At 34.8% G+C, this 72,089-nt stretch overlaps 2 protein-coding genes across 2 annotated transcripts; both read right to left on the bottom strand.

Moving 5' to 3' along the window:
• Positions 1–31,803: 31,803 nt before the first annotated feature.
• LOC142226076 (uncharacterized) lies at positions 31,804–40,600 on the bottom strand. Its single transcript, XM_075295945.1, has 2 exons — positions 40,279–40,600; positions 31,804–33,505 (listed from the first exon to the last, which is right to left on the bottom strand). The coding sequence occupies exon 2, from the start codon at positions 33,499–33,501 to the stop codon at positions 32,377–32,379; it is 1,125 nt and encodes a 374-aa protein (XP_075152060.1). The 5' UTR covers positions 33,502–33,505; positions 40,279–40,600; the 3' UTR covers positions 31,804–32,376.
• LOC142225018 (uncharacterized) lies at positions 33,549–38,888 on the bottom strand. The gene is made up of 2 exons (XM_075294794.1): positions 36,385–38,888; positions 33,549–36,309 (listed from the first exon to the last, which is right to left on the bottom strand). Exons 1-2 carry the CDS (start codon positions 38,886–38,888, stop codon positions 33,549–33,551), a joined length of 5,265 nt encoding a protein of 1,754 aa, XP_075150909.1.
• Positions 40,601–72,089: the final 31,489 nt, after the last annotated feature.

Here is a 72,089-nt window from a genome sequence, read left to right as displayed (position 1 = left end):
TAAGCAAAACCCAAATTTAAAAGAGAATTGTGTTTTAAACGTATCCTTACTTTTATTCTCCGCTTCTTTGGCTCGGAATCAATACCAAAATTGTTAAAGTAAAGACAAAATCTTTGGAACGGGGCATGCTTTGTTTTTCAGTGTAGGTTAGGTTAGGTATAGTGACAGCCCCATATTCCTGGCTCACTTATGATATTCAATGAAGTTTCTTTGAATCTGCCTGTGTGTGCCCCAAATCCTTTGCAGTTTACACCATCCTTGGAAATCCTATTCAAGGGAGAATTTACAACACTGGTATCATAGTTGCGTACTCACTATTGCACATTCTTACGTAGTCAAAAAGCGAACTAATTAGAATTTTATGAATATCAATTAGTTAACCCTCTGACAACCGATATCCATTTAGGAGGACAGAAGCCGTTCAAGAACTGCCCATGCATCCCGAAAAATGCACTGTTTGGTGTGGTTTGTACGCTGGTGGAATCATTGGACCGTATTTTTTCAAAGATGCTGTTGGACGCAACGTTACGGTGAATGGCGATCGCTATCGTTCGATGCTAACAAACTTTTTGTTGCCAAAAATGGAAGAACTGAACTTGGTTGACATGTGGTTTCAACAAGATGGCGCTACATGCCACACAGCTCGCGATTCTATGGCCATTTTGAGGGAAAACTTCGGAGAACAATTCATCTCAAGAAATGGACCGGTAAGTTGGCCACCAAGATCATGCGATTTGACGCCTTTAGACTATTTTTTGTGGGGCTACGTCAAGTCTAAAGTCTACAGAAATAAGCCAGCAACTATTCCAGCTTTGGAAGACAACATTTCCGAAGAAATTCGGGCTATTCCGGCCGAAATGCTCGAAAAAGTTGCCCAAAATTGGACTTTCCGAATGGACCACCTAAGACGCAGCCGCGGTCAACATTTAAATGAAATTATCTTCAAAAAGTAAATGTCATGGACCAATCTAACGTTTCAAATAAAGAACCGATGAGATTTTGCAAATTTTATGCGTTTTTTTTAAAAAAAAAGTTATCAAGCTCTTAACAAATCACCCTTTACTATATGCTATATCGAAAAGACTAACTATCCAATGATATTAATCACGATAGAAGTCAAAAATATTTATATTGTGGGAAATAAAGTTTTAAAACCTTATCGATATTAGAACCAGTCTAGCTTTTCTTTCTAACCAAATAAATGTGAAGATCTACACTGAAAAAAAATATTTACGTGATATTAAAGATTACGCAACTTAAATTTTAGGAGGCGAAATTTACAAAATATTAATGACAACATCCATTAAAATAATGACATTTTAATTAAATTAAAGTTTATAATCTTTGCTTTAAAATTTTTTTCATTAAATTTAGGACACAAGTTTTGTAAATTTGCGTCCCTCCGTTAAAGTCACATTTTTTTGAACTAAGGCTAATTTTCCTTAAAGTAAAGAAACACATTTTCGATTTAAAGAAATCGTCCTTAAATTAACTGAAATATTGAAACTTTAGATTTAAGATAAAAACGCTTCAAATATAGGCTAAGACTTATTTTAAGGATTTTGCGTCTTTGGTTTAATTTTTTTTTTTTTTGGGATTAAGAAAACATTTTTTACTTTGAAGTATCCGTTATAATTTGGATTTTTAAATGGCACGTGAGTACTTTTATTCATAAATCGCGAAAAGAGAATGAAAATTTGATAAATGAGATCTGTATCTTAATTTTAATTTTATTGGTCCTAGATTTAAAGCGCTAAAAAATTTGTTTATTTTAAAGAAGCCACATCTTTGGCTCGGAAACAATACCAAAATCCTTAAGGGAAGGTCAAAATCTTTGGATCCAAGTAAACTTTTTTTTTGAGTGTATATTCATAACATTTCAAGATATAAGCCTAGCTTTTTGAGAAGATTTCCAGAAGACAATTTTTTTCGGTATTCATCAAAGCTAAAACTTCCTCTCAATAGCCATTCAGTACCAAAAATTATGTCAACAATTTTATTATTTGATGCTGGTTGCATTTGTCCATCCATCAAGAGTGTACATATCAATCAAATCGATTACTAAAAAACAGCCTATTCGAAAAGCGGCTATTTTCAATGGCAATCAAATATACTGAGATTCTTTTCTTGTCCTACAGGCCCAACTATGTGCGTTTTTGTTTTACTCTACAGAAGGATTAGGCTTCTCGTAGTCAAATAGAAATTCAAGTACTTGAGTTTCCACCGCAAACAAAAGAACATGACCATAATCAAATCGAATCAACATTCAAATCCCCAACAAGATCTACTGGAAATGAAAATGTAAAAATGCATTGGAATTCCAAGTTTGGCCTATGTCCGAGGAGGTTAAATGATTGTTGGACGACACTAAATTGACATAATGTGGCGTTAAACAAAGTTTATGAACAACTGAGTGAACAAACTGAAAAAGACAGACACCGTTGCAACACCTTAAGCCATTGCGGTGGTAAGAAAGTAAAGGGAATGAAGGCTTGGATGAAAAGATCCATCAAGTGGATACATGTCTCTCTAACAGTTCGGTACAATTTTATAGCACAATGTTTCTTATGAATTTTCAAAAGTAAAAAAATTAAAAATTATCTTTGATTGTTATTTTGTATCATTTCTCCAAATGAAGTTCGATAAAAATATCTATCACATAAGTGTTGGACAGCACCCAGGGTGTCTGCGAAAAATTGTGCCTATCAGAAATATTGATTTTAAACTTCATAAAATATATACCGATCGACACAGAACCACCTCCTGAGTCGGTTTAGCCCTTGGTGTCCGTCCGCCTGACCTTGTATTTGTTGTTTGGTACACTGTTGATGGAAGAATAGGCAAATAAAGGTGCAACAAAAACAAAACAAGTATATATGGCAGTAAGTTCGGTCAGGCCGAATCTTATCCACAATCGAATTACTTCGGTTGTGGTAATAATTAAAAATTCTTAACATCGTCTTCTAAATTGTAAGTTAGTCCATATGTGGTATATATTAGACAAAACAGGTATGTATAGGTAAGTCTACAAATAATTACGAATCGATATGGACTTTTGCACGGTACTTAGAGAGACAGAATTGAAATATGGGGTTCGCTTTTATTGGGGCTATATACAATTATGAACTTGATATGGACCAATTTTTGTATGATTGGGGATCGATTTATCTGTGGGCTACATATACTAGCACAATGTACCAAATTTCAACTGACTCGGATGAAATTTGTTCTTGGAGGAACCAAAACCAAACTCCAAAACCAAATCTCGGGATCGGTTTATATGGGGGATATATATAATTATGGACTGATATGGACCAATACCTGCATGGTTGTTAGAGACCATATACTAACACCTAAATTTCAATCCGATCGGATGAATTTTGCGTCTCCAAAAGGCACCGGAGGTCAAATCTGGGGATCGGTTTATATGGCGGCTATATATAATTATAGACCGATATGGACCAATTCCTGCATGGTTGTTAGAGACCATATACTAACACCACGTATCAAATTTCAACGCAATCGGATGAATTTTGCTCTTCCAAGAGGCTCCAGAGCTTAAATCTGGGGATCGGTTTATATGGGGGCTATATATAATTATGGACCGATTTCGACCAATTCCTTCATGGTAGTTAGAGACAATAAACTAACACCACGTTCAGAATTTCAACCAAATGGGATGAATTTTGTTCTTCCACGAGGCTCCGGCTATATATAATTATGGACCGATGTGGACCATATACTTACACCATGTACCAAATTTCAGGCAGATCGGATGAAATTTGCTTCTCTTAGAGGCTCCGCAAACCAAATCTGGGGATCGGTTTATATGGGGCTATATATAATTATGAACCGATGTGGACCAATTTTTGCACAGTTGTTAGAGACCATATACTTACACCATGTACCAAATTTCAGCCAGATCGGACGAATTTTGCTCCTCCAAGAGTCTCCGCAAGCCAAATCTGGGGATCGGTTTATATGGTGGCTATACGTAAAAGTGAACAGATATGGCCCATTTGCAATACCATTCGACCCACATCAATAACAACTACTTGTGCCAAGTTTCAAGTCGATAGCTTGTTTCGTTCGGAAGTTAGCGTGATTTCAACAGGCGGACGGACGGACATGCTTAGATCGACTCAGAATTTCACCACGACCCAGAATATATATACGTTATGGGGTCTTAGAGCCATATTTCGATGTGTTACAAACGGAATGACAAAGTTAATATACCCCCCATCCTATGGTGGAGGGTATAAAAATAGTCCATTCATTGTCTAGTCTGCTTGATGGTGTTATCAAACAAAAAGAAATGTCCAAAAAGTAGTAAATGTACCAAAAAACTAGTTTAGAACTACCTATGCCAATAAATTTGATTCTCAAAAAAATGTGTTTTTTTTTAATTTTTTTGTAATTTAAATATTGAAGGAGCACAAATTTTTCTATCTAGATTGTTAATGCAGTTACAGTCCAAATTAAAATACTTTTTAAATTAAAATAGTTTCATATCACTTTTAACATGAGGTTTTTAAACAAAATCTATATATGATTTCCTGTGATGGTCCAACCCTAGCTGTCATGTTCGCAATATCACAGCAAAAACTCCTATTACCAGGTATGAGTACAAGTATGCCTGCGCCAAATTGGTAACAACTTCCTCGTACATATATCAGTAGTAATACTTTTACACGGGCATGACATTGGAGGAAAGTACTTCCGTGCAAGCATACCAGCAGTCGAAAAATAAGTACTTCTTCGACAGCATACCAGCTCTACAAAAATAATATCTTTACCCTAAAGATACCCAAAAAGTGCGAACTCACCCCTGTTGGTTTGTAATCCAACTCACACACATTTTAAAGATCATAGTAAAAATTTTATATAGTAGAATGTAATGTTGAACAGTTTTTCGGAATTTTCCGACCATATCTGGAATATATGTAAAAAAAACAAACTTTGGTCGAAGCAGTGATCGAACCCACGACCCTTGGCATGCTCCACGGTGCCCAACTAAATGTATTTTTCTGTTAAATAAACTTTGTTTAATCGGCTCGTGGGCGCCGCAAGCTATGCTATATAAATATAACTTATATGGGTAATTGTCTATTGATGACAATAGACAATTGTGAATTCCAAACACGGAATTCATAAATTGTATGAAAAAAGTTCATAAATTAAAAAATACAGGTTTTCATTGACTACGAACGTATATATAATAATTATGAAATTTGTGATCTTATAAATGAAGTATACATAATATATATTAAAAATGTCATGCATTAAATATAGCTCTTCTTTTCTTTTGTTCTTTTCGATTTTCCCCTAATTCTTAATTGGTCAAAATGTATGAACCCATTTATTAAAAACCGCGATAAAGTCCTGCGAGTATAAAACATTTTATAATATTTTTTATTACTTATAAATATGAGCACCAATGCTTCCAGTTAATTAATAAAATTCTTTTATTTCGTCAACCTTTTTCAGCAATAAATAATCTTCGAATCGCGACGGCGACTCAAACTGAACTGAAAAAGCCAAACACAGCAAAGCCACGTGTTGCCTTCAAAAACTTTATGTTTGGTTTTTGTCTTGTATTGTATGCTTATGAGAGTAACTCTATGTTGTGGCTCTCTCATGCTAAGAGAAACCCAGTATTTTTGGATATATTATGTAAAGTTTCATTAATTTTATGGAAGAATCCATGCGCATTATTAATTTAATAACAAGTATTTACGAATAAAAGAATACCTCTATTTCATGAAAGAGCCCATAAATTTTCAAAAATGTACACATTTATGTACAAATTCATAGTTTATTTTTTTTTTGTGTGTACTGTATAAGCTGTCATGATGCGGAGGAGAAGGAATCAATTAAACACCTCTTGTGTGAGTGTCCTGCATTTTGTGTAAGGCGTAAGCGAATTTTAGGGGCATATAGATTTAGATTAGTGGCGGACCTGGAAAACGTTAACTTAAGCAGTCTGTTCATGTTTTTGTAACAATCTGGTTGGTTCAACAAAAGAAACTAATAGAGAAGGTTCATTGGTTAAAACTAGACGTGCCCATATGTAATAGGTACTTTTAGTTAAATGTGGTATCACAATGGACTGAATTGTCTAAGTGAGCCTGAAACTTAATCGGGCTGCCGCTTTAACCTAACCTAACCTAAGGTTTCATAATCTTTCATATAAGGTAAACATTTTTTCAGTGTACCTATAAATAAAAAAATATATTTTTTTTTACATTTTCATTATTTATTTAATTAAATCCGAAATACTGAAATTGAATCACTTAAGACTTCTACCCTATACAATCCCACATAAAATTTATTTCTTCTGAGCCAAATTTGTACTACAGTGAAATCTCTCTTCAGCGGACACCGAAGGGACCATCGAAATGTGTCCGCCCTAGGGGGGTGTCCTTTCAAGAGACAACTGCAAAAATGAAATCAGTGCCCAGTTTCATCGGCATTGTAAATATCTCTCGATGAGTAACCCCTCACTAAAGAAGGCAGTTTCACTAAAAATGATGCGACACCCTCAGGATTAACAGAGGCAGATTCTCCAGATATCGACTTGAACGTAATATTGTGGCGAATTCTGAATTAGCCAACCGTATGAAGCGTTGAATGTAATGTTACCCAATGATTCAGCTATTTCTTTAGCTTTGCTTCGTATTAATGGCCCTAAAATAGATAATTTATACATATGCCTCTTAAAATACATAATTATTGTTGGGGGAAACATGAAAGATAATTTTCATTCATATTCATATGTAGTAATCCCTTAAGAAATCCCAAAAATCTTACTTACCGGTTAATGGAATTCCTTTATTGCGCGCTGCAACAAACCATTCATAGCACAATTGATCTATTGTGAGACCATCTTCTTTCAAAAATCTTCTCTTTTCATTTAAATTTGCGTTGGAATGCCATGTTTTCATTAACTCTTCCCTTTTTTTTATAATGTCAGAAGCTTGAGTTTTACCAATATTAAATCGCGTCGATAAATTTCTCACACTTAATTTTTCTATATTGTACACTTCAAGCACATCAACTTTTTGTTTTAGTGTCAAAATAGACCTCTTTTATCCATTTTCAATGTCTGGTTCGCACGAATGTATACTAACGAATGACAAATGTAATTTAAAATGTTGTTAATGCGTTTGTGGCTGTATTATTTGGGGAATCCCATAAATCGCTTAAGCGAAAAACGAACTAGATGTCCACACAATAGATTTTTTTTTTGTCAAATACCTGTCAGCGTCCGTTCAAGGGAGAAGATGTCCGCACAATAGAATTTTTTTTTTGTCAAATAGCTGTCCGCGTCCGTTCAAGAGAGCGTCCGCTCAAGGGAGCGTAGCTGCAATGTATTTCTTATGGAACGCTGCCGGGACCCAGCTACTGTGTCCGTCCAAAGGGGGTGTCCGTTATGGGAGATTTCACTGTACTACTTTTGAACTGATAAAAACTATTGTCCTAAAATTAAAGATTATGCAACTTAAATTTAATGATACGCAATAGACACAATATCTTAAAATGAAGAAATTTCGTCATCTTTGATTTAAAAAACAAAAACATTATATTTACGAAATGAAGTTTGCGTCACTCCTTTAAAGTTGTATGTCGTTGAAATAAAAGACATTTTCCTTGAAGTGAAGAAAAATATTTTTAATTTAAAGAAATGATATTTAATTTAACTTTATAGAGCACAGACTTAAAGCTAGAGAGTTTCCAAAAAATACATTTATTTTAAAGAAGCCTCATCGTTGGCTCGTAATCAATACCAAAATCCTTAGTTGAAAGTCAAAATCTTCGACTTTTTGTGGAATGTGGGTTAAGCGAAAAATCGTTTGAGTAAAATTTATTTCCCGAGAGAAAAATCTTCATTAGATACGATCAATATGCGTTCATCAACAATTCCGTTCATCACAAAAGAAGACTCTGCTTTCAGTGTATTGATTTTCTTTATCGTAACAATCAAAGTATTCTCTATACTTTCAAGAGGGTACGTGTAAATTCTCTCAGATCCATTTTAACTAAATTATTTTATGCTAAACTTTAGATCAAGACTGTAAAGTGTATAATACCTTTATTCAATATTATATGGTACCAGATGCAACCAAGCAAAACTCCAAAAGTAGACAAATAACCCAAAAACAAAAAGAAAATCCCGTAAAGAAACCCCTCAAACAATGACACCGAATAAAAATAAAAAACAAGCCGAACAAAGGTGTTTCTTCTGACAGAGACTCATTGAAGGTATTAACTAGGCTTAAAGAAACACTCGAATGCAAACGTAACGACCAACAAAAGATAAACAATTTTACCGACAAATTTTTGAAGCCTCCTTTTCTTCAGCCAAACCAAAACCAATCCAACCCAGATGAAAGATGCAATGCTAAAGATAAAATCCAAAAGAGAGAAAAGACAGAAACTATGCAAACTCTGCTTCTTTTCTAAAACGAAATGGCCCAACGAAATGTGTCACCGTAAAAAGAAAACAAAATCGGCCTGAAGGTGACTTGGCGCATAAGAACGACCAAATACCAAGCGTGTAGACAAGGTCTTCTAATCATTTGGGCTGATAAAGGTGCAACACCAGATAGTCATTCAGCCTAATGCTCCTAAATACAAGATCAGATCACGGCACATACAATCGAACACGGTTTCACATCTAACAAAGAGATCAACGAGTGTTAAAGTAGGACTATTAGTAACCTTGGCAAAGAGGGCAACACCATGTCATCGTATGTATTAGTATGGGATGCTTGGATGATTCTTTTTTTATCACCGTTGGCAATGGTGGTGATGAGGATGATGGTTTACGCCCACCACAAATAAATATATGTGTCCGTCCGTCTGTTGGTTTGTCTATGTTCCAGAATTCCTTAAGCAGCGTTAAATGGCACATAATCCCCTTTTTGGTTTACCGAGTCCTTAGACAAATCACACGCACACACACACACACACACTCATATACGTAATTCGCACATAGGACAGATCTAAAAAAAAGCAGAATAGAAAATCCAAAATATAATGGGCCAAATAGAGACTACAAAGAGAAATGTGAGGCCATTTCTTTGACTAAGCTGCTAAAGCATATTAATGTAATAACCTCTTAAGGGCTTAAGGAATATTTTTACCCATCTCTAGCTCCTTGAAATAATAAATAAAGCCTTATGTTTTTCGAAAGGTTCACGCATGATGTGTTGGCTTATTTCTTGGCATGCATGAGCCACTGTATATGGTAAATCCTTAATACTTGTCCATTAAAGACTATTTCACTATGTCAAAATTGAGGGTTTCTACCCATATGATACGCCTGTCGTCACCTATCAAGTAGTAAATTTCGATATGCCACTTTAATACTAGGCTTATACGAGGTACAAGTTTTTACTGAAAGTGAATATTAAATCAAATTAAACTAAATAAAATTAACAAAAGTACAAGACATAATAAATGTCTGCATTTAACCACTTTCTCTGAAAAAAAACACACTGAAAAAAATACGTGATATTAAAGATTACGCAACCTAAATTTTATGATGCGAAATTTACAAAATATTAACGACAAATTTCTTTAAAATAATGAATTTTTAATTAAAATAAAGTTTATAATCTTTGCTTCAAAAATTTCTTTCATTAATAAAATTAGGACACAAATTTTGTAAATTTGCGTCAATCCGTTAAAGTCGCATGTCTTTGAACTAAAACTAATTTTTCTTAAAGTAAAGAAACACAGTTTTGATTTAAAGAAATTGTCCTTAAATTAACTGAAATATTGAAACTTTAGATTTAAAATAAAAACGCTTAAAATATCGGCTAAGACTTATTTTGAGGATTTAGAGTCTTTGGTTTAAAGTTTACTTTTTTTGAATTAAAGAACTTTTTTTACCTTGAAGTATCCGTTATAATTTGGATTTTAAAACTGGCATTTGTTTGTACGTAAGTACCGTTATTAATAAACCTCGAAAAGAGAATGAACATTTGATAAATGAGATTGGTATCCTACTTTTAATTTCATTGGTCCTAGATTTAAAGCCAGATAGGTCGCTAAAAAAATTCTTTATTTTCAATACCAAAATCCTTAAGGGAAGGTCAAAATCTTTGGATGCAAGTGAACTTTTTTTTTTGAGTGCATGTTCGGCTCCAAAGATTTTGTCTTTAAACTAATGATCGTGGTATTGATTACCAGCGGAAAATTGAAGCAAGAATACATTTAAGATAAAATTCTATTCTAAATATGAGTTTTGCGTACACCCAGAAAAAAGTGACCACTTCTTTAAGTTAAAATGAATTCATTGTGAAGAAAGTTGAACTTCGTATAGCGTCAAAAACATTTTTATTTGTTTGAACGATGTGATTTTCATTGAAATTAGGTAGAATGCATTCCATATATTAGTTGACATTTCCCTATATTTAAGTACCAATATACTACAGAATGAAAAAAATTATCTGAATTGAATTAATATATGGAATGATTTTATTGAACTTTTTTCATTCATTTGGACAAATCTTACAAATTTGTGGTAAATCTTTTAATTCAAAATTAGAACTGCTTACCTTCGTTTTTAAATACAGTTTTATTTATTTATATAGGCAGTTTTTTCTTAAATAAAAGACATGTTTTATTAATATATTAAATATATTTATTTAGAATCAACAGCATCGACTGGCCTTGAAATATTAGTTTATTATTTCTAATTTCCATGTAAAGTTACGAACTGTAAAACGTAATTCTTTTCTTCTTCTTGTTCCTTTCACTTTTAATAAGATGCTGCGTAACGATTTTGTCCTCCTTTTTCAATTTCAATACCTACAAATATAAAAAATCATAAACCAATTTGTTCACAAAAGGTTAGCGTCACTGTATGAATGTTACCCGATAGTTGAAGATTCCAAAATGAAGACGAATGAAAGGGTTGTTATTCTGTTGCTGTTTTCTTTCTTTATACACCATCACGAACATCGATAGACTTATTGTTTGTTATTTATGTTCAATAATTTTGAAAAAAGAACAAAATTTTCGCACTAATTTAAAATAACAAATATTTTATTTGTTATTTATTATATTATTTTGCTATATTATTATTTAACAATCTCTCCGTATACCATAACAACGCGATTCCAACTAAAAAACAACCCACGCGCAAACATATCGACTACATCGATGACAGGTATCGATTACAGGTAGATAAAAGAAATATAGGAAAATTTCCTATATTCTAACAATTGTGTTTCCTTAAGTTTTGAAAGGATACTTCTTAGTACGAATGATCTAAAATATTTTTCTATGCCATGTATTATTCGTTTGTATGATAAGCTTTCTATAATTAAGGACTTCAGTGTTATTGTTTTATAAGAAATTTTACTAAATTTGAGGAAACTTCGTTTTAGTTCGGTTTTTGTTTATTTTTACGAATGCTTTGTTATCAGTGAATAAAATGTTCTTGTTCGGTAGTAAATTCTTATACCCAGCGAAGAAAACAGTATTAGTAAAATTCCATGCCTTATTCTAGTTAATGAGCTATTCCTAACTGCTTTCAGTTTAGGATTTTTTTACTGAAAATGTAAATTTTATTATTTCACACAAAAATTTAACTTAATGGAAATAAAATGGCTAAACTAAAGGGTGATACGGTCAAAATTTGATCAAGGGAAAACGCGTGTAAAACGGTGAAATCGTTTATTTAAAAAATCAAATTAAATTTCTTTTTCAAGTTCAATTAGTATAAAATTCAGGAAAAATATTCAGTTAGGCTTTTGCTTTTCCAAATCTGAATTGTACAGACACCTTGTCCACCTTCTTCGCCGCAGAAAGCCAGTTTGCCTTGAACTGCTGCTCGTCCTTAGCAGTTTTTTGGTCTTCTTTAGTTTCAGCTTGACAATAGCCCAGTATTTCTCAATTGGGCGGAGCTCTGGCGTGTTGGGAGGGTTCTTGTCCTTGGGAACCACCTGCACGTTGTTGGCGGCGTACCACTCCATGGCTTTTTTACCGTAATGGCAAGACGCCAAATCCGGCCAAAACTGTACGGAACAACCGTGTTTCTTCAGTAAAGGCAGCAGACGTTTATTCAAACACTCTTTCACGTAAATTTCTTGGTTGACAGTCCCGGAAGCTATGAAAATGCTGCTTTTCAAGCCACAGGTACAGATGGCTTGCAAAACCAAATATTTCTTTGCGAACTTTGACGGAAACTGCTTGTAGTCGGCTTTGACGTAGGTTTCGTCGTCCATTACCACGCATTCAAACTTCGTCAGCATCGTCGTGTACAGCCTCCGGGATCGCGCTTTGGCCGTCGTATTTTGTTTATCATCGCGATTTGGAGTCACTACCTTCTTGTAAGTCGATAGTCCGGCTCGTTTTTTAGCTCGATGCACGGTTGTAGACGATACACCCAGCTTATTTGCGGCATCTCGGAGAGAGAGGTTAGGGTTTCGCTTAAAACTACCGGCAACTCTCTTTGTCGTCTCAGCGGCTTCCGGTTTTCGATTTCCCCCCGATCCAGACTTCCTGTCTGTCGACAAACGTTCCCCAAACACTTTAATTACATTTGTTATGGTTGATTTGGCAACTTTTAGCGATTTTGCCAGCTTTGCGTGCGAGTAGCTCGGATTTTCGCGATGCGCGAGCAAAATTTTGATACGCTGCTCTTCGTGCTTGGACGGCATTTTGACAACTGAAGAGTGAATTCCAAAATCAAAATAGGAGCAACATTCTATAAAAATGATAAAAATTTTTCCTTTAGTTTCGAAGGCACTTTTTTCTGGGTGTGGAAATGCTATCATGTGTTTCATTTACATCGTCAGCAAATCACACCAAAATAATACAATAAACTAAACAAATCTAAACCTTTTGAAATAAAAGAAAGTTTTACATTGTACAAGTTTGTTGGTCCCTAGAGGGTCCACGGGCTCACGAAATTTTGTTTCGGCTGCCAAATTCGCAATTATGAACTGATTTCGATGTTTTTTAATAGATAGAAATTGTAAAAGCTTACTAACAAAAACCCCACACCCGTGTAAAAATTGGTGGATCTGGCCAGATCCGAAAAATGGTAATATCTGATCAGATCTAATTCTAAAGGAGTTAGTTCTGACCAGATCTCAAATTTGGCCCACATCTAATATCTAATTATATATAATTTTATCTACAAATTTGCAATATTACTGAAATTACAGTAATTAATAAAAAAAGATTTATTTTAGGTTTTATAATGAAACAAGTATATACGGCCGTAAGTTCGGCCAGGCCGAATCTTATGTACCCTCCACCATGGATTGCGTAGAAACTTCTACGAAAAACTGTCATCCACAATCGAATTAATTGGGTTGTGGTATCTTAAAACTTCTTAACATCGTTTTCTAAATTGTGAGTTAGTCCATACGTGGTATATATTAGACAAGAAAGGTATGTATAGGTAAGTCTACAAATAATTACGAATCGATATGGACATTTGCACGGTACGTAGAGAGGCAGAATTGAAATATGGGGCCGCTTATATGTGGGCTATATACAATTATGAACTTGATATAGACCAGTTTTTGTGTGATTGAGGATCTATTTATCTGAGGGATATATATAACTATAGACCGATATGGCCCTAGTTAGGCATGGTTGTTAACTGCCATATACTAGCAGAATGTACCAAATTTCAACTGACTCGGATGAAATTTGCTCCTCCAAGTGGCTCCAAAACCAAATCTCGGGTTCGGTTTATATGGGGGCTATATAGGATTATGGACTGATACGGACCACTTTTGGCATGATTGTTAAATATCATGTACTAAATTCACGTACCAAATTTCAACCGAATCGGATGAATTTTGCTCTTCCAAGGGACCCTGGAGGTCAAATCTGAGGATCGGTTTATATGGGGGCTATATATAATTATGGACCGATTTCGACCAATTTTTGCATGGGTGTTTGAGGCCATATATTAACACCACATACCAAATTTCAACCGAATAGGTTGAATCTTGTTCTTCCACGAGGCTCCGGAGGTCAAATCTGGGGATCGGTTTATATGGGGGCTATATATAATTATGGACCGGTGTGGACCAATTTTCGCATGGTTGTTAGAGACCATATACCAACACCATGTACCAAATTTCAGCTGGATCGGATGAAATTTGTTTATCTTAGAAGCTCCAAAAGCCAAATGGTGGGATCGGTTTATATGGGGGCTATATATAATTATGGACCGATGTGGACCAATTTTTGCATGGTTGTTAGAGACCATATACCAACACCATGTACCAAATTTCAGCCGGATCGGATGAAATTTGTTTCTCTTAGAGGCTCCGCAAGCCAAATCTGGGGATCGGTTTATATGGGGGCTATATATAATTATGGACCGATGTGGACAAATTTTTGCATGGTTGTTAGAGACCATATACCAACACCATGTACCAAATTTCAGCCGGATCGGATGAAATTTGTTTATCTTAGAAGCTCCAAAAGCCAAATGGTGGGATCGGTTTATATGGGGGCTATATATAATTATGGACCGATGTGGACCAATTTTTGCATGGTTGTTAGAGACCATATACCAACACCATGTACCAAATTTCAGCCGGATCGGATGAAATTTGTTTCTCTTAGAGGCTCCGCAAGCCAAATCTGGGGATCGGTTTATATGGGGGCTATATATAATTATGAACCGATGTGGACAAATTTTTGCATGGTTGTTAGAGACTATATACTAACACCATGTACAAAATTTCAGCCGGATCGGATGAAATTTGCTTCTCTTAGAGGGTCTGAAAGCCAAATTTGGGGGTCCGTTTATATGGGGGCTATACGTAAAAGTGGACCGATATGGCCCATTTGCAATACCATCCGACCTACATCAATAAAAACTACTTGTGCCATGTTTCAAGTCGATAGCTTGTTTCGTTCGGAAGTTAGCGTGATTTCAACAGACGGACGGACGGACATGCTCAGAACGACTCGGAATTTCACCACGACCTAGAATATATATACTTTATGGGGTCTTAGAGCAATATCTCAATGTGTTACAAACGGAATGACAAAGTTAATATACCCCCACCATCCCATGGTGGAGGGTATAAAAAGTGTGTTTAATGCAGCAAATTGGCTCAAACCTATTTACGTTATATCTACGTCTAGGAACAAAGTATACATACATAGCCACTACGGGTTCTGGCGTTTAAATTGTCCAAGGCATTGCTCTCTTTACACATTTTTTTTACATGAGTCTCCCAGTTCCTCTCTTTGGCTACTCGGAATGTAAACTCTGAAAAATATAACATATACAAATACGGAAGAATTGTCAGTTTATTTAAAGACATATTTACAAATAATATATATACTTACCACTAATTGCTTCTAGTGCCCAATAATTAAAACTAACGCTATATGGAATGGTTTGTGCGAAGTCTAGGCTGTCCATTACATCTCTTTTAAAGAGAACATGTTCTATTTTTGTGTTCGTATCTTTTTGTTCACCCTCTTTTTTTGGAGCCGTATTATTTCCAACAGTGCTCTTTATGTACTCTATTTCAAAAAAAAAATCCTAGATTGATAGAATTTTATTTATTTAGTAGGAATTCGCCACTAATTGTTTACTGGGTTAAATCTGTTGACAAATTAAAAGCCGGAACACAATTGCGACGTTTCGATGTACGGCGTTAAAATTAGAAATAGATGTAATTGAACATACGACCAGCGTTGCCAGAATTGTTTCACAAAAAACCGCTAGATTTGTCCAAAAAACTAGCCAAAAAAAGCAAAAAAATTTTATAAAATGGCTAGAAAAAAAGCTAAAATTTTTTGTATCAAAAGTCACATTTTTGATTGAAATTTAACAAACTTAAAGGCTTTATTTCACTTAAAATGCATATTATTTTAATTGTATTCATTTTAATTCAATTTCTGTGAGACTGTAAGAAAATTTAAGTCATATTAGCTCTGTTTGCCTACTCGATACATTTTGATTACTATCACAAATTTTTACTGGAAGTCCTTCGTTTATATTTCCTAGTAAAAACGTTTTTCCCAGTAAACTTGCAATTGTCAGCTGGTTAATCATCAACAAGTCCAATGTGCGATATATTGCATAATGTCACATAGAACTGCATTAGAAAATATTAATATATTTCGTTTTAACTGAATTAATGATAAATTCGTGAACGTGTACACTTCTCCTAATTTTACCCAAGAGAATAAAACCTATTCTAACTGTCTTGCAAGTTTATATTGAATAACTTTTATTCCCATACAAACCTATTGTTGTCCAATTTTCGTAAATGTAAATACATTCCATTAATATATAGCAGATTTGTTTTGATCCTATCACTACGAATTTTTTCATTGCATTTTTTTGATGTTAAAAAAAATAATACCACATTCAAAACTGTATTTCCTTAATTATTTCTATGTTCGGTTCCAAAGATTTTGTACACTAATGATTTTGGTATTGATTCCGAGTCAGATTTGAATTTATTCGTTTTTTCAGCTTTTTCTTCATGAGCTATCACAGTGCTTTAAAAACGTGCTAACGACAACTTAAATTTCCAAATTCAGACACGACTTTAAGTAGAAATTATGCTATGTATACGTTTTTAAAATAAAATGTTGAAAAACCTCTTCTATTTTTGAATGCTATTTTGGTTTGTGGTTAAGATACAAAAACTCCACAAATTTAAAGACTACACCCAGAGAAGGAATATGATCACCTCAAACATGTTTTAAGAGCAAAATGTTATTTTTGGGTGGTGACCATGTAACATGTTTTTCGCAAACATGTTATTTCCTCGGAAAACATGTATCTGATTTCGGCCAGCAGGTTATTATACGAGAAAATAACATTTTAGTGACAAACATGGTACATGGTCAGCATACAAAAATAACATTTTGCTCTTGAAACATGTTTGAGGTGATCATATTCATTCTCTGCGTGTATTTCATTAATATTAAGAATTTTTTAGAATTGACCCTAGCCTTCTTTCATTAAAAGATACCCATATTTAAGTTGAATCACTTAACTATAAGGACAAAAAGAATTTATCGGCTATTGAACAAGGAAAACAGTTTATATAAGAGAAATTCACAAATGCTATTATAACCAAAATTCGCGTTCGTATTTTAAGGAAATGAAATCTTTGGCCTCTCCACAATATTTTTTCAATGTATAAAGCAATTCACATATACTATATTAATTTAGTAATATCATAATTACTTTAGAATATTATAATAACATAAAGGATAAATATATACACACAGAGAATAGAATGGGTGGAAATCGGTTGTAATAATTTAAATTCCATATTTGGAACAATAAGTCGTTTGTGTCTACCTACTCTCTCTATTTTCAACTATATTTTCATCTACTCAACCATTAGACAACTGTTATAACAGATTTTCCTTCATGTTTTACGATAAATAGTTGTAGCAACCAAATGTATCCATTTTGAAATTGTTTGCATGAAATTGGTTGGTACAACCTTCCTTAATAGAATTTTATGGCTGTAATTTAGTAATTATAATTTACATACGGTTGCTACAGCCGAATGTAAATTGAATATTTTCAAATGTCAATATTAAAATTTCTTAAGTCGAGAAAAGACATATGTTTATAAATAGAAAAATATAACGACGAATTTTCTGCCAGGGCTTATTTTTTTGGCATTTACTATGGATCTCCTTAAAAAAGTATTACTGATAATCCCGGGAATTTGCTTATATTATGCCAAATGGATTAATTTAATGTAATACACATAATTTCATGCATCCGGCGAAGAACTCAAAAGTGAACTTCAGTATCTAATTTTATGAGGACCTAATAAAAATCCGCCCTAATGAACGTATAGAAGAACTTGCAAGGAGTTAACAGTGGAAGCAAATTGGGTAGGTTTAATTTGTTTTTATGTATTTGTCTATTTTAATGCAATACACCAGTTTTGGTCAGAGTATAAATACTTTTATTCTCAATAAAATCTGGCTACACGAAGTATCGTTTCTGACATGTTGAGATAGATTCTCTAGCGATCTAGTTCTTCGTACCATTTATTTCTTTGGGAAGATCCTGCTAATCATGAATGGAAACTTTGGTTCCCATTTATGTAACTTGATAACTTTTTTAAAAAAAAAACGCATAAAATTTGCAAAATCTCATCGGTTCTTTATTTGAAACGTTAGATTGGTCCATGACATTTACTTTTTGAAGATAATTTCATTTAAATGTTGACCGCGGCTGCGTCTTAGGTGGTCCATTCGGAAAGTCCAATTTTGGGCAACTTTTTCGAGCATTTCGGCCGGAATAGCCCGAATTTCTTCGGAAATGTTGTCTTCCAAAGCTGGAATAGTTGCTGGCTTATTTCTGTAGACTTTAGACTTGACGTAGCCCCACAAAAAATAGTCTAAAGGCGTCAAATCGCATGATCTTGGTGGCCAACTTACCGGTCCATTTCTTGAGATGAATTGTTCTCCGAAGTTTTCCCTCAAAATGGCCATAGAATCGCGAGCTGTGTGGCATGTAGCGCCATCTTGTTGAAACCACATGTCATCCAAGTTCAGTTCTTCCATTTTTGGCAACAAAAAGTTTGTTAGCATCGAACGATAGCGATCGCCATTCACCGTAACGTTGCGTCCAACAGCATCTTTGAAAAAATACGGTCCAATGATTCCACCAGCGTACAAACCACACCAAACAGTGCATTTTTCGGGATGCATGGGCAGTTCTTAAACGGCTTCTGGTTGCTCTTCACTCCAAATGCGGCAATTTTGCTTATTTACGGAGCCATTCAACCAGAAATGAGCCTCATCGCTGAACAAAATTTGTCGATAAAAAAGCGGATTTTCTGCCAACTTTTCTAGGGCCCATTCACTGAAAATTCGACGTTGTGGCAGATCGTAAGTCTATTCATAATGAAATGTCAAAGCATACTGAGCATCTTTCTCTTTGACACCATGTCTGAAATCCCACGTGATCTGTCAAATACTAATGCATGAAAATCCTAACCTCAAAAGAATCACCCTTTATATCACACAGATTTCAGATTACGATTAGTTTACTTATGTCCCAGCAAAAAATACTTCAGCAGTAAGAGTTTAGTTGCGCTTTTTGGCATAGAATAAAGTAGGCAGTGCATCCACACTGCATGAATCGGTGGCAATAACGTAAACGAGTAATCAAAGTAGTTTATGATCATTCGTTTACGTTATTACAACCAATTCATGCAGTATAGATGCATGAAAGGTAGTGCTATTTTCCTTCACGCCATCAATGCTATACTCAATGTTTTATATCACTTCTGACCAATATTTCTATTAAAATGAGCAATTATATCAGCGCTATGTAGAAGCTGCTCTAAATCGGGACATCGCCCACAAAAATCAGCGCTGATTCAGTTGTTTTGTAAGCAGTTGGTACTGCCTCTCTCCCTTACAATCCTGCTGAAATAGTGCTCCATTTTTTGCTGGGGTGGCATAATAATGGTCTAATATTTCACCATTTTAATCCAGTTTAAAGTTTTTCTTCAATGTATATATACTATGTTTTTTTTTTTTATTTTAGAAAAATTATCTGCGCAGATGTTGATGACTTCTATCTATGCTGGGTGGTATATATGGTACAATTTATCAATAACAATTTTAATTTAGATTTTAACAGATGTAAAATATTATATAATAGTATAATATGTGTTTATATTTATTTATATTCTAAAATAAATATTTTTAAACTAAGTGTAATATTTTAATAAAATAAAATATAATATTAACTGTGACAAAATTTGTTTTTAATTTGGTAACGAGCACTATTAAGGTCGGGCAGCACAATCGAATGATGAAGGTAGCAACAACCGATATCGACCCAACCAACACCATATGAAATATTGGTTGTGTCGACCGAATCAATCGGGTGGCACAACTGCCAACTGGTAGTTGCTACACTGTTAGAAAAATATGTTTTTCATATGTTCCGATATAAACAAAATGTGTTTCGGGCACAATTTTGAAACACAATATATTTAAGTGCAAACATGTAATGTTCCTAAACTAGCACTAAATGTTTGGGACATCTATGTTAATATGTTAGAATATATTATGTTTGGGGCATGAATGTTTCATAAAAATCATATGTGTGAATGCAAACATATATAAATTTACAAATTTCGACTAAACATACATATGTTGTGATATTTTTTTCAGAGAGCAACAGAGATAGAGTATAGTGAAAGAAATAGAGATGGAAACCGGGAGAGTTGACGAAAGATATCAACATAACACAGCAAAAGAATCAAAAGAGAACAATTTCTGTGAAACCGCTTGTATATTGTTTCGGAAAACTGTTTTATGATCAGGCCAAAAATTTGATATGCTTAAGTCTAAATATTATTTAATTTGAATAAAGAGAATGGACATTCGGAACCAAGAGAATATACATTTGAAAAAAAGCCTGTGTTTTCGCCTTGAGAGCAGCATTTTATGTATGTGTGGACATGTGTTTTGTTTATCATTTTGGCACTGTGGGCACAATTTTTCGTTAAAAGAAAAAAGGGGTCTTCATAAAAATAACAAAAGGGCACTATACTCTTTCTAGAGTTGGGACAGTAAAATAAAATAAGGAGGAAATAGTGAAAAATTACAAAGTAAAATGTATAACAACAAAGTTTAGTTCCTCCTTATTAATAAGTAGTCCACGAGGAGTTGACGGACACCTTCAAATATAAAAGCGGGCATTAAGTTCGGGTTTTGCAGCTAAAACAATTTAAAAAGTTTATTTTCTTTAAAATGAATTATTAAAGAAAAATAAAAGGCATTTTAGAGCGATGTTGTTAAATGCTAGTAAAAAAGTGTTCACGCCTAAATAAATTTATGTTTATATTATAAAATTTTTTATGTATGTTTATACTCGACTCCACGTTCTTCTTTTGTTAGAGTTTTGAATTTCTTCCAACAGTTTTTGTTACAAAATTATTATTTTTGCAATAAAAAAATAATATTGTATCCAAAAATCAGTCAATTTCGTTTATACCATGCACTGTTACTGACTATAAATCTTTAATAACCCACATTTCGAAGTTTCATTATAAAAATTTAATATAGTATAAATATAAATGTGTAAATTAAAAAAAAAAAAAAACAAAAAAAATTTTCGGTCGGAGTAGGGATTGAACCCACGACCCTTTGCATGCACGGCAGACATGCTAACCACTGCTCCGCGTAGCAAACAAATGTATGTTTCTGTTAAATAATGTTATGTTTGCATGGGCTCGTGGGCGCTGCAAACTATGCTATATAAATGTAACTTATAACGATAATTATCTACTGGTGACTATAACAGCTACGTATCCCAGTGGATAGTGTGTTGGCTTACAAACTGTATGGTTCTCGGTTCGATTCTCCGTGCAGGCGAAAGGTAAAATTTATAAAAGTGAATAATTTCTTCAACATTATTTGTATTACAGAAAAAGGTGCCAAGAACTAAAATATTTCGTGGAAGTGAAAATTACGAGTATGTTAGGGAATGAGCACAATCGTCTTTGCGAAAAATTCTTCCAAGCATATAATATTTTTGGGCTCAATATGCTTCCAAACATATAATATGTTCACATAAAACAAACATATTAATGTTTCGGCAGTATCCAATAATATATGTGCTTCCTGCAAAATATGTTTGGAACATATGTTAAAGAAGCGATTTTTTTTGAGGGTGTACAACTGCCAAAAGGAGGTTGGCAATAAATTCGATTGTCACAACCAATCTGTATTCTCTGTATATATATATATATATATATATATATATATATATATATATATATATATATATATATATATATATATATATATATATATATATATATATATATATATATATATATGTGTGTGTGTGTGTATATCCAAAATATAAGGGGTTTGGAACCACCGTGTGCCCATGGTAATGGTGCGTATAAGAAGCCAGACACTAAATGTTGCTTAGTGTTATTACAATATTTTATTAACTCTTTCACCTTCTACATTTGGTACTCAATTTATAGCCATTCTTCGCATTTCTTTACACCTTGACGCATTTCTTTACATATTGACGTTAACTTAATAAAATAAAATGTCATTTCTTCAGCGCCAAGGATACTAAAATCTCCGGATTTCTAGTCCGGGTTGGGACTAGGTTAACTTAGGTTAGAAACACTCAGTAATGTCACTAGCATAACTGAGAAGAGATAATCCTCCGCTGAAAAACTTTTGGGTGTTCGGTCGAAATAGAGATTGAACTAGGGTTGCCAGATTCAAATGGCCTATTGTCTGAAGTTTTGAAAAAAGTTGGCTGGATTAAAAAAAAAAAAAAATCTGGATTTCGTAAATCGCCAAATATGGGGAATAAAACTATTTATTAAAATATTTAAATAAATAATAAAAGCACAATAAAACATTTATAATTCAGTATTTTCATAAACATAAATAAAATAAAGTAAATTTAATTAAATTAAAGAAAATGAGACCATATTTTTAATTCAATCTTTTCTTGCAAACCAAATTTACAGGAAAATGCTAAATAGGTTTAATGCAGTTCTTATAGTTCTTATTCTTCAGTAGAGACAAAAAACTGTAATAAAAAAGTATCAACTCTGAAGACAAGAAAAGACACATAACGGCATTTTTTAATGAAAGAATAGTAAAAAAATGGGAGAATTTTACAGTGTGTATCTCTCTTTAATGAAAAGTAAAAATTCCACAATTTTGAGCTACTACGCTTTCTCTCTCTCTGGGTGTAATTGTGTGCTGGTTAAAAGTAATTAAGACTCAAAAATCATCTTATTGAGAATGAAAAAGATAAATAACTAAATGTGTAGTCTCTTCTATAGAAATATTATTTCAAAAGTATATTTAGCTGGAAATATTATTGAATAGCTAGCTAGGACATGACATAGAAAATCTGGAATTCCAGCCCATTCCAGTCCATCTGGCAACCCTACATTGAACCCATGGCCCTTTGTATGGTTGACACTAAAAAATACTAAAGCGCCGATCATCTCAAAGATGGTATTTATCCGCATAGCCATATTCGTACAGCGTGTGATAGCTTTGGCGGCCGTCTGAAGGCCATCATTCGTGTCAATTCGAAAAACTTGATGTTATTTCGCGCAGTATTTACTTTGGAACAATAAAATAAATAAAAAATGTATATAGCCCTTACCTTGTTGCATTACACATAAGCCACCTTGTAAGACGCGTCCCGATTAACAAGTTTAGTCGTCTATCGGTATATATTTAAGCCGAACCCTGTCAGGTGTAATATCAATTGCCATTGTGTTTTTCAACAATCTACACTAAATAAAAATAGTGAACCCACCAGGAAGGAAGATTTTTAGTTAATTTTAGAAAACTTAAGATAATGTAAAATTTTAGCTAAACTGTTTTATAAACGTAGATGTCACGCCGATATCATAAAAATAAGTACATATTTTTCAACACATTCAAGAAAATTTATTACGCATAATTATTTTTTAACTTGTTTGTAGGAAAAAATTGGAAAATATCTTTAGCGTCAAACGAAGTTCAAATCGGTCGCATTATTGGTAAAATCTCAAATTTTAAGAAATTATTAACTAGTTTGTGGGAGAACCGAGTTTAATAAGTACGTATGCTTAATTTGTCATTTAACTAACGTAAGCAAAAAATTATTATTGTCAAAGAAACTTTCTCAAAACATCCCAGCAAAAAAAGCGTCGCCAAAAAAGTAGTGAAAATGTCCTTATTGGATCCGGAAGTGGTGCAAAATTGGCGCAGAAGCGATGAATTTAACATGGGCTTGTCATAAGACGGATGTCCACAATTTCAACAGTCGTTGCACTCAATTTGAATCAATTAAGAACTTTCGTGATATTTTGAAAAATAAATATTTTTTAATTTTTTTGGATTTTTAAAGCATTCTAACGCTTGTCTGGAATGTTTAACATCAAATATTATCAAAAACTCGCAAGTTTTCTAGAACGGATTTAGCATTCCTTTTGGCAAAATTTAAATAATTTGTACCATTTTATTAATACTTAATCTGTTTTTTACCTATTTGAAACAAAAAAAATTAAATTTCCCATTAAAAATATGAAGAAGAACTTCCAAATTTTTTTGCTGAAATAATAATTCCATGAACTAAAATAGAATAAAATTGGCTTTAGTGCCACAAAGGGTTCATTTTTTTTTTGGTTCACTTTGTGGTGTTTCACTTTGTGGTGTTTGTGATCGCGACCAATATCCAGCCAAATGTTGGACTGGATCACATGTTTTTTTGTTTATGGGACAAATAAGAATTAGCACCAAAACCTAAATGAAGTAGGACCCCAAAAAAATACATGGAAAACAACAACACAAAATTTCATTTAAAAAATAAAATTTAGGGCCCACTTGCATTATGAAAATAAACCCCAGTATTTCAAATGAAAATAGATCCAAATTTCCTTTTTGGGATTGTGCTTCGTTTTAAAGTAGGGCATATTTTCGCATTCTGGGATTTAACAATAATGGCAACAATGCACGCTTTTGTTGATCTGAATAGTATTGTATTGCATCAGATTTGGTCTTGGGTGACCGGCCTTCGACCGGGGTTTAAATCTTTCTCCTACGTTACCTAGAGATTCGTGGGCTAACGGCATTACCAAGAGATTCGGGGGCTAACGGCATTACCAAGAGATTCGAATAACATGTTTTTCCTCAAAATTTCATATTGTTTTCCCAACAGCTAGGGTTCATTTTCATAAGGTCTTTTAAATCAAAAGTAAAAATGAGCACTAATTTCATTTTGGGGTCGATTTTCATACTTCAGTTGAATTTTGTTGGTCTCATTTTCATGGGACTCATATTCATTATGAAACGTCGCCTCATATTTGTGACCCTGTTTTATTTGGAGTTTGGAGCTAATTTTCATGGAGCCCATATTAATGGCCGTTTTTTTTATAAACTCAGGCGCAAATACTGTTTCACAAAGTTAAAGTTATTTACTTGTAATTAAATTCTTGATTAGTGAGTAGAAATCTTGAACTAATCTATGGAAATTATGAACATTGAAGATAGAAATTTTGTGAGTGTAGCTGTAACATGTCCGATAAAATAAAATTTTCCCACATCTTTCGGTCTACTTCCGCAATCGTAGTCATCTTGATAATAAAAATAATAATCGTCAGTACTACTCTGACTTTCGTTACGAACGGTCGCAATCCATCGCAGCAAATAAGAGTACATAAACAATCCTTGATCAAAACAACTATCGTGTTTACATTTTCTTTTGAAGATCCTTAGCGCGAGTTAACTTGTTTCTGAGAAACATAACAACCTAATTACGTATGGCCCGCGGGCCACGTAAAACTGGGGCTCGCCCCAAGAGCAGAACAAACGTGTTCAAACATCTCAAACCTTCACTTACATATGGAGGCAACACCGGACCTATTCGACCTACAACGTCACGAAATAACAGGTATGACATTTTATCCAGTCATGATGATATGGAAACCGGTCAAGAAAACAATGAGAACGCAGAGGAGAGGCCACCTAAACCCCCACCGATTGTTGCAGACTGCAATATTCCACTTAGAGAAATTCAGCATTTACTAGGAAACGAATGCACTTATAAACGCACGTCCGTGGGAACAAAGATATTTCCACTCAGTTTTGAAAAATACGAGTTTTGTCTAAAAACTCTAAAAGAAAATAAAATCGAGTTCCATTCCTATAATTCGAAAGAAAATCGACTTTACACCGTGTTTCTTCATGGGCTGCCCAAAATGAACACACAAGAAATATGTGACGAACTTATAAGTTACAACCTCCCGCCTACATCTGTTGTTGAGGTAAATACAAAGTATAGTACAGTTAACGATGCTGTATATAAAGTACAATTTCTTCGCAAAAACTTTACTCCGTCTTATTTACACAACGTTAAAACTATCAACAGCACCATTATAACTTGGAGAAAACGAAAACCCAACTCCAACAATAAGCCCACACAATGTTGGAATTGTCTTATGTATGGTCACGGAGGGGAACATTGTAATCGACGTGCGGCATGCATGTTGTGTGCTAATCAGCATCACACAAACGACTGTCCATTCAATAAAAATGATAAAAGACCCGCGGTGTTCACGTGCTTTAACTGCAAAAACGCTGGAAGAGACAGAACTGATCACTCGGCAAATGATCTAAACTGTCCACTTCGTGCCCATTATATCGAAGTACGAGAGAGAGTTACAACAAAGCAAAGAAGAAGAACTCCTACTGTACGTAGAAACACACGAGCTCCAACACCCGAGCCACAGCTGAGCGCTAATAATATCACCAACGACTATAAATACAATAACTTTGACTCTCACTCATACGCATCACAAGTAAAGAGAAACTGTGGAGATCTTTTTACTATCGACGAGCTCTTTAATATTTTTACCTCTGCTCTCGAAGACCTGCGTAAATGTACAACTAAGGTACAACAAATGTATGTAGTAATGTCCATGGTCAAGCAAGCCTATGACATCAAATAACAATATTAACTTCAAACTTCTTCATTGGAATTCGAATGGAATTTCAAATAATTCTGTCCTCAGACAATTTGAGAACTTACTAGAAAAAACCAATGTACATGTTGCTTCGTTGAACGAAACATTTTTTAATGCAAACCACAAACCCTATTTTAACAACTATTGTATATACAGAAATGACAGAGATCACTCGAGAGGTGGCGGTGTTGCTCTCTTAATTCATAGATCTCTAAGGCACTCTCTGCTTCCCCACATTAAGACTTCGGGTATAGAGAACTTATCGCTGGAAGTTACGATAAACCAGAGACGGATAATTGTAACCACTGCTTACTCGCCTAGATACTTACCGAGTTTTAAAAGCGATCTAATTGCTTTAACTCCAAATGACAAAGAATTTATTCTTCTAGGCGACTTGAATGCAAAACATTCAAATTGGAATTGTTACAATAATAATCAGGCAGGAACCGTATTAAATGATTTGCAATTAGCTAGAAACTTCTTTATTTACAATTCCAGAAGTCCAACATTATATCCCCACCAATCCAACTACAGGCCATCGATTGTAGATATTGTCCTGAGCAACGTATCATTCCCAATGCATGTTAAAACATTACCATATGAAATACCCTCGGACCATCTTCCAATTATATGTAGCATGCAATGCCAAAATGTAAAAACAGTGGACACAAGCAAATTTGTGTATAAAAATTGCAACTGGAGGGCATATAAAGATATTATTAATAGAAACATTACAATACATCCTTTATATACATCAAAATCGGCAATAGACAAAGAAATTGATAACTTTGAGAAATTGATGTTAACTGCTAGAAACACTGCAACTCCTAGGAGAAGATTTTCCGTTAATACTGATCTTCCAAGAGATATTCTTTTGCTTATACGACAACGCAATTCATATAAAAGAAAACAACAACGCGCTACTGATACCCAAACTGCGTTATTTTACAACCAATGCTCAAAATTTTTAAATAAATTTATAGACAATCGAATAAATGAGGAAAGAAATCGCAAATGGTCCAATCTTCTGGAAAACATGAAACCAGGAGACAAAAAATTTTGGAGAGTGAGTAAAAGCTTGAGAGGAAAAAGTAAAAAACAAATGCCCCATTTAGAAGTTGGCAACAACAAATTAATTTCTGATGTTGAAAAAGCGAACTCTCTAGCTGATACTTTTTCCCAGTCGCACTATCTAACATTAAATTATGTTCACCCATCAGAAAATAAGATTAATAACATTGGTGAAAATATAAAAACTATATCTCCTATTGTGGAAAACGTCGATTTCATAACAGAAAGCGAAATGCTTCTCATACTATCTAAGCTAAAGTTAACTAAATCTCCCGGTTTTGACGAAATACCCAACATGCTCCTGAAAAATCTGCCAGAAAGCGGTGTAAAAAAACTTGTTACCCTTTTTAATAGCTGCATCCGGCTTAATTATTTCCCCCAAGCTTTCAAAAGAGCCAAAGTTGTCGCAATTCCAAAACCAAATAAACCAACAAAAAATCCCTCCAGTTATAGACCTATCAGTCTACTAAGCAATCTAGGCAAAGTGTATGAAAAATGTATTTTCTTCAGACTCAACGATTATATCACAGAACACAACCTCTTGGCTAAAGAGCAATTCGGCTTTAAAAGACAACACAGTACCGTTCACCAGGTAAAAAGAATACACAATAAAATCATCACAAACAAACGCCAGAAGAGATCGACAGGAGTGGTACTTTTGGACATCGAGAAGGCCTTCGATACAGTGTGGCATAACGGACTAGTATTTAAAATGATTTCTAAGAATATCCCCAAATACCTCTGTAAAATTATTGCCGATTTTCTCTCCAATAGATCATTCGCAGTATCCGTTAATAACTGTACCTCTTCACTAAAGCCAATCCCTGCTGGTCTCCCTCAAGGGTCAATTTTATCGCCAATTTTATATAACCTTTATACCTCTGATTTCAAAGCTACGAAAAACTTCGATGTTGCCTACTATGCAGACGATACGGCACTAATAAGTAAAAGCAAACTTACCAGTGCACTTTTGAAAAAAATGGAAAAAAGTTTGACAATATGTAACAATTATTTTCAAAAATGGAAAATCAAAATTAATCATGGGAAAACCCAGTCCATTATTTTTCCATTCAACAAGTCACCCAAACGACTCCCGAAGCGGCCTCTTACCTTTAATCAAAACGAAATCAGAATTGGCAAAGAAATCAAGTACCTTGGGGTCATATTGGACGAGAAACTCCTATTTCGGAGACATATTGAATCTACCTGTGCAAAAGCCACTAAGACCTTCCGTTCTCTGTGGCCTTTACTCAACAAACGTTCAAAATTAAATAACAGAAATAAAAATTTATTATACAAATGTGTAATAAGGCCGATTATGTCCTACGCTGCTCCTGTATGGCATAACGCCGCCAAAAGCCACACGAAAAAGTTGCAAATCATTCAAAACAAATGCCTGAAAGTGATAAACAACAAACCATGGAGATATTCAACTTTTCATCTACATAATGAAACAGGATATGAACATTTTAAAGAATACATAGATAGACAAAGTACCAATTTCTTCAACAAAATAATAGACTCTCCTTACGAAGTAATGAGAGATTGTTTAGAATTATAGTAATTCCTACTCCAAACTATGACATCACCAAGCTTTGAGTAAATGATATATAATAAATTATATTTTCAAAATAATTTATCTATATTCACCTTTACTCTCACGCTAATTCTTGAACCCTTCTCTGTAAATTAAATTAAGGTTTTTTCCCCACTTTTGCCTACAAAATCTAACTTAACACAATAAATATATAATATATTAAATAAGTTAGCATAAATTTAAATATAGTATTTATTTGTTGCAATATCTTATAGATAAAATCTCAAATTTGTCTTCAACACTATATGTAAACCTATGAAATTTTGGATGAATAAAATGAATTGAATTGAATTGAAATAATAATCGTTCGAATGAAGCCATAATTTCAGAAAATTAACTTTTACATGGGATATTGAATTATTAACACCAGGTCATCCTTACAACCAACTGTGATCATTCGCCACTAATGGCTCTTACAAGTGCACCTCATGCTGACTTGGAGTTACCCATGAATATTGGCAACAAAAGGACATCCGTAGTAACCACCCTTTTGCAGGCAACAAAACTAAAAACACGTTTCGAAGCGAGAACATACGAAACTCATGTCTGACAACAGTGATAAATGTCAAAATTGGTGTACGAAGCTGACAGGAAATATTAGCCACAATACAGGCATGTGACCCAACACGCCCCCAGTCACCAGGCAACAGCCCAAAAATAAAGAAGTCACCAAAACCTTGAGAAAAAAACAACGGGGAATAAAAAAGCCACCGGATGAAAAGCGTAAAAAACGATTTCCCAGAACGAATCCTTGATGACATTTGGAAGTGTTGAAAGTTTTGGCGACATCGGTGGTTTTCCTCATTATGGTGGTGGCATATCCCATGATGAATGCAACTTGATTGAGCTAAAGTAACCCGCTCTCTTTCTCTTCTCTTCCACTCTCATAAAGTCAAAGGATAAGCTTAACACACACTTAAGCGATGAGGCATGGCGGTCACGTGTGGCACAGTCAGTCACCACCAAGTTCTCCACAGAGGCAATAATCAAAACATAACTAAAATATAATTTCGTGAAGAGCCATAAACAAACCACCCCCCATTTTAGGTAGTGGGTTGAATTATTCCATCTTCAAATATTCTCTCCCCCCAGTCACGTGGCTCAACGGTCATTGGAAGCCAGGGGACACGTGACTTTGGAGAAACAATTGCAAAAATTTGGTGGCATGCAAGCGCACAGTCACAGGCTACGATTACTCATTTACGGTCCTGGAAGATGAGGTGCCCATCCTTAGCTACCACTTGGCGGTCATATCCTGTCAGTGTGTGTGTGTGTATGTAACCAACTATTCCTTTGAAGGTGAAGGTGTGCATGCTTATAGCACATAAGGCAAACACTGCCATTAACTTCTTCCCATACTCGCTAACGAACGGAAACCATGCGTAAGTCCCATGGGATAGGGAAGCGTGCTTCGGCTGCGCACACACAACTTTAACTGCCGTTTTCCTCTTTTTTCCTAATAGGCACAGCGCGAGGACATGAGGAGTAAATGTTGGTGTTTCCTTAACTAATAAAAAGCTTAGTGGCAAACGCATCCATCGGGCTGCACAAATTGTTTGGATAAACAACAATTGTGCCAACACGTGACCAGGCCAATAGAGAAGAAGACGTCAAGGCATCGTTTATAAAGAGAAGTTCATTATTCGCTTTCAAAGGCACTCAAAGTAAAGCCACTGAAGTTGGCGATAATGATTAAGTTGAAGAGGCCAACAAGTGCATCTCAGCAAACATCTGCGCATCTCTGGCACTTGCGGTGGCCTTGTGTCAAGCCAATGAACCACGTTTGCAATGGGACTCGCCTGTATGGGTGTTCCACACTAGAAATTGCCTATGGTGGGCGGATGATAAGCTAAGTCGCATTGCAATAACTTTTCCATGTAATTCCATTCAGGAAATCGGATAATGAATGTTATTGAGCTACTGCTCTTCTCATCTCGTCGTTGTGGCATATTCCCAAATCCATTGGCCAAGTCACGTGCATTGGCTGGCTCAGTTAATTGTTTTAATCCTCCCAATCACTGGAAATTTGTAAGCAACAAATAAATTGGACTAATTTTTATCGTTATCGTATTTATTTTTAATTATCGACAACTCAATTCGACTTCCGTTTCTTTTGATTTAGATAACGATACACTGCGTCAGTGATTTATATACACATAAAGACGTGGTTGTCTGTTAGGCTTTAACTGTCGAGTAAAGTAAATTGCAGATATCTTCTCTCACGGATATCTCTAGGTTAGGTTAGGTTAGGTAGATATGATGGTAGCCCCATAATTCAGGTTCTAACTGAAAACTTTTCAGCAATTTCGTAAGTGACATATACGTATATTGGCAGCGTAACAGATGTATCACTGGAATGGTTTAAAATTTGGCCAGCTAACCTTGCACTAACGGATCTTCATGAAAGGTCGGGTTAATGTGTACATTTATTAACGTTTAGTCTCATTAAAGTGGCAGACTCATACACAAAATGCACGTGCAATCGCATTTATTCACAAGTAACCATATGTTTGGAACCAAAATTTTTAGTACATTATTTTTAAGTCCAAGCGTATAATGTTCACAAATTACCATAACATGTGAATGCGTAGCACCGAAAAATAAAATAAATAAAAACACAAGGGATTTAGTTTTTCTTTTCAATGATGTTTCAATAAAACGTAATTTTATTGAATTTTTGGGAGATTATTATTTACCTTTTTTAACAATTCGCTGTTACATGGACGTAATCCAGAAACGAATAAAAAACAAAAGTTAGACGCCGCAAGACGGTAATGGCGCGACTCGTTAGCAAAATATAACGAATTGTGCTGAAAGCACAGAGCTGCATCCAGAGCTTAGGGTACATTTTCTAACGAGGGGGAAATTGTCATTTTACAAGATTTTAAGTCCCCATCTAACGAATAAATTTTGACCTTACGAATTTGAACTTAAACATTCCGCCCGCCTTGCAACATCCAGCTATGTTGTAATTGAAATTCATTAATACATAGACATTACATACAATATTTTAATATCAAAATAAATATAAAATGCGATGTCAGTTTCATTTTCAAATTGAGCAATTTTTTTTTTTTTTTTTATTAGTTCATGTATTCATCTTTTCCAACTTCATTCTTTCTTAACTAAATGCTCGTAGAGCCGTTGACCCGGAGGGTCTGCAGTGTCTGGATTATTGGCCAGGATGACCTACGACACTTATGGTTGGCATTGACCTGATACTATCCAGCCAAACATCGTTAGCTGCGCCAATGGGAATCCAGGACTCGAAAATATTTGTGTCTTTAGAACCCGTGCGTAGACATCGGGCCCTAGAACCAACCCCACCCCGGAAGGACGGTAAAACCTTGGGTCGGCCAGCTGGAGACACTCGAAATGTTCCCGTATCGTATCTGGAGCCGACGACGATGGGGTGACAACACGGGTCAGGTCTGTTACCCGGGCAGAAAAAACCAATTTACTTTCTGCATTGTGTCGGGAGACAGCAACAAGCGGACAAAATGCGTCATGCGACGTCATCGCTGAGACAAGCCGTAGGCTGAGAGCTAAACTGCTACAAATCATACTGTACCCCGCACACGGGTCGAGGACAGCTCGGACAGGAATTCGACGATCGGACAAGACAAGCAAGAGGACTATAGTGGGACCAAGCGTGACGGTTGGTTGTAGAACCAACATCGGACCAGATATGGGAGCGGTATTCGTGATACAGTACGCGGACGAGTTAACGGACGAACTTGACTTGGACTTTCTCTTCGACAAGGTTTGAGCGGAAGGACGTTGTTGCTGGTCAAATGAATGTAGCAGCGTATGGTGGCTATCTCCACATTCGCGGCACCTCTCGCGACTATTGCAGGTCGATCGCATGTGAGACCTGCCCAGACAGTTTGAACATACCCGATGCAACACTACAGTGCGCAATCGTTGCTCCAAATGCATGTTCAAAAATTTGCGACACGACCGTAGATTGTGACTTCGCATACACAACACACAGACATTCGAGTGCCCTCTTTTATTCACACCTGAATTCTTTTGGGCAGTCCCCGTAGGGGATGACGATGGTTTGGCTACGTTGGTTGCGGATACGTCAGCAGGAGCCGTATCAGCCCCCGACGGAGGGACAACTTTTTGTGTCGGTACTACCTCTTGTGAAGAGGCGACGACTGGGGTCATCCCGACGTCAGGGACCTGCTCGATTGCTGGTAACGGCTCGCGAAGAACCGGTGCAACATCACTTTCTATAATCTCTCTTTCCTCATCGGACATCGGGACGTCATCCTCGTAGTCAGGGAGAGTCTTAACAATTTCCCTCATATTTTCCATTGTACTGCGAAAAGAAAGATGACGCTTACTATATGAACGATCGAAAACTATTCGGTCAGTATGACCAATTTTACCACCGGTCGTCTTACAACACCGTTTGCCGTTCTCACGTCAGCAACTCTAACGCGACCGTCAGATCCCGGGTGGACGTCATCCACACGACCTAATTTCCACGATGTAGGAGGCAATTGCTCATCACGAATTACTACCAAGTCCCCTACTTCGATATCACGCTGCGGAAATTTCCATTTATATCTTTTCTGTAAGCTTTTCAAATATTCCTCTTTCCACCGTAAGCAGAACTGTTGCGACAGCGCCTTCATTTTCCTAAATCGATGTACCAAATGAAGTGGTGATTCCTCCTCTAACTGTTCAGGAGGCGCCAAGATCGGAGATCCTACCAAAAAATGGCCAGGCGTAAGTGCTACCAATTCTTGAGAACTTTCACTCATTGGGCACAACGGCCTAGAATTTAAACAAGCCTCAATTCTCGAAAGAACAGTCGAAAACTCTTCAAATGTATATTTGAATCCAGATGCATGTTTCCTAAAATGCGTCTTGAAGCTTTTGACAGCAGCTTCCCAGAGACCACCCATATGTGGCGCCCCGGCAGGGATAAACTGCCAGGAAAGCTGCTGAAACTGGTATGCGGAACACACCTTATCACGTCTTTCTTTAAAAACACATCTCAAATCCTTTTCCATTTCGCGTGAAGCGCCTACAAAATTTGTACCATTATCCGAAAAAATGGTCTTGGGACAACCGCGTCGAGATATAAATCTGTGAAAAGCGGCCAGAAACGTTGTCGTAGACAAGTCTGATGTGGCTTCCAAGTGTATGGCCTTCGTCGAAAAGCATACAAAAACGCAAACATAACCCTTTGTTATCTTACATGCGCGCCCTAAAAATGACTTAATTTCGAAAGGCCCCGCAAAATCAACGCCAGTCGTAGTAAACGGTCTGGTAAGTACAGTTCTCTCCGGTGGGAGAGCCGCCATGATCTTCGTACAAGACTTCTTCCTATCCAACAGACACCGTTTACACCGGTTAATAGTCGATCTAATCAAAGATGTTAAACGAGGAATCCAATACTCAATCCGAATAAGACGTAGAACCAACTGGTTCCCTCCGTGAATAGATATGTCGTGAACATATTTCACTAGTAACCTAGCGAATCTACTATTATACGGCACTATAATTGGATGTCGCTCACTATACGACAGGGTAGGACACCTACTCAAACGACCATTCAACCTCATAACCCCCTCCTCATCCAGAAATGGATTCAATGACAACAACGAGCTCCTGGAACCTAACGGTTTCTTTTCCATCAAACAATAGTACTCATCTGGATAATGAGCCCTTTGAGAAAGAACAGCTAGACGTAATCTCACTGCCTTTAGTTCAGTTGCCGTCAACGTCGTGTCGTGATACACATTTCGACTAGCATGTGAATAATGGGTCCTGTGATAAAACCTAAATATATATGCGATGACTCGTAGAGCCCTATCTAACGAAGAAAACCTCTCTAAAATGTCCTCGTAGTTCGTAAAAAACGATGCGTGAGTCCTGACCGCCCGTACCTCAACGTCAGTCTCAAGAGGGGTGAAATCATTTATATCCCACTGAGAACTATCTGAGCAGAGCCACTCTGGTCCATGCCACCAAAGCGACGAAACCGCCAACTCTGCAGGCGACACTCCGCGACTCCCCAAGTCGGCCGGATTGTCCTCAGAGCGAACATGGTACCAATGTCCCCCAGTATTCTCTTGAATCCTACATACGCGATTCGCAACGAAAGTAGACCACGTAGATGGCGTCTTTCGAAGCCAAGAGCGGACGATCGTAGAATCCGTCCAACAATAAACACGTCGAAATTCAATATCTAACTCCCTGGCTATAGACTTGTAAAGTTCTGAGGCCAAAACTGCCCCACAAAGCTCCAAACGTGGCAAAGATATAGATTTGATGGGGGCTACCTTAGTCTTACAAGATAGCAAATGGGTGAAGATATGTCCCTGCGGCGTAACCACACGAACATATACTACCCCCGCGTATGCTTTTTCCGAGGCGTCGGAAAAAACATGTAATTCTACCTCACAGTCTGTGGAGTAATTGACCCATCGAGGAATACGAACGTGATTCACATCCTGATAGGTCTCGACAAACTTTCGCCATTGTCGCTCAGTTTGTAACGGAAGAGACTCGTCCCATCCTATCTTATCCAACCAAACCTGTTGCATAATTATCTTCGCCACTATAATAACTGGCCCCAGCCAGCCAACAGGGTCAAATAGCCTAGCTATAGCCGATAAAACCTCTCTCTTCGTAAACCGAGATTTTCGCTCAATCGGTTTCATCTCAAAATAAAATAAGTCCAACTGAGCATTCCACCTAATGCCCAACGGTTTCGAACTACTGGCCTCAACAAATGCCAGTAATTTGGCGTCAACCAAATGGTCAGCCGGAAGCGATTCCAAAATGGCTAGCTCATTAGAAGTCCACTTCCTCAGTTCGAACTTTGCCGATGATAATACCCTAATCAATTGATCCCTAGATTCAACAGCAGTATCCACGTTATGGTACCCTGTCAAAACATCATCCACGTACATGCACCTTCGTAGAATATGTGCCGCGTGGGGATATTCATCTTCGGAGTCATCGGCCAATTGCAATAACGTCCGTATGGCTAAATAGGGAGCACAATTCACTCCAAATGTCACGGTCTGCAGCTCATAGTCTTGTACATCTTTTTGAGGGGAGTCTCTAAAGACAATTCGCTGCAGAGGCGTGTGGGCCGAATTTACCCTAATTTGGCGGTACATCTGTGTGATGTCGCAATTAAAAACATATTTGAAAAATCTCCACCTCAAAATCAAATACACCAATTCCAATTGTAATGTGGGTCCCACATAAAGAATGTCGTTCAGACTTTTACCATTTGAGGTCTTATGCGAAGCATTAAAGACAACTCGAAGTTTGGACGTCAATTTGTCCGGATTGATTACCGGGTGGTGAGGCAAGTAACACAAAGTTTGGTCTGAAGGAGAAGTCGACGACACTGGTCTCATATGTTGCAAGTCCAAATACTCTTTAATCACCCCGTCATAAATTAATTTTGTTTCAGGCTTTCGTAACAGCGAAGCCTCACCACGAATAAACTGCTTCAAACAACTTGTCCGCGAATGTCCAAGCAAGACTTGTCCCTGTAATTCGGGTTTTATCGGAAGAGTCACTACATATCTTCCATCGGAATCCCTATATGTGGTATTCTTAAAATTTTCTTCACAAAATTTATCTGCGGGAGAACAAATTGCCCGTCTTGGTAAGTCCTCTAATTCCCAAAACCGAAGAAGAGTCTTGTCAAGACCATCTTCTTCCATAAATTCAACAGTCGTTGAAAAAACCGTCACATTAGAAGTGGGAATTGAACCAGTAATGAGCCAGCCGAAGACTGTCTGTTGAGCAATCAACGAACCTAAAATAACTGACCGAACCCCCTGTAATATAATTCTGGGATACACGTCTGCCCCCAACAATAGATCAACCGGACGACTATCGAACAGATTAGGATCAGCTAAACGCAAATTTGGCAAACGTGACATATAATTCCGACTCACTTGGAAAGACGGTAAATTCCCAGAAATCTTAGGCAGGACCAACGCAGTCGCCTCTACCAAGACCGATTCATCTATTGGTGACCCTATACTCAGAGGGCAAATACCGCGAGAAGTTATCGAAACCGATTGATTCACGCCTGATATTGAAGACACCGCACTCGTTGTCGAAATTCTAAGCAACTTTTGCATATTTTCGGTAATAAAGGAGGCTTCTGATGCTGGGTCAATAAGAGCCCGAGCTGGGTACGTCATACCCTGATGAACGATGTTCACCATAGCCGTCCCTAATAGTACCGACCTGTTCTGGGAAACATGAAACACTTGCCTGGCCGAAGTATCAGACACGATTCCAGACGAAGTGGAAGGCTGCGGGTCAATCAAACCGCTAGAATCCGTAGGACGAGCGGCCGAAACGGTCGAGGACGTAGTCGCCACATTCGTAGAATGGGAAGAATCGCGATGAAGCAAAGTATGATGCCTTCCTTGACACTTCTCACAACTGCGAGATGTAGTACAGTTGTTAACGTCATGTCTACGAGATAGACAATTGAAACAACAGCGGTACCGTTTCACAGCAGTCAACCGATCATTCACAGAAAGATTCCTAAATCTCGGACAAACTCGAAGATGATGGCTTTGTCGTGGATAAAGAACACACATCTTATCGACGGAATCTCTAGAAGAATGAGAAGTGTATTGCGAATTACGCGACCTAGATGGCGAAGATTTCGGAGCTGCATTCGTAAAATGCGTTCGCAGTTTCCTGCCATCAGTTTTCTTCGAAGCATCGATACCCTTCAAATCGCGGAGACACGTGAGTGTCTGAATCCTTTCCGTAAGAAAACGATCCATGTCCACCCAAGACGACAACGCAGACTTATCACTTATACCCTGTTCCCACAAAGTAACACTAATCTTCGGTAGACGTTGCACACACAAAAATATCAAAATCGGATCCCAATCGTTCGTAGGAACGTTATTCACAGCCATCGCCGAAATACATGCATTTATACCACGCTGCAAGTTCTTCAACCCAGAACTTGTCTCGGTGTCTAAGACCGGAAGGTCAAAAAGAAGCTTCAACTGATTGCTGACCAAAATTCTCAAGTTGTCATAAGTTTCCTTTAACGTCCTCCAAGCTAACTCGAAACTCCTATCAGTGAGAGGAAATCTTCTTACAACTTCACGGGCGTCGCCACTAGTCTTTTTGAGCAAATGACACAAGCGCTCAATATCACTCAGACGGGAATTTTTTACATAAACAGCAGTAAACAAATCCCTAAATGTTGGCCAAGACTGAAAGTCACCATCGAAAACCTCAATATCGCATGGTGGTAACGCCAAACTATGGACCGCACCATGGTCAACACCTAACAAAAGAGAATTTCCCGATACATCCACATTACCAGAACGAGCAGAAATATCCGCCACATCGGCCTGCTGTATAGGAGTTGACGCCCTAGGAACGGCTTTTAGACCGTCTATTTTCCTTTCGATAGAGGAAACAATACGAATATAGGCATCATAAGTTGCCTCATACTTGCCGTCAGCAGATTCTACCTTTCCCTTATCTGAATCCTCCTGAAGATCGTCTAAACACTCCTCATACCTCTCTTTCACTTTCTCCCAGAGTGATTTCGCCTCTTCGACCTGAGCCCTTAGAGAATAAACATCTAAATTCTCCTCCTTCAAAGAGCTAACCCGTGTCCCAAACTTCACAACCGCATCAGCGGCTCTAATGAATCGCGCGAATGTATTAACTGGCATATTGAAAATAATTTGGCGTCACAAAAAATTCACAAAAACTCGTAAAGTATGTGAACACGCACTTATCGACAGCGAAAACTGGCCGAAAAATCAATAAATTTGCACAAAATGCCCAAAAATGCAAAAACAAAAATTTACAAAATTTCTCTTTCAGTGTATCAAATTCTCACACTGCACCAAAATTACCACAAAATTTCTTGAAGTGTAAACAATTGTTCGTAAAACAACCACTTCAAAACTTAAAATCAAAAATTTCAAACAATTTGTAAACTATTGGACTATTTTTCTTTCAGTGTAGAAACAATTAATTTTCGTTCAGTGTACCGAATCACAAAATATTTTTCCCCGTGTACAAAAAAATGGGCAAATTATTCAAGTCAAATTCTAAAAATCTCAAAATTCTACTAAAATCTTCGAACTATTTCTCTCAGTGTATGAATGAATTTACGAAAATTACGCTCAGTGTATCGAAGAATACTGACTGCCGCCAATTTGTATCAAAACTTCACACACGAAAACCAAATAATCAAAAAAATTCAACAACTTATAAGAAATTATAAAAAATGTCTGTAGGGTGCACGGACTGTAAAATACACCTCTACACTTCCACGCCAAATAATCTCCCCAAAAAAAATTTAAATATCGCAAATAATAAAAGATATAGAAATAAAAATATATACGTAATATATATGATAAAATAAAAATTATACGATCGTACCGGACCGCCTGTAGGGTGCACAGTGACCAAACCGATAATTTTTACTAATGCGCGTAACGCTAATGGGTCATACAACACGAAAACCCAAAAAACTCAATTTCAAAAATTTTTATAATTTTCCTCAAAATATTTACGACTCGCGGCCCCGTGAGGGTTAACAAATAAACCAAAGAAACACAGCTCAAAAAAAATATGTATGTATATACGTGTGTGTATCACTGATCATACGTAGGTATGTAATTCAAACGTTGACTGCAGTGACGATTGATGTTTGTTTACAATAGTAATACGACCAACAGAGCCTTTGGAGTCTGCGTGTATTTTGTTATTGTTTTATTTACTTCTAGTTAAAGGCAACGTAATTGCAAATAATGTTTTGAAGTAAATAAGCAATTGTCAACGTTTAAATTCACCACACAACACCAATATATACAATAGATTTTTTCACTTTTTATTTTGACTATTCTTTCACTTGAATATCTTTTAGCAAAACGAAATTAAACAAACGAAAGAAACGTACGTATGTATGTAGCAACGAATGTGTGTTTTTTGAAATGCAATTTGCCGTCGGCAAAATGAAATAATTGAATCGATGTTGTAAAACGACCGCGGTTTAAATTTAAAATACTCGCGATTTGCTCAATTATTTTAATAAAACGCTGACATACGCACCTGTGTGTTGATAAATAATTATTTAAATAAATTTTCAATATAAATCCTTCACAAATATGGCTGCAAAGTGGCTGCTTTTTGTTGTTGCTTCACAATGATGAGCACTTTCCTTTGGAAAAGAAAAAGAAAACCCTTTATTAATTGCTGTAAGCAAGTATCCGGCTCGATTGGACCAATGAATGCGTAGCACCGAAAAATAAAATAAATAAAAACACAAGGGATTTAGTTTTTCTTTTCAATGATGTTTCAATAAAACGTAATTTTATTGAATTTTTGGGAGATTATTATTTACCTTTTTTAACAATTCGCTGTTACATGGACGTAATCCAGAAACGAATAAAAAACAAAAGTTAGACGCCGCAAGAGGGTAATGGCGCGACTCGTTAGCAAAATGTAACGAATTGTGCTGAAAGCACAGAGCTGCATCCAGAGCTTAGGGTACATTTTCTAACGAGGGGGAAATTGTCATTTTACAAGATTTTAAGTCCCCATCTAACGAATAAATTTTGACCTTACGAATTTGAACTTAAACAACATGTTTGCAATATATATATTTATATGTTAGAACATATTAGTTTGGGATATAATTTTTTTTTTACATATAATATGAGTGGATGCAAACATGCGAGTATATTCATTTCGAAATTGCCTATAGACATACATGTGTTTAGATAGTGAAACCAAGAGAGTAAGCTGCAAGTAAAAAAATGGAAGTAACCAGACGCCAATTGGCTACTTCCATTTTTTACTTGCAGCATATATACAAAGAAAATTGTATTAATAGTTGTTTTTCTACCAGTATATGTCTAAGGTGAAACGTGCTATGTTGGAACAATACAAACATACGTATAGTGATTTGCAACCGTGTTGAATCTGTACAAAAGCAATTTCTACTGTTTTGTTTACGTCGGAACAACTGGACTCCTCAAACCATGCCATCTTACAAGGAAAGACTTTCACTTGTCAAATTGCCTACACTGAAAAGTAGACGTACTATGCTGAATATCTGTTTTATGGTTGATGTTATTAATGGTAGATTTAAATCTGAGTTCCTTCTTAACAGTATCTCATAGCGTCAAGACCTACTCGTAATTTTGTACTGCTTCGCATTCAGTACTTTCGCACAAACTTAGAAAATAACGATCCTGTTCGCCGAATATGTGATGAATTTAATAAATACTACTATTTTGATCTTTCAGAAGAAATATTAGGCATAAGATACCATTTGTAAATATTGTAGTATAGCATTGTTAGTCTGTACGGACTACACTTCTGGCAGTCTTTTGAAATCACTCCAAACGAAAGAGGTGCGCACTTGGTACAAAATTTCTTATTAGAATAGGTCGAGGGATATTCTGGATATAACATTGGAAAATGGATATTCACGAATACAAATAAAAAAGTGATGTTTTTGCAAATGTTTCATTATACAGCAATTATTGGAATTTATAATATCTATAACTTAAGGAAAGGTAAAGAAAATTAATCTTAATAGTAAATGTATCTTAAAAATTGTACTTGAGAGTCATGCTTAGGAACTGTGTGCACTATACATAAATAGTTTATCTATTTGTTTATTTGTAGTAAAATATCATATATAAACCTAAATAAACAAACGATTACACAAAAAACGGATATTCACGGTATAACATTGTTTCGCTTTCCAGGGCCAAATTTACATTTTACTCTGATTGGCCAAGATATTTTTTCTACTATATATTCTGAACAGAGAATGAAGCCGACCCATTTTTATCGGCGGCGGCTGATACTAAAAGTTTGCTTCCGGCGGAAGCGGTTTGACGGCTAAGCCAATGAGAATTTGTGTAGTCGGCAGCGGACATTTATCTAATATAAAATCAAATTGAGGTTATCTGAAGTGTTATGAGATTAGTGGTACAACCAATTCTACAATCAAATTTATATATCATTCAAATGTTTTGAGCAAGATATTTGCAAAATTATTATAGAAACCTAATATTGAATAATTGTGGATCAAGTTCAAGTTCAAATTTTGGCAGAAAATATAACAATTACACTAGTTTACATTGAAAATGTACACTTGATGAGAGTCGACTTTTCTTATGTATTTTGTATCTGCTGAATTCGAAAAAAAATTTAAAATTTTTTATTGAACAGTTTTTGACATATCCCGTTATTTTTAGTTTTTCACTCTTTTTTCACTAAAGAAATTATATCTCGAGTTAGAAATGTCCGATTATATAGTTGTTGGTACTTAAATGAAAGGTATTAAGATGACGATTGGATTTGTGATAAGTTACGCGGCTAAATTTGAGTCCAGATGAGTCAACATATTCGGCGGCGGCGTCGACTGCCAAAAAAAAAGGTCGGCGGCGACTAAAAACAGCGGCGCGACTCGACGGCTACAGTCTCTGGTTCTGAAATGTGACTAGCATTACTGAGAGGGGATAATCCACCCCTGACAATTTTTTTTTTGTTTTTTGGTGAAACTGGGATTTAACCCATGGGTCTTTAAATGCAAGACGGGCATGCTAACCATTGCACCACGGTAGCATCCGATACGATGGTGGACGATACAATTAACCCTCTAATGCCCAATCCCGCCTTTAGCCGGTCTTCGTTAAATCAGGAAGCTTTTAGTAAAACACATCTTAAGACAACAAAGATTGGTAAAATAAAAAGAAAACTTAGTTAAAACTGTTCACGAGGCTTTGCAGCATATGTTATATTGAATTTTACAGTATACATTTTTCTGGGTTTGTTTTCTTGATTTTGTATCGTTAACATTGAATATTTAATCATTGGAGGGTTAATTAATAAACATTCTAACCCGATTTCTTATAATATCAATAGTGTTCTATTCTGACCCAAAATACATACAATTTTCCTAGGGGGGCTATAGCCCCCTAAGATGAAAATTTATAGACTGAACTTATAGGTTAAATTCCTGTTTTATTTAATAAAAATGAATAACAATATAGACATCAAAATAACTCGACAATTAATTTATAATAAAGCAACTAAAAGTAGTTCCACAATTTTCCCAGCAAAAAAATTGGGAGTTGTTCTAAAGGCACAACTTTAAAAGCACTTCCAAAAATGTCCTCACAAAGAAGTTAATTATTTTAACTACACAGGAAGTTTTTTTTATTTCATTTGTTTCATATTTTAATGCGTAATTTTTTGTTTTCTTTTAAGAAAAAAGTAAGAATAAAGCAAATGGTACAAATTATTCAAATTTTGCCACAAAAATGCTAAATTCATTATAGAAATTTTTATAGAATTTTTGAAAATATTCGAGGGAAAACGTTTCAAACAAGCGTTAGAATGAATTAAAAATCATAAAAAATATAAAAATTAATTATTTGGGAAAATATAACAAATTTTTTTAATTGTTATTATTGTTTTTGATCTCAGCTTAAAGCCATGCATTGACTAAACTACAAGTGTAGCTTAACCAACAGAGGAAAAGTATGCTTGTCAAATTTATTTGGGCAAAGCCCTATAGACTGCAAGATGGTTGGATGTACAGCTGTTTCGGAATTACCACATTCCTCATCAGCATCCTCTACTTGCAGCAAAACTATCACCCAATTATCAGAATAAATTCGGGTAATTCACTCAACCCAATGTGAACTACACTTGAACCTCCCGAAAAAGGGTTTGATAGTCGGCTACTGCCTAAACAAATTTTGCAAGCATATCTCTTTTCCTTTGCCAAACTCAAATCATCGATTTGAATGTATTTGGCTGGGTTTGTTTTTGAGCGTGCTTCCTCTATCTTCATTCGTTTTGTTTGTTATTGTTGGCCTCTCTTCAAGTGTATTTTATTAATTTATTAATATCAGATTTCAAACATTGCCATCGGCAACTGCTACCACAACCAAAGTAATTCGATTGTGCATGAAAGTCATTAGCGGAACTTTGTGCGGTTGTATATACTTCTTTAATTTTTAGAAAAATGTAAAATCGTAAATAGGTTTTCAAATTCTGGGGGGGGGGGGCTAAAATTTTTCTGGGGGGTCTAAGCCCCCTCCCCAGAGGCCTTCCTACACTTATGCAGATAGCAATATCGTTTATGCATCGATTCAGTCCATCTTCTAGTCTTACCTTCTAGACAACATAGAAAAATCTCCATTATTGGAAGTCGCAGCGCAATTGCACTTATTGATCGATTGAAGAACTCAATGAAATCAACTTAATTCAAAGGAAGGTTTCTTAATTTCATAAGGTTGTCCGAAAAAATAATTAGTTGTTTTAACAAACTAATGAAATTTTATTGGTTGGGGTTACCAATTAGAGTGTTAGTGTGCTCAAATTTTAGTTATCCAAACAATTTATGTATTGTTGTGCCAGACAAGAATTAGTTGCTCTAACAAATATTGTCGGTTATATTCTGATGGTAGATGGGACCAAATAAATCGGTTGGCAAAAAAATTGGTTGGCACAACAAATTTGTTTTCTGTGTGCAAATATCAAAGATTAGTATCCTAAATTTAATTTGAAATATTATAAACCTTCGTTTAGTCAAAATTTCATTATTTTAAAGGAAAATAATCTTTCATATAGAGAAGATTTGTTAGCCTAACCCAGCCTAGCCCAACTGACGGGGCACCGCAGTGCGCAAATTACCTATCACCATAACTTAACCGAGGAACGTTTTTGTAAATTCATGAAAATCGTGTGAAACAGATATCCAATATGTTGTATATATCAAAGTTATAGAAAAAAAATAAATATTTAAAGTGACCGCAAATGACCCCGTGTTCTCACATTTTTTGTCATTGTTTAAATTGACATCACTCATATCCTGGCATAATTTATTGGAACGTATGAAAGTCATCAATGCGAGAAAAAAATGGGAGGTCACCAAAGAGACTTGAAAGCCGGAACTTCCCATTTTTCTCAACCGCTGAGTGAATGAAAGCCATCACCATTTAAACACACACAAAAAAATGGAAAAGAAAACGGAAAACGTTACTGCCATTAGGGGTCTTTTTTTAGTATTTATCGAACAACTAGCGACCGATTACAATCGATGGAATACAAATCACAACAGACGTGAATGCCCACCCATTTTTCGTCCACAAACACTCGACACTCGGTAACAAAACAATCGAAACTAATGGAAGGACAGACAAACAGAGCAGCTAGCGGATGGATATGAATGTATTGAAGCAAATCATAAAATGCATATGTGTTTGTCATGTTCTTAAGGACAATAAGACCAGCGAAATGTCCTGGTCCACTAACAGAGAAACCGGCTAGTGCAAATTTAAACTATGGAGTTTTCTTCAAAATTAGGAATGGATTGTCGAGGCGACACAGCTGTAACTTAACGGTTGTGGTGGTGATGATGGATTTTATTTTAAATAGTAATACATTCTACAAAGAATATAATTGAACTGTTTTATGGAGAGAATGAACTACTTCATTGACTCAAATTGTATTATATTTTTTTGAGATTTCTATAACGCATTGTTAAAATAATGAGAATTGACGGAGATTTTTGAATATTTAAATACCATTTACGAAATTTTTGCTTCTGATAAAATCAGCATGGTGTATTTAATAAAAAAAAGTATTTACTATTAACTACACAGTTCATACATACTATTTTTGAGAATTGTAGGTAAAAATTTTCTGCACCCAGAAAAAAGTGTCTTCGAAACTAAAGGAAAAAATGTTCATCATTTTATTTCCATTAAGTTAAATTTTTGTGTGAAATAATAAAATTTACTTGTTTCAGTAAAAAAAATCCTAAACTGAAAGCAGTTAGGAATAGTTCATTAACTAGAATAAGGCATGGAATTTTACTAATACTGTTTTCTTCGCTGAGTATAAGAATTTACTACAGAACAAGAAAATTTTATTCACTGATAACAAAGCATTCGTAGAAATAAACAAAAACCTAACTAAAACCAAGTTTCTTCAAATTTAGTAAAATTTCTTATAAAATGATAATTCTGACTTCCTTTATTATAGAAAGCTTATCATACATTCGAATAACACTTGGCATAGAAAAATATTTTAGTTCATTCGTACTAAGAAGTATTCAATCCTTTCAAAACTTAAGGAAACATACTTGTTAGAATATAGGAAATTTTCCTATATCTTTTTGTCTACCTGCAATCGATACCTGTCATCGATATAATCGATATGTCTGCGCGTGGGTTGTTTTTTAGTTGGAATCGCGTTGTTATGGTATACGGAGAGATTGTTAAAAAAAATATAGTAAAATAATATAATAAATAACAAATAAAATATATTAAATATTTGTTAATTAAATTAGTGAGAAAAATTTTCGTTTTTTTGAAAATTATTAAAAATAAATAACAAACAATAAGTCTATCAATATTCGTGATGGTGTACAAAGAAAGAAAACACCAACAGAATAACAACCCCTTCATTCATCAGGCAACATTCAGGACGATAACCTTTTGTAAAAAATTGGTTTATTTTTTATATTTGTAGGCATTGAAATTGTAAAAGGTGGACAAAATCTTTATGCAACAACTTATTAAAAGTGAAAGGCACAAGAAGAAGAAAAAAAATTACGTTTTACAGTTGATAACATTACATTATTGGAAATAGTGGAATAATAAACTAATATTTCGATACTGTTGATTCTTAATAAATATATTTAATATATTAATAAAACATGTTTTTTATTGAAGAAACATATATGAATAAATAAAACTATTTAAAAACGAAGATAAGCAGTTCTAATTTTGATGGAAAATGTTTTCAATAAATATAAAAGCTTTGTCCAAATGAATGAAAAAAGTTCAATAAAATCATTCCATATATGAATTCAATTCCGTTAAATTTTTTTCATTCTGTAGTATAGTGGTACATAAATATAGGAAAATGTTAACTAATATATGGAGTGCATTCTACCTAATTTCTATGAACATCACATCGTTCAAACAAAAAAATGTCTTTGGCGCTATATTTACGAAGTTCAACTTTCTTCACAATGAGTTCATTTTAACTTAAAGAAGGGGTCACTTTTTTCTGGGTGTGCTTTAGTTAATATTGAATTTATTTTTTCTGGCATTGAATTTTATACCTACGTTTAGTTCAAAACATTTTTGAGACATACTTGAAACAGAGAAAAATTCATTCACCTGGGGAGAGTTTCATACAAAAAATTAAAATTAACTAAAACACTTTTTAAACCCTCCGCCATAGGATGGGGGCTATATTAACTTTATCATTCCGTTTGTAACAAATCGAAATATTGCTCTAAGACCCCATAAAGTATATATATTCTGGGGCGTGGTGAAAATTCTGAGTCAATCTAAGAATGTCCGTCGTCCGTCTGTTGAAATCACGCTAACTTCCGAATGAAACAAGCTATCGACTTGAAACTTGGTATATACGTATAGCCGCCATATAAACCGACCCCTAGATTTGGCTTGCGGAGACTCTTGGAGGAGCAAAATTCATCCGATCCGGTTGAAGTTTGGTACGTAGTGTTAGTATATACGAGGGCGGTTCGGAAACTTCTTAGCATATCATTGAAAGAGAACAGTTAATTTTTCAAAACTATTTTTATTTTTCAATATAATCTCCTGAAACTTCAATACACTTAGTCCAACGCTATTCTAGCAATTCTATCCCTTGATTAAAATAGTTTTCCTCAAGGTCTTCAAAATAGTGGTTTACAACGGTGATTGCATCTTCATTTGAGGTAAAACGCTTGCCAGCAAAGATTTTTTTAGATTTGGGAACAAGTAAAAGTCACTGGGAGCTAAATCAGGAGAATAAGGTGGGTGGTCAAGCAACTCGTACTCTAATTCGTTGATTTTAGCCATGGTTAAAACACTCCTGTGCGCTGGTGCGTTGTCTTGATGAAAAATTATTTTTTTGTGTTGTAAGCCAGGACGTTTTTCTCGAATTTGTACATTTAATTGATCCAAAAGGTTGCAATAGTACTCTGAATTTATTGTTTTACCCTTTTGCAGATAGTCAATCAAGAAAATACCTTTGAAGTCCCAAAAAAACCGTTGCCATAAACTTACCAGCCGATTGAATTGTTTTTGCCTTCTTTGGGGCACTTCCTCCAGCTTCAGTCCATTGTTTGGATTGTTCTTTTGTCTCTGGAGTATAGTGGTGGATCCATGTCTCATGCACAGTTATGAAACGATGCTTAAAATCCATTTTATTTCGCTTAAAACGATCCAAACAAGCTTGAGAAATGTTCATTCTTATGCGTTTTTGATCGACTGTTAACAAATGCGGCACCCATCTTGCAGAAAGCTTTCTCATCTGTAGTTCTTTATGCAAAATTAAATGGACTCGATCATTTGAGATGCTCATGCACGGATGAAAAAGACTGTTTTTCATATGTTTGGCTATAAACATTATATGTTTGGAACACAAATTTTTAAACACAATATTTTTGAGTGCAAGCATATAATGTTCATAAACTAGCATAACATGTTTGGGACATATATGTTAATATGTTAGAACATATTATGTTTGGGACATAAAATGTTTGTAAATATAATATGCTTGGATGCAAACATATATTAATTTAGAAATAGCCTATAAACATATATGTGTTTAGTAGCTTGGAGCGCTATTTAACAGGGAGCGATATTGAATTAAGTTGGTGGTTGTTGCTTGTTATTACAAAATTAACATTTTATTTCCCCTTGGGCAATTGATCAGCTACTTCTTTGATCCTTACAAACTGTGTGGTCCGCTGTTCGAATCCCCGTCCGGCAAAATGTAAAATTAAAATAAAAAAAAAATCATAAAATTGAATAATTTCTTCTACAATGTTTGTATTACAGAAAAAGGTGCTAAGAACTAAAAAATCTCGTGGAAGTGAGAAAGATGTGAGGGAATATACAATTAGGCAGAAACAAAATTTTGAGCATTCAGGTCGAATACCTATGTTGTTAGCACCTATATTACCTGTTTATTTTCATAATTCATTATGATTGTAAATATATAAATAAATAAATAAAATTTTGAGCACAATATTGTTTGGGAGAATTTTTTTAAGCATATAATATTTTTGGGTGCAAAATGCTTCCAAACATATTATATGTTCACATAATAACATATTGTTTTTTGGAAGACAACATTATTGAATTTGGATGCAAAAATACAAAATGTTTGGAACTTAGACTACCCAAACATATATTGTTTAGACCAATATGCTTTCAAACATATTATATATTGGAAGAGATCAAACATATAAATGTTTGGGCAATACCCAAAAATGTATATGCTTGAAGCAAAATATGTTTGGGAGTATATGTTACAGAAGCGATTTTTTGTGAGGGTGTGATATTAGCAATTTCACGCACTTTTATTCGTCGATCATTTAATACCATATCGTGCACTTTGGCTACAATTTCTGTTGTTGTTGCTGTTTTGGACGTTCACTACGTGGTTCATCTTCAATCCTTGTACGACCACGTTTAAGTTCAACAACCCAATTTTTTACTGTTGCATATGAAGGAGCACTTTCACCTAACACATTCACCATATCATTATGAATTTCTTGTCTCGATTTTATGTAAATATATAATGAAAGCACGCTTTTCTAATGTTTCCATTGTAAAAAAATTGCGGATGCGTCTTTTTTGAACACCTGTTTCTATATGAAGGTGTTACCAGATCGAAACAAAATTTAACATGTGTTCATAACAGAGATGGAAGTTTCCAAAACACTTAACTTTTTTCTGTTTATACCGTGCTTTTTGTGCTAGGCTAATAAGTTTCCGTAGTCTCTAACAACCATGCAAAAATGGGTCCATAATTATATATAGCCCCCCTATAAGCCGATCCCCAGATTTGACCTCCAGAGCCTCTTGGAGGAGCAAAATTTATCTGATCCCCTTGAAATTTGGTACGTGGTGTTAGTATATGGTATCTAACAACCATATAAACATTGGTCCATATCGGTCCATAATTACATATAGCCCCCATATAAATCGGTCCTCAGATTTGACCTACGGAACCTCTTGGAGGAACAAAATTCATCCGATTCAGTTGAAGTTTGGTACACTGCGCTAGTATATGGCCGCTAATAGCCATGCAAAAATTGGTCCAAATCAGTCTATAGTAATATATAGCCGATCTCCAATCACACAAGAATTGGTCCATATCGCCAAAAATAATCTACCAAAATTTTATTTCTATAGACAATTTTGTCAAAATTATTTATTTTTATAGAAAATTTTGTCAAAATTTTATTTCTACTGAAAATTTTATCAAAATTTTATGGTTATAGAAAATTTTGTCAAAATTTTATTTCTATAGAAAATTTTGTCAAACTGAATTATATACGTATTTAATCGACCTTTTTTTTGTTTAATATATACCCCGTTGGACTAAATTACAATTTAGAAGACGCACTGTTAGAAAAATATGTTTTTCATATGTTCCGATATAAACAAAATGTGTTTCGGGCACGATTTTAAACCACAATATATTTAAGTGCGAACATGTAATGTTCCTAAACTAACACTAAATGTTTGGGACATCTATGTTAATATGTTAGAATATATTATGTTTGGGGCATGAATGTTTCATAAAAATAATATGTGTGAATGTAAACATATATAAATTAACAAATTTCGAGTAAACATATATATGTTGTGATATTTTATTCAGAGAGCGACAAAAAGAGAGTATAGAGAAAGATATAGAGATGGAAACCGGGAGGGTTGACGAAAGATATCAACATAACAAAGCGAGAGAATGAAAAAAGAACAATTTCTGTGAAACCACTGTTGTTTCGGAAAACTGTTTTATGATAAGGCTAAAAATTTTGATATGCTTAAGTCTAAATATTATTTAATTTGAATAAAGAGAATAGACATTCGGAACCAAGAGAATAGACATTTGAAAAACAAACTGCAATGTTTTCGCCTTGAGAGCAGCATTTTATGCATGTGTGAACATGTGTTTTGTTTATCATTTTGGCATTATGGGCACAATTTTTCGATAAAAAAAATCAGGGGTCTTCATAAAAATAACGAAAGGGCACTATACTCTTTTTAGAGTTGGGACAGTAAAATGAAATAAGGAGGAAATAGTGAAAAATTACACAGTAAAATGTAAAAAAACAAACTTTAGTTCCTCTTTATTAAAAAGTAGTCCACGAGGTGTTGACGGACACCATCAAATATAAAAGCGGGCATTAAGTTCGAGTTTTACAGCTAAAACAATTTAAAAAGTTTATTTTCTTTAAAATGAATTATTAAAGAAAAATAAAAGGAATTTTAGAGCGATGGTGTTAAATGCAAGTAAAAAACTGTTCACTCCTAAATAAATTTATGTTTATATTATAAAATTATGTATGTATGTTTATACTCGACTCCACGTTCTTTTGTTAGTTTTTGAATTCCTTCCAAATTTTAAAGTTTTGTACAAAAACAGTTTTTTTATTAAAAAATTGTTATTTTTGCAATAAAAAATAATATTTTATCCAAAAATCAGTCAATTTCGTTTATATCAAGCACTGTTACTGACTATAAATCTTTAATAACACACATTTCGAAGTTTCATTTAAAAAAATTTAATATAGTATAAATATAAATGTGTAAATTAAAAAAAAAAAAAAAAAAAAAAATGTTCGGTCGGAGCAGGGATTGAACCCACGACCCTTTGTATGCAAGGCAGGCATGCTAACCACTGCTCCACGTGGCAAACAAATGTATGTTTCTGTTAAATAATGTTATGTTTGCATGGGCTCGTGGGCGCTGCAAACTATGCTATATAAATGTAACTTAAAACGATAATTATCTACTGGTGACTATAACAGCTACGTAGCCCAGTGGATAGTGTGTTGGCTTACAAACTGTATGGTCCTCGGTTCGATTCTCCGTGCAGGCGAAAGGTAAAATTTAAAAAATTTATAAAAGTGAATAATTTCTTCAACATTATTTGTATTACAGAAAAAGGTGCCAATAACTAAAAAATTTCGTGGAAGTGAAAATTACGAGTATGTTAGGGAATAAGCACAATCGTGTTTGGGAAAAATTCTTCCAAGCATATAATATTTTTGGCTCAAAATGCTTCCAAACATATAATATGTTCATATAAAACAAACATATTAATGTTTCGGCAGTATGCAATAATATATGTGCTTCCTGCAAAATATGTTTGGAACATATGTTAAAGAAGCGATTTTTTTTGAGGGTGCGGTATTAAGAAGTTTTAAGACACCTTGTCATACTGCAACCAAAGTAATTCGATTGTGAATGACAGTCTTTAGCAGAAGTTTCTACGCAATCCATGGTGGAGGGTACATAAGATTCGGCCGGCCGAACTTAGGGACGTATATACTTGTTTCGTCTTTGTATACAATTGAATTGCACCAACAATGAGTCCTAAAAAGAACCAAACTACACGCAGAGACAAAATCCATTCGAATATAAAAAAGAAAACATTACTCAATTATTTCTGCTTTTCTAAAGTTAAAAAAAATATTTGATAGGACACAATTTTCCTGAATTGCAAGTTGTTGCATGAGCTCTTTAATCTAAAATCGAATAGAAACCTCTACCATGGTTGGCATAGAAAGTTCTACCAAAGAATGTTAACCACAATCGAATAACTTGGGTTGTGGTAACACTTGCCGAGAGCAAGGTATCTTAAAACTTCTTAACATTGGCTTTTAAATTGTAAGTTAGCCCATATGGCAGATTAAATATCTATATTAGCGGATTTAGTTCGTGATCGGTTATATAGAGGAGTCTATAATTAAATATAAACCGATATGAATCAATTTTTGCGTCCAAATTTCAACTGGAACGGTTGACATTTTTTCCTCAAAATTAAAACTTGATATAGACCAATTTTTGCATATATTGCCATCAAGTACCAAATTCCAAGCGGATCGGATGTAATTTGCTTTTTCAGGAGACTCAAAAAATAAAATCAAACAAGGGGTCTGCTTCAAGCATATATATTTTCAGAATTGTTCCAAACAAAATGTTGTTTGTAGCATTCAAACTTATTATATTTCAATGCAATTTTCTTTGTGTGTATATATTTTTAAGACGCCATTTGGTTACTTCCATTGTTTACTCTCTCGGTCTTTCTTTATAAACACATATATGTTTATATGCAATTTCTAAATTAATATATGTTTGCATCCACAGAAGCAATGAATTTGACGCAGAAGCAATTTAACATGCACACAAAAAAATAACTGCAAATAAATATTAACAACTTTATTTGTATGTAAAATCTATTGATGCTCAACAAATTTGTCTATTGAATATGAGGCATTTGTTGTTGAAATGTGTTTGTAGAAGCTTGACAGAGGAAATAATAGAAATATTCTGAATTTTTAACAAATTGTTTTGTTGCGAAAATAGTTGACTGCTATCGATATGAAAACAAAAACAAAAATACAAGACTGGTTACGCGCACATCGCTGAGAACATGTACGAAAACTAAAAGAAGTATGCGAAGAATACCGTTAGAACAAAATGAGTATGAGCACATGCACGTGTATGATAGCAAGCAAAGAGCTCATTCATCAGAGAATACAGAAAAGCATTTATAAATGTCTGTGAAAAATTTATATTTTTCAATTTGGTAGTTTCTTAAATGTGTTTGTTGTATGTGATAATTAATAAAACCATATTAATATCGGAATTAGAGTTATTACAATTCTAATTAACTAGAATATATATCACTGGGCAAAAAGTTGTCAAAATGCTTGCTAGACGCTGGACTACTCAAATTTAATATCGTCATACATTTACAAAACTGAGTATAAGATTTTCGACACAAAAATGTTACATGGTCCCCGTCCAAAAATAGCATTTTGGTCATATTCCTTCACTGTGTGTACTTAACAAAATATCTTCAAAATTGTTCCGGCAATTTTGCAATTTTGGTGCAATAATTCTGTCAATTTCAATTTAATTTTTTTGTCAATACACCAATAAATTTGTTACAGGTCATTGATAGACTCCAACAAACCACATACAAATTTTTTCGTTCCAATTCAAAAATATTTGTTGAGAATTAAACGTAACGTTCAACAACAATTATTTTGTACTGTTTTGTACTGGATGCTCAACAAATTACTTACAAATTATGTTATTGAGAACACAAATTATTTGTTGCCTTCTGATGGTAACGATTGCTAACAACTTTTTTGTAATAATGGTTATTAATAGTACGAATTAGTTTGTTGCAGGAAAATTAACAAATTTTGTTATTGGTTTTCCAACAAAAGTTATTGGTTCTCAAACTTATTTTTATCTGTGTGGGCTTGTCATAGGACGGAAGTCCTCTATTTCAACAGCCGTTGCACTGAATTTGCATCACTTCTTTAGGTGTGAACCGAATTCAATGTGTTGGATGTATATTAAAAATTCTGTGATATTTTGTCAAATAAATAATTTTTATAATTTTTAATGGATTCTAACGCTTGTCGGAAATGTGTGACCTCAAATATTTTCAAAAATTCACAATTTTTCCAGATTGGATTTAGCATTTTTGCCGACAAAATTTAAATAATTTGTACCATTTTATGAATTCTTACCTATTTGAAACAAACAAAAGTTAAAATTATCCATTAAAAGTATGAAAAAACCAAGTTATAAAAAATTTAAGTAAAAGAACTTCCTGGGTAGTTCAAATAAAGAACATCCTTGAGAGTGCATCTTCTGGAAGTGCTTTTAAAGTTGTGCCTTTGGAAGAACTTCCAAATTTTTTTGCTGTGCGGGTATATAATTTTGAACCAATACGTACCAATTCACGACTATCGGAGAAAATTTGCTTCTGTAAGAGGCTAAATTTGGCGGTGGGTTTATATGGGGACCGATTTGGTCAATTTTCACTATCTTCCAACTTACATCAATAACAACTATGTATTTGTGACAAGTTTTGATAGCTTGTTTCTTTTGGAAGTTAGCATGATTTCAACAGGCGGGCGGACAGTCATCGATAGATCGACTCAGAATTTTTACGACCCCGGGGTAATATACAACCCATGGTGGAGGGTATAAAAAACCAATTTATTCCTAAATCAAACCCTATGTTGTTTAAATCAAGCACTGTTTTTAACCCCTTGACCCCGAATTGGACATATATGTCCCATTTTGCATTTCCCCTATAAAATCGACATCTTCAAAAAATTTGATTCAATCGACGCATATCACATGTAGTTATTCAATTATAAATTGTTTATGGAAAATTTTCGCATACTTTGTGTGTGGGAAAATGGTAAATATGAAAAACACGGTTTTTTCACTAATTAATTTTTTCTTGTCTGAAGTAGCTGTTCTTTTAGTATAACGTGTATCAATGCATTCTCTAACAATAATCTCTTAAACGAATTGATTTGGTTGCATAGTTTTTCTAATAAGGTAGCATGAAAAATGAGCTACAAGTAAAGAAAAGAATCGTTGCACCAAATCATGAACAATTTAACCATACTCCTACTATATTTGGGAATCGTATGAAAATTTTCTTTTGCTTTAGTTCATATTGAACTTGTATGAACAGTTATTGAAATTTATACCCACGTTTAGTTCATAAAATCTTTGAGACATTCTTAAAAAAAAAGGAAAATTTCTTTGAGCCGTGGACAATTTCGAATAAAATATAAATACTAACTACAAGGGAGCCACCGTGGTGCAATGGTTAGCATGCCCGCCTTGCATACACAAGGTCGTGGGTTTGATTCCTGCTTCGACCGAACACCAAAAAGTTTTTCAGCGGTGGATTATCCCACCTCAGTAATGCTGGTGACATTTCTGAGGGTTTCAAAGCTTCTCTAAGTGGTTTCACTGCAATGTGGAACGCCGTTCGGACTCGGCTATAAAAAGGAGGTCTCTTGTCATTGAGCTTAACATGGAATCGGGCAGCACTCAGTGATAAGAGAGAAGTTCACCAATGTGGTATCACAATGGACTGAATAGTCTAAGTGAGCCTGATACATCGGGCTGCCACCTAACCTAACTACAAACAAATATTTTTTTTTTTTTGCAATAAAAATAAATTAATAACTACGGAATTTTTTCGGCGTAATATACTTAAGCCGATTTTCAAAAATATTAAAATAATTAAATTTGAAGACTGCAATTTTATCTAAAATTTCTTTCCGAAGGAAATGGGATTTTTTTTTCATGATGAAACTTGTCATGATAATATTTTAGTCTTCTCAACTCAACTCAATTCCTCTTCAACCCTTCTACTAGCAATTTGGAGTGATAATGATGGAAATATTTTTTTTTACATTAAAAATTATTACATCTTTTTCATAAATTGCACACTTTTTGTCTATGACCTTTGATGCGTGGCCAGCTTGGAAGAGGGGGATAAAAGAGTTTAATCGATGATATGCGTTTCATTGCAATGAAGATAATGATGGGCAGGCTTTATTGTCGCCCATGGTGGTGATATTCGCAATGTTAACTTTTAATCCTTTCTATGTGTCATACAATTGTTCGTCATTGAAATAAAACAAAAATTGCAGTATAAATAAGCCTTTGATTTTTTCCCCCTTTCCTAATCGATTGACTGAAATTTTATTATTTCCAGTCCATTAAAGAGAATTGTTACATTTGCCTAGTCCTCTTCATGCCGTAATTGTTATCCCAACCCAACACAATTCCGTAGTGCACCGAAAGGATTGAGAAGATTTATTTTATTGCGTGTGTTGGCTCAATGCTTAGAGACCCGATCATTTTCATTGCGATTTATGGGATTTGCCATGTTACTAATGTTGTCTCATTGCATCCGAAATTAGTGATAAATGTCAGAGGTCCTTGAAAATTTATTGATACTACTGCCTCTCAATGCATCACTTACGAGAATTGTTCCGGTCCCGCCCTATTCAATTGGTGAATTAAGTGGTTCGAAATACTGTGTCAAGCAGTTAGATTCATAGAGGGGTTAATTTTTTCGCAACTGCAAATGGGTGCAGTATATCGCAAAAAGCAATACTTGGGTGAAAGCATATGAAACTGAATACCAAGTTATGATCGAGATGAAACATTGTGCTCTGGATCACAATCAAAGAGCAAAACCACTTGCAAGTTGCTTCTGAAAATTTGACAAGAAAATAAAACTTCGTTGGTCTAAAATTTCGCAAGGAGGAGTTGTACCACTACAATAGTCTACATTATTATTATACGCCTATGGTTAACAAAGTTGTGAAATGTTCTCCTTTGTTTTCAGGTAGCTCCGTTAGGGCTTAACTGCCATCTATTCTTCTCCGACAATACTTAGACAGGATGGCGGATATTTCCATAGCATGGTTAAATACGTCGTTAGCTAACTGAGCTTCATGATAATGTGATAATTTTTATTTTATTTTTATATATTTAATTCTTAAGCTTAAAATCTCACAAATTAGCGTGCCAAAAAGGTAGTAAAGTGTTCTGTATAGAACCGAAAGTAGTGTAAAATTGGCGTATAACGCTGAACTTGAGATGGGTTTGTTGGAAGCCAACGTGGTGCACTTTGTATGCAAAGCGGGCATGCTAACTATATGCCCGCTTTACATACAAAGTGTCATAGGTTCAATCCCTGTTTTGACAAAACACCAAAAAGTTTTTCAGCGGTAATGCTGATGACATTTCTGAGTGCTTCAAACTATGAATGGCTTCACCGGACTCGGCTATGAAAAGGAGGTCCTTGGAAGTGAAAAATCCAAGCGGCATAAGTTCCATATGGGTTGAAATTTTTAATTTTGTTTTATTGTTTTTTACTTTTGGTATTTTCTATTTTTTACTACGACATTTCAAAATTTCATTTTTCGTTTAAAACGGGATTTTCTAAGAGTTATCCAAAAGGACTTTATCGAAGGTGGAAGAACCCCTCGATGCTCTAAAAAAGAAATATTTGTGGAACAACTTCCAATTTTATGCTGGGTATTACTTTTCATAATTTTCCCAAAACATTATCAGACTGGTTAAGTTAAGGTTTTCTAGATCCGCCTCATACAAAATGGACAGGACACTCGCACAAGAGGTGTTTAATTGATTCCTTTTCCTCCGCATTGTGACAACTCATTATAACGCATTCTAATAAAGGGTGATTCTTTTGAGGTTAGGATTTTCATGCATTAGTATTTGACAGATCACGTGGGATTTCAGACATGGTGTCAAAGAGAAAGATGCTCAGTATGCTTTGACATTTCATCATGAATAGACGAACGATCTGCTACAACGTCGAATTTTCAGTGAATGGGCCCTAGAAAAGTTGGCAGAAAATCCGCTTTTTTATCGACAAATTTTGTTCAGCGATGAGGCTCATTTCTGGTTGAATGGCTACGTAAATAAGCAAAATTGCCGCATTTGGAGTGAAGAGCAACCAGAAGCCGTTCAAGAACTGCCCATGCATCCCGAAAAATGCACTGTTTGGTGTGGTTTGTACGCTGGTGGAATCATTGGACCGTATTTTTTCAAAGATGCTGTTGGACGCAACGTTACGATGAATGGCGATCGCTATCGTTCGATGCTAACAAACTTTTTGTTGCCAAAAATGGAAGAACTGAACTTGGTTGACATGTGGTTTCAACAAGATGGCGCTACATGCCACACAGCTCGCGATTCTATGGCCATTTTGAGGGAAAACTTCGGAGAACAATTCATCTCAAGAAATGGGCCGGTAAGTTGGCCACCAAGATCATGCGATTTGACGCCTTTAGACTATTTTTTGTGGGGCTACGTCAAGTCTAAAGTCTACAGAAATAAGCCAGCAACTATTCCAGCTTTGGAAGACAACATTTCCGAAGAAATTCGGGCTATTCCGGCCGAAATGCTCGAAAAAGTTGCCCAAAATTGGACTTTCCGAATGGACCACCTAAGACGCAGCCGCGGTCAACATTTAAATGAAATTATCTTCAAAAAGTAAATGTCATGGACCAATCTAACGTTTCAAATAAAGAACCGATGAGATTTTGCAAATTTTATGCGTTTTTTTTAAAAAAAAAAAGTTATCAAGCTCTTAACAAATCACCCTTTAGTTTTTGCAAACTGCCTATCAGGCAGCGACCCGTTATTTCAGATATCAGGAGTGATATTTGACGTCATGAAAACACTAGCATATCTAGTGTGCGGTTTATGTTTAGATGGGGCGTATTGTTTTAACGTCGTTGCAACCAGGGCTGTGGAGCCGGAGTCGGAGTCGGAGTCTGAAGATTTTGCTGGAGTCGGAGTCGAGCAAAATTTTTACGGCTCCGACTCCAGCAAAATCTTCAGACTCCGACTCCAAGACTCCGACTCCGGCTCCACAGCCCTGGTTGCAACGACGTTAAGACAATACAGCCCCATCTAAACATAAACCGCACACTAGATAAACCAAATTTTTTAAAACACTTCACTTTTTTGTAACTAAGCAAGTTTTTAGTTCATTCGATCAATGTACAGCATGATTGTAAATGAAATTCAACTTCCAATTACGGCTATCTTTTTATGTTTCCTAGAATGTTAGACTAGCAGATGGGCTGTATCGATCCATTTTAATGCCCATATCAATTTATTTGAAATATTTCGAACAATAGAAATTATTTTTTTTTATTTTATTTTAAGGCCATATACATATGTGGAATATTGACAGAAAATTTTTTCAAAGTTGTTTTTTATAGAAAATTTTGTCAAAATGTTATTTCTATAAAAAGTTTTATCAAAATTTTATTTCTATAGAAAATTTTGTCAAAATTTTATTTCTATAAAAAATTTACTATAGAAATATTTTTTTCTATAGAAAATTTAGTCAAAATTTTATTTCTGTAGAAAATTGAGTCAAAATTTTGTTTCTATAGAATATTTTGCAAAATTTTATTTCTATAGAAAATTTTGCCAAAATTTTATAGTAATAGATTTTTGTATTAGAAAATTTGGTCAAAATTTTATTTCCATTTTGTCAAAATTTTATTTCTATAGAAAATTTAGTCAAAATTTTGTTTCTGTAGAATATTTTGCAGAATTTTATTTACTACACAAAAATTTTTCTAAAATTGTATTTGTATTGATAATTTTTCCAAAATTTTATTTCTATAAGAAAAAATTGTCAAATTTTATTTCTATAGCAAATTTTCTCAAATGTTTTTTTTCTTACTGATGCTCACTGATACTGCTATAAAAAATGTATTCAACATTTTATTACTATAGAAATATTTTTTTCTCAAAATTTTATTTCTATAGAAAATTTAGTCAAAATTTTGTTTCTATAGAATATTTTGCAAAATTTTATTTCTATAGAAAATTTTGCAAAATTTTGTTTGCTACACAATTTTTTTTTAATTGTATTTCTATTGATAATTTTTTCAAACTTTTATTTCTATAAAAAATTTTGCCAAATTTTATTTCTATAAAAATTTTATTCAAAATTTTATTTCTACATATTTGGTCAACATTTGATTTCTATAGAAAATTTTGCCAAAATTTTATTTCTATAGAAAATTTAGTAAAAATTTTGTTTCTGTAGAAAATTTTGCAAAATTTTATTTCTATATAAAATTCTGCAAAATTTTATTTACTAGACACAAATTTTTCCAAAATTGTATGCTCACTGATACTCACTGCTAAGTCGAAAACTTGTAGAAATGTCTCAAATTTTCAAATTTTTCAATGAATGAATCATAAATGCATTTTTGCGAAATTGTCTAAACAATTATAAATATTTCCCAAATATTGCCCAAGATTTTGTAGAAGTCTGATTTGAGATTTTATCAAAATGTAGATCTAAATACAAAGTTGTGCAGAGTATATTATAATCGGCGCGCCCGACTTTAGACTTTCCTTGCATTTTGTAGAAGTATATACAATTTTGTCTAAATCGAATCAGATTCAAATTCATGCATATGGGAATATAAGCCTTTATATAGCTCGCAACAAATTTAAGGGATTTGAGATAGTATTAATAATTTTGGTCCACAAATACATATACCGTTAGTATCTTCTCATACTATGATGGGTATTTATATCATTATTTTATTTATTAAACATTGCCATAAATTTGAAATATAGAGTTCAATTGGCATCTAATGTGAAATTAAGACCTTTCTCTTGCACACATAAATAAATACGATACTTTATATTAAAGGGTGATGCGGTCAAAATTTGGTCAAGGGAAAACGCGTGTAAATCGGTGAAATCGTTTATTTAAAAAATCAAATTAAATTTCTTTTTCAAGTTCAATTAGTATAAAATTCAGGAAAAATATTCTGTTAGGCTTTCGCTTTTCCAAATCCGAATTGCCGGGCCTCACGCTTGACACCTGCCATCAGATTTTGTACAGCCACCTTGTCCACCTTCTTCGCCGCAGAAAGCCAGTTTGCCTTGAACTGCTGCTCGTCCTCAGCAATTTTTTTGGTCTCCTTTAAGTTCCGCTTGACAATAGCCCAGTATTTCTCAATTGGGCGGAGCTCTGGCGTGTTGGGAGGGTTCTTGTCCTTGGGAACCACCTGCACGTTGTTGGCGGCGTACCACTCCATGGCCTTTTTACCGTAATGGCAAGATGCCAAATCCGACCAAAACAGTACGGAACAACCGTGTTTCTTCAGGAAAGGCAGCAGACGTTTATTCAAACACTCTTTCACGTAAATTTCTTGGTTGACAGTCCCGGAAGCTATGAAAATGCTGCTGTTCAAGCCACAGGTACAGATGGCTTGCCAAACCAGATATTTCTTTGCGAATTTTGACAGTTTTATGTGCTTGAAAATATGTGCTACCTTTCCCCTTCCTTTTGCCGTATAAAACTCCTGTCCCGGAAGCTGCTTGTAGTCGGCTTTGACGTAGGTTTCGTCGTCCATTACCACGCAGTCAAACTTCGTCAGCATCGTCGTGTACAGCCTCCGGGATCGCGCTTTGGCCGTCGTATTTTGTTTATCATCGCGATTTGGAGTCACTACCTTCTTGCAAGTCGATAGTCCGGCTCGTTTTTTGGCTCGATGCACGGTTGTAGACGATACACCCAGCTTATTTGTGGTATCTCGGAGAGAGAGGTTAGGGTTTCGCTTGAAACTACCGGCAACTCTCTTTGTCGTCTCAGCGGATTCCGATTTTCGATTTCACCCCGATCCAGACTTCCTGGCTGTCGACAAACGTTCCCCAAACACTTTAATTACATTTGTAACGGTTGATTTGGCAACTTTTAGCGATTTTGCCAGCTTTGCGTGCGAGTAGCTCGGATTTTCGCGATGCGCGAGCAAAATTTTGATACGCTGCTCTTCTTGCTTGGAGGGCATTTTGACAACTGAAGAGTGAATTCCAAAATCAAGATAGTAGCAACATTCTACACACACACACACCTTCAAAATGAGGGGTGTTCAGGTTTTTTAAATGCAAAATTGAAAGAAACACGTCAAGTTTATATTGACCAAATTTTGACCGTATCACCCTTTACCCGGAGTCGACTCCGGAGTCGGAGTCGAGCTGATGAAAAATGCTGGAGTCGGAGTCGAGCAAAATTGGCTCGACTCCACAGCCCTGGTTGCAACCCTAGCAATTCTCTCATCAGACATTCGCCATCATAACAGCCTTCTCGCACAGTATGACCTTACAAGCAAAGATAATAATTATTATCTTTGCTTACAAGTAGCCAGAGGCATACCAACAGATTCTAGTCCCCTGGATTATGTAAGGTAGTTCTTAGCATTGCTAGCTCATCAGCTTCGGAGTTAGTGAATATTGTACACGCAAAGAAAAAAAACGTTTAGAAAACGTGTACCGAAAACGTTTTTCTTTTGTTAGAGTTTTTGAATTGCTTCGAAAATTTTAAACTTTTATCACCAAAAAAATTCGTTTGTTACAAAATTTTTATTTTTTCAAAAAAAAAGGTATTTTTGAAACAACAACACAGTCCATTTCGTTTATATCAAACACTGTTCTTTTCTGACTTTAGGTCTTTAATAATACACATTTTACAGTTCAAAATTTAATATAGTACAATGTAATGTTGAACATTTTTTCGGAATCTTCCGAACATATCTGGAATATATGTAAAAAAAAACAACAAAAAACTTTGGTCGAAGCAGGGATCGAACCCACGACCCTTGGCATGCAAGTCCGACGTAGCAACCACTGCTCCACGGGCGCCGCAAGCTATGCTATATAAATATAACTTATATGGATAATTATCTATTGATGACCATAACAGGTACATAGCTCAGTGGTTAGTGTGTTGGCTTACAAAGTGCATGGTCCGCGGTTCGATTCTCCGCCCAGGCGAAAGGTAAAAGAAAATTTTAAAAATTTATAAAATCGTATAATTTCTTCTACATTGTTGGTATTACAGAAAAAGGTGTTAAGAACTAAAAAACCTCGTGGATGTGAGAAAGATATGAGGGAAAATGCAATTAGCAATAAAAAACAATTTTTTTTTTGAGTTAGTCTTTATGAAATTGTTTTTACATCCTGGAAAAGAATAAACGTTTAACAAAGAAAGTATATACTTTTCTTCCAAATACACTTCCTTACAGCGAAAAGCATTTGAGAAACGAACTTTGTTTGTCTAAAATTTCGTTTGGGAGGAAAGAATTATTTTTTTGCGTGAACTGTTCAGCCATCTCGTTGAGATATGTAAAATATTTATTTCAGCTTCCTCCACTTCTTCGCCAAAAACGTCTCCACTTCTTATGGCCCAACACACTCTTGTTCAGAATGGACTCATCTTCGAAGTTAAGAAATCTTTAGGATATACTATAGGAATAGATTTGAAAGTACAAGCTATCAACTCATTCATCTACACATCCATCGATCCATCTGTATACTAATTATTATCATTTGTTATCCATGTTGGGCTTACATTATATAAACTTAGTGAGATCATTACTTTCATCTCCTTAAAACTGTCCATGTTATTCTAACAATTATAACGACACTTTGGTTCTTTGGTCTTGTATTTTCGAGTGACATCTGCCACAACATGAAAGTCGAAAGATTTCACCCCTTCAACAGAATCGAACAATGGCAAAAACAATCAACTCGAGCAATATCTTCAATAATAAATACATCCCCAACCATTATTGACATTATCACACAACAAGAGGAATAACGAGAACAACAACATCTGAGTGGCGGAGAGAGAGAGTGAATAGACCTCTTGAAATCCATTAAATATTTTTGTTAAAAAGTGCCCAAACAAAAATCGTCGTACTTAAAATAAAAATACTTTTGTTTCGTTATCCAGAATGTGATAAAACGAAATCCCATAGCAGTAGGACTTCCTACCTATTCAACGAAAGTTTCCGTCCGTCCGTCTGTGCGTCCTGGCCATAAAGTGGAATAAATTTCCCTTGTACCATTCCATCATTCTTCCATTTGACAATCAGCGTGTCACAAGTAGGATCTTGGGGAGGGACACTGAATTTGGTCACTGAACAAGTCGTCAGACCATCCAGCAATGCCCAAATGGCAAAAACCGAGCAAACAGCAACACTTAACTCAACAACAATGCAACCACAATAACATCAGCCTGCACTCATCATTCAGCAAACACAGCAACCGAACCAGGATAACACGCGCTTGTTCTATCGTCTTCAATGTTTCCCCGGGTATGGCAGCTCATCCTCGCATACGAATTAAAAACAACTGGAAATGGCAATAATTCATCGATATTCGAACTCTTAATGAAATCAAAAGTGTGGAAAATGTAATAAAAACTGAAAGAGGAGGACATGGGGCGAGTCAAACCAAAAACAAAATATGTTCCCTCTCAACTCAATGGGATGGGCTATAGAGAAACAGCCGCCACTCCAATAACAACAGAAGAGGCATAAAAGGATAAAAGCTGTTTCGAACTCAAGGACCCTTTTACAATTTGCACTCTCTCTCTCGTTCACTTATTGTTGATTGATATCCACTTGAGATTCCCAATGCAGTTGTTCGTTTTGTTCCTTGATTTTAGGCTACTGTATAATGGGAATCCTTTTGCAATCAGAAGAACATCGAGTACGGAGTAGTGGTCCGTCAGTTTTTGTGGTGGTGACCACATGGCTTTTCAATTGTCATCAGAAATTCAGTTTCAGATTACCACGTAGCTTCTTGAAGGGGTGGCTCTCTATTTAGACGATGTTTTTATCTTGAAATCGTACTTGGTCTTGTCTCAAATGGCGCCACGAGTTAAGTTGTCATCACCCTAGGATTCTTTTAACGAACTGTGAAATTTGGTACCCAAATTTTGATCTAAATTTAAACAGCATCTGAAATTGGATGCCAAAAGTATGGCAGTACATGGCAAAGAGAAAAATACTCATAAACGAGCAAAGGCTTGTTATCTCTAACATAAATCGTGGATATGTTCTTAATGGGTCGCAATGGTCAAACTCCATATATTAATAATAACGAGTATTCGTGCAGAAAACAATGGAACCCATCCTGACAAATAATGAATTTAAAGCCGTATTTTACTGGACTTTAGGCAATGATACTATTCACTCAAAAAAGAGGATAATTTTATTTTCGTTCATTAAAATTATTATATTTTAGTTAATAACTATTGTAACGATTCTCCCTATACGGTCCCAATCCTGAGGAATGTGCTATCTGGGGAATTCCTATTTCCATCGGATGGAGATCGCAGCATAAAAGAAAATTTAGTAAGACGGCTTGAAATTTAATGAGATAGAGAGGAAAATTTAGATATAGAAAGAAACTTATCATAACCAGTGAAAATTTGTGGCTTAGGTCTTAAAGTGCCACCAACATTCTAACACCCTCCCAACCGTGTTGATTTCCAAAATTAAACAACCCGACATGATACCCTTTATTGGAGCCTCATTACCTTTCGTTAGAAGTAGTCACTGGTTGTTTAAAACATACGTTTGAACAAGTTATATTAAGCACATTGGACATAACAACAGATTTAATATAATAGAAGTAATGAAATTGTAGTAATTAGTTAGAGAAAACGCATATTATAAAGCAAATCCCCCGAAATCCCCTGTTCTACGTGCCCAAAAATTAAGGTTCGTTAAAAGATAGAAGTGACGTTGAAAGAATGAAGTGTTCTTATAAAGGGTGGTTAAATGGTAAGGGCCGATGTTGAATGTGAACCACACCTAAACGCCAAGTTTTTTTTCGAATTTTATTTGACATTTCTCTATTTCAGACTTACTCAATTTGAACCATGGAGAGATACACAATCCAATAACGTGTTAAATGGTTCCAAGAAATGGCAACAATGGATGATCAATTTTCGAAGAAAATCATCTTTCAGTGATGAGGCACATTCTCACCTCAGTGGATTCGTCAATAAACAGAATTGCCGCATTTGGGCGAATGAGAATCCAAGAGTGATTGTCGAAAAACCAATGCACCCACAAAGAGACTGTTTGGTGCGGTTTATGGGCTGGCGGCATCATCGGGCCTTATTTTTTTCAAAATGAGGCCGGTCAGGCAGTTACTGTGAATGGTGTTCGCTATCGTGAGATGATAACGAACTTTTTATGGCCCGAATTGGAAGATATGGATGTGGACGATATGTGGTTTCAGCAGGACGGTGCCACTTGCCACACAGCTAACGAAACAATGGCTCTTTTGCTCCTTGAAATTTTAACCACCCTTTATGTTAGCTATAATTATTATAATTATCAAGAATGAGGTTCCATCAATTTTTAGATCTTGACTAGAATATAAATTGGGATATAATTAAAATTTCCTTGATTTCTTAATACTTGAGATTTCTGCAAGGCATATTATGAGGTCGATCCATAAAAAGATCCATCACTATATATATCAACGTTGTGGGCCATATATTTTAAAGAGTCCACAGGCTCAAGGGCGTCTATATATGGCAAGGGAGTGGAACTAACATCTCGAGATTTTTTTTTAAATTAAATTTTTCCAATTATGTTTTAGTTTCCCGCGATCTAGGATTTCGCCGATGATTCTTTTTAATACACTTTTTTCCTTTGTTATAATATAACAGGTTGGTTGATAAGTCCCCGGTCTAACAAAGAAAAACACATTTTTTTGTCAAAATTCGTTTTTATTATTCAACATAGTTCCGTTCAAGAGCGATACAACGATTATAACGACCTTCCAATTTTTTGATACCATTTTGGTAGTACTCCTTCGGTTATGCCTCAAAATAGGCCTCAGTTTCGGCGATCACCTCTTCATTGCAGCCAATTTTTTTCCCTGTGAGCATCCTTTTGAGGTCTGAGAACAAGAAAAAGTCGCTGGGGGCCAGATCTGGAGAATACGGTGGGTGGGGAAGCAATTCGAAGCCCAATTCATGAATTTTTGCCATCGTTCTCAATGACTTGTGGCACGGTGCGTTGTCTTGGTGGAACAACACTTTTTTCTTCTTCATATGGGGCCGTTTTGTCGTGATTTCGACCTTCAGACGCTCCAATAACGCCATAATCGCCAATGCTTACTCGAAAAGTTGTAAAAATGACTCTAATTTTCCTAAACTTCTAATACGTATATATCGAGCGATAAATCATAAATAAAATTTTGCGAAGTTTCCTTAAAATTGCTTCAGATTTAAATGTTCCCCATATTTTTTTACTAACATTGTGTTCCACCCTAGTGCATTAGCCGACTTAAATTTTGAGTCTATAGATTTTGTAGAAGTCTATCAAATTCTGTCCATATCGAGTGATATTTAAATGTATGTATTTGGGACAAACCTTTATATATAGCCCCCAACACATTTGACGGATGTGATATGGTATCGAAAATTTAGATCTACAAAGTGGTGCAGGGTATAATATAGTCGGCCCCGCCCCACTATAGACTTTCCTTACTTGTTTTTTAATACGATAACGATATTTGCCCATGTTCCCAAATCCACTTCCAGGTGAATGTGAATCAATTCCACGATTTTTGTGTCCTACAATCCACTTTCACCGGAATTTTCGTGAAATCAATTCACTTGCAAAAAGTCTTGGTGAAAGTTGAATTATGTTCAAGATGGGTGTATTTCCAGTTAAAAAAATACTCGCGTAAAAAATTTTAAATGTTTTATATTTAATACATGAGTTTTATTAAAACTGCGTCATTTTTAATTAAAAAAAATAATAAATTATAATAAGTCTGTTGATTCCACTTATTTTGATTTCCGCCTTAGTGAATTTTTGGGTGATTTGTGCAAACTAGCTGGTTACAGAAAAGTTCAAAAAAGAACGTGGAATTAAGAACACCAAATTTTCACGTTCGTGGATTTGACGTGAATAGTGTAAGTGGAATTGAAGTGGATATCGGAACATGGGTGATTGTTATGATTTTATCAATTTGTTGGTTGACAAAAAACCACCAATTGATAAAAATGTGATATGTGTTTTATCAGTTTTATTTCTGCGCATTAATTAAAAAGAAGAAACCGTTAGTTTTTGGAAACGAAGAGAAATATTCTATTATGATCGTAACATTTAAACAGTGAACACGCTTTTTTTTCTAATTTTAAATGGAAGAAGTTAGTATTAAGTGTCCTTTTTGTGATTTAGTGTTTATTGTGATGCTAGTATTATTACTGTCATTATTATTAATATCTTGTATCTGTTTAACTTATTTACAGATTGGAATTGACTTTGAGTTAAAACACCCAACTTGCCGTCAGTTTGAAATCGAGATGGAATAAGTTTAAGTTTAAAAATATATATACCATGAATATAAAAAAATATGTGTTTATTTATTAATGTTCCTTAGAAATATCGAAAATTAGATTTAATATTTTATTGGTTGAAAAAATATTTCTAAATAAAGTGTTTTTTTTTTCAAAAACGATAAAAAGCTGACGAAATTTTTATTGAAAGCAGGATTTTTTCAAGCGATTTAAAGTCAGGGAAAAATTACAAATATTGGAACTTTTTATCAAATTAATGTTGATAAAATTTCGGAGTTTTTTATTGATATAAAACTTACAAATCAAATACGACATAATTGTTGAATAGTGTATTTCTTTATCGGTTTGTAGGTGCTGAAACGCCTACGATATTTTTTGTTGAATATTTCATTTTTTATCAGTTAAAATTAGAAAATATGTTCGAAAAACTCCTACAACTCTGGACGTTGAACCTTAAAAAAAAAGCTTATCGCAGGAAATTTGACAAATATATCATTTGCATCTTCGTATTTTTTGATCAAATAAAATTATTTTGTCCTTCTGGGTATCCTTACCTCAATTCTCCTCTTCTATGGCTCGGAATTAATACCACAATCATTATCATTCAAAAACAAAAACTTTGGAACCGGCCCTGCTTTTTTTCAGTGTGGTCATTGGCGTAGCTAGGCGAGTCCCGAGGGGTGATAAGCCACCCCAAGAAACATATTAACCCACTTCAGAATATTTGTCGATAGAATTAAAAAACGACTGGATTAGACCCAAATAATGTAGAGCCACTTTCCTGCAGCGTGCGAGGTAGCTAATTCGATCAAATCTAAACTGATTCTCAAATTTTATGTAAATTCCACATTTTTTTCGACCGAACACTAATGCCCTGTTCCTGGTTATCGAACGAAAACCAGTTCGAAAGAAAGGTAGTCACTCGAATTCGAATGAATTTGGGTTTTTCTATTTTTGAAAGTTCGATTCGTTTGTATGAGAATACATTGATTATTAAAAATGAGTATTTTTAAATTTTTGGCCTGACATTTCATTCAAATGTTAACAATGCTTTTACTTTTTTCTTGACACTTATTGTATATGTTCGTTTATTACTCGACAACAAAATGTGAAGTGACTTGCTTTTCGAAATAAAAGAACAAAAATCAATTTTCTTTCGTTTGGAATACGAAAGAAAGCTTTCGTTCGATATACAGGAACAGGCCATAAAATCATTTTCTGTGTTGGATTAAAGATTTAAATACCATTGAATAAAATAAAAATTTATGACATTTTAAGCTTTCAACCGCGCTCTATAAAAAATATTCGAGGTTAACTGAATCGTCATCATCATTAACTCAAGAAATGCCACAAAAACCTTATCTTCCAATTAAAAGCCAAAACTAAATAAATTATTTTGCCTTCTCTACAAGAGAAGAGGAAGATGAAGAAAATTCAGTTGCTAATATGGAATAAAAATGGCTTTAAGAAATCCACAAAAAAAAACGAAGAAAAAAGGACTCTCCAATGATGTGAAAGGACATATGCGTATATCCTTTTTGGTAGATATGGTTAAAGTCGATAATTTATTCATAAGTGATTACATGTCGTAATTCTGTAACCACACAGACGATTTATGGTTGTGTTCTTTTTTTCGACTGGTTGGCCACAGACAAGTTTTTGCTTTCCGTCTATATAACTTGGTTGTTTTAACCTTTTTGCTTATTTCCTTTGGTTTCCTTTGCCTGATAGAAGGATTCATATGTAATTAATTTGTCTAAGGAGGACGATGCCAAGTTTAAATTCCGGGCTATAAAGCTCATCTTATATGACATTGAAACTCTGTTTACTGGGATTGTGGCGTGAGATGGTTGGTGTGTGATGTCATCAATGAAATTGGCCACCCATTCGTAGGCCAGCTTTTACTTTAAATATTCCAAATATGATACTGGTCATGATTTTAAAGAGGCAACAACATAGCCATTAGCAGAAGCCACAGAATGGAATGTCATTTAGCAAAATATGATCCTTTTATCTAAAGTCCCAGCAGATGTTTTCGTTCAACAGCACCGAACACATCAATACAAGATTACGGCGGAATACTGCTAGAGCACAGAGAGAAATAATCATTCTTATGCTTGCGAGAAGTTTTCCGATCAATTTTGATTAGGTTACGTATTTTATGCACATTTAGACTATTCTATAACTACTATACTATAATACCCAGCAAAAACTCTCATTGCCAGGTAATCTTGTAGGTAAGCCTATTTAAAAATTAATAACCACTTATTAATTGGCATCGCTTCGGATTACATTTACATACGCATGTCCTAGAAGGAAAGTACTTCTCCCCAGGCATACTTTCGGCCATAAAATAAATAGTGCATTTAAAGCATATAATCACCTAATATGTAATGACTTATTCGTAGATACACCAAAGCTTGCAAAATAGCCACTTATTGTCTCAGGCAATCAAATCTCGAAAATATTGATTTCTATCGCCGAATACAGTGGATCAATATATGGCGAGTGATGCTGTAATAGGAGAACTACTTGAATAGAAACGAATATTGTATAAATAAACAAAAAATCTAATAAATAATCTAAATAAGATGCAAATTATTTCACACTTAAAATATAAACAAATGTAGATTGTTTAAGGGAGTTGGATTCGTTAATTATGTTATAATATATCCAATAGCCAATTCACATAAGGTTCAAAATCTACTAAAAGTGGATTTTAAGTCTCTTTTTTTATAAGGCAAATGGCATTTGCAATTTAGTTTAAGCGCATTTTGGAAGTGTAATGTGAATGGTGTTAAGAAAGCATTTATTTCAAACATAATATGATAATGTCATTAAACACAATTATTATGAAATATTTGTGATAAAAATTTCTTAACGGAAAAATTTTCAGAATTACCATTACATTACATATTCTTTTTGATTTTTTATGTAAGTGCTCGATTATGTGAATAATTATACCTAATGGTACCATCCTTTATTCTATTTTATTAATTCGTTAACTGCATAAAATTTGAGAATAACAATTCGAATATTACCGAGAAGTATTTATTTTTGTCATTACAAGTTAGTCATTATAACTCGCCGCAACGTAATGCAACGTGTAATGACAGCTTTACTCCTGGTAATGTCAATTGTAATGAGATGTGGTTAGCTAGTTTTTGCTAGTGGTGTACTTTTCTCTTCTCAATGAGTGCCCGAAGTCTTTATCATAAAACTTTTAAGCGTTTTTTGACATGTATTTAATAATAGATAAATTTCTTTGAGTTTCTCTTATAATTCAGATAAAGATCAACAGGATGTTTTTGGGA

This window comes from Haematobia irritans, chromosome 2 (genome assembly GCF_050003625.1).
Source record: "Haematobia irritans isolate KBUSLIRL chromosome 2, ASM5000362v1, whole genome shotgun sequence".
Classification (NCBI taxonomy): domain Eukaryota; kingdom Metazoa; phylum Arthropoda; class Insecta; order Diptera; family Muscidae; genus Haematobia; species Haematobia irritans.
Note: the sequence above shows the minus strand (reverse complement) of the source record. Positions and strands in the feature narration are given on the sequence as shown.

Bases quoted from the DNA above. Each gene is read 5' to 3' on its own strand.
- LOC142226076 (XM_075295945.1), bottom strand. From the start codon at position 33,501: ATGGAAAATATGAGGGAAATTGTTAAGACTCTCCCTGACTACGAGGAT.
- LOC142225018 (XM_075294794.1), bottom strand. From the start codon at position 38,888: ATGCCAGTTAATACATTCGCGCGATTCATTAGAGCCGCTGATGCGGTT. The intron at 36,310-36,384 runs GTATTTGATTTT...CCGCCAAATTAG, and splicing joins ACATTACAATTGGAATTGGT to GGTAAATTCGGCCCACACGC.